The 72,089-nt window shown below is 35.2% G+C and overlaps 3 protein-coding genes and 2 pseudogenes across 6 annotated transcripts in view; 2 read left to right on the forward strand and 3 right to left on the reverse strand.

Moving 5' to 3' along the window:
* Window positions 1–12,395: 12,395 nt before the first annotated feature.
* LOC143589386 (nitrate reductase [NADH]-like) lies at window positions 12,396–14,715 on the reverse strand (annotated as a pseudogene). Its single transcript, XR_013145277.1, has 3 exons — window positions 13,710–14,715; window positions 13,437–13,577; window positions 12,396–12,574 (listed from the first exon to the last, which is right to left on the reverse strand). The product of XR_013145277.1 is annotated as a nitrate reductase [NADH]-like (transcript).
* A 29,418-nt stretch (window positions 14,716–44,133) lies between these two features.
* On the forward strand, window positions 44,134–49,389 carry LOC143589387 (protein SUPPRESSOR OF FRI 4-like). 2 transcript variants are annotated; one of them, XM_077070157.1, is made up of 7 exons: window positions 44,134–44,327; window positions 44,461–44,561; window positions 44,836–44,935; window positions 47,000–47,367; window positions 47,966–48,117; window positions 48,244–48,297; window positions 49,309–49,389. In XM_077070157.1, the coding sequence occupies exons 1-7, from the start codon at window positions 44,134–44,136 to the stop codon at window positions 49,378–49,380; spliced, it is 1,041 nt and encodes a 346-aa protein (XP_076926272.1). In that variant the 3' UTR covers window positions 49,381–49,389. The 2 variants fall into 2 exon arrangements, with proteins under 2 accessions (XP_076926272.1, XP_076926273.1); XM_077070158.1 differs by having other exon boundaries at window positions 47,003–47,367.
* Window positions 49,390–54,389: 5,000 nt separating this feature from the next.
* LOC143589388 (protein UNUSUAL FLORAL ORGANS-like) lies at window positions 54,390–55,673 on the reverse strand. The gene has a single exon (XM_077070159.1). The coding sequence runs from the start codon at window positions 55,671–55,673 to the stop codon at window positions 54,390–54,392; it is 1,284 nt and encodes a 427-aa protein (XP_076926274.1).
* A 10,439-nt stretch (window positions 55,674–66,112) lies between these two features.
* Window positions 66,113–70,621, forward strand: LOC143589393 (uncharacterized). Its single transcript, XM_077070163.1, has 13 exons — window positions 66,113–66,201; window positions 67,553–67,688; window positions 68,403–68,552; window positions 68,627–68,760; window positions 68,842–69,063; window positions 69,161–69,342; window positions 69,425–69,525; window positions 69,613–69,789; window positions 69,856–69,911; window positions 69,999–70,056; window positions 70,124–70,244; window positions 70,307–70,411; window positions 70,504–70,621. Exons 1-13 carry the CDS (start codon window positions 66,113–66,115, stop codon window positions 70,575–70,577), a joined length of 1,605 nt encoding a protein of 534 aa, XP_076926278.1. The 3' UTR covers window positions 70,578–70,621.
* Window positions 70,622–71,139: 518 nt separating this feature from the next.
* LOC143589389 (uncharacterized) overlaps window positions 71,140–72,089 on the reverse strand; it is a 1,248-nt pseudogene continuing 298 nt past the window's right edge. Inside the window, exon 2 of the transcript XR_013145278.1 lies at window positions 71,140–71,313. The product of XR_013145278.1 is annotated as an uncharacterized LOC143589389 (transcript). The remainder of the gene's footprint in view (window positions 71,314–72,089) is intronic.

Consider the following 72,089-nt stretch of genomic DNA (forward strand, 5'->3'; position numbering starts at 1 on the left):
GGAATCACCTACTACCATCAAGCAAGCTCAGGCACTGAATGGACGCCTAGTCGCACTTAACCGCTTTTTGTCAAACCATGCGGATAGGTCGTTCCCATTCGTGTCAACATTGAGAAACTGTTTAAAGAAAACGCACTTCCGCTGGACACCAGAAGCGGAAGCAGCTTTTCAGGAAATTCGGTCGCGCTTGATCGAACTCCCAACGCTCACAGCACCAGAAGCGGGGGAGGAATTAATCATATACCTTTCCGCCACAAATAGAGCAACCGGGGCAGTCCTGCTAGTAGAGCGAAAAGGTATCCAGATGCCTATTTACTATGTTAGCCGTGTCCTAACAGACGTAGAAACCCGGTACTCTACCCTGGAAAAATTAGTCTTAGCACTTGTACAGGCTTCACGCAGGCTAAGAAGATATTTCCAAGGTCACCCAATCACCATTCTCACCAACTTCAAACTTGCAAACGTTCTAGACAAACCCGAGTTATCGAGACGTCTAGCCAAACGGGCAATTGAGTTGGGGGAATATGCGATAAAATACAAGCCGAGACCAGCCATAAAAGGCCAAGTCTTGGCCGACTTTATTGCAGAAGTCCCCGCTTCGCGGGAGAAATAGTGCTAGGAGGAGGCTCAACCCTCCCCAGCACAGGACATCAATGATGTCTGGCGACTCTACGCTGATGGAGCAGCCAGCAACGAGGGTTCAGGCGCAGGGTTGAAACTAACCAACCCAGCAGGCCAAGAATACACTTACGCTATTCGACTGGATTTCCCAAGTACGAATAACGTAGCAGAGTATGAAGCATTCTTGGCCGGGCTGAGGATTGCGCGTAAGATGGGAGTGAAAAACTTGGAAGCCCACGTAGATTCCATGTTAGTAGCCAACCAAATAAACGGGACGTACACGGCCGTGAACGACACAATGGCCCTGTACCTCGCACAGGCAAAAACCCTTATGCGCGATTTTAACGATTGTAAAGTCATATACGTCAAGCGTAGCGAAAACAAATCTGCGGATGCGTTAAGCAAGCTTGCATCGTTAGCCTTCACCCATTTGGGTAAGGACATCCGCATTGAACTCCTTGGAGCACCATCAGTCCCGCACAAGGAAATTTGTGTCATCCAAACCGGCACAGAAACGTGGATGAAAAATCGCGCCGTAAAATCCGCACCCACGCGCCTGAAAAAGCGTCTGGAATGACCATATACTGTCACGTCGTCATAACTTCCTGCACGTCCTGAAACTGTCAGAAGAAACCGTCGGACACTAACTTCCCTTCAACAGTTTGGACTGTTCTTATCCTTTCACCAACTCTTCGAATTTCAAAGAAATTCAAAAAGATTCAAAGATTCAAAAATAAGAGGGAATATACCCCCTTACCTTGGTATCCAAGAAACCGTAAGACAACTGCGGGTACAGTGTTAAGGCGAAACCCTTCACATACCTAGCACCTGCATGGAATTGAAGCCAAGAATACCTTGGAAGTAAAGAAACTATAAGACGAGTGCGGGTATAGTGTCAAGGCGAAACCCTTCACATACTTAGCACTTGCAGGGAATTGAAACCAAGAAGGATCTTCTGGACCGTGCTTGCGGAAAGAGAAATAGCACCTCCACATAGCCGGAACGTTGAGAACTACCTTGTTTGAAACTTCACGGCGGAATTGGTGGTTTAACATAACTGATCACTATGTCCGAAACTACCAAAAATCTCGTGAAGAATCTATGCAAGTGAAACTCAACGCTCCCGATGTGCGAAGGGGTTAAACACCTACCCACATCACAACCAAAGATCAGGCAGAAAAGTCGGGAATTTATGCTAGTGACATTAGGAAAACCGCGGGAAGAATCCCCACGGAAAACCTAAAAACTAAAAATTCTTTTCAAAACCCCTTGCTTAAGTCCAAAAGTTCACCTCACTTATTAACAATTCATGAGAAGAACATTGGACTGGGGGGACTTGAAGAGGTAGGTCCCAGCAGAGCCCAGTTGGACCCGCAAGACTCACCTTGAAGAGGGACGTCTGCGCAAGGACCAACTGGTCCCGCAGGACCCACCATGCTCAGAGATGAAGACCTTACGCGCAGTACGCCAGCTGTTCCCGCAAGAAAAGCCTCCCAATGGTGAAGTACCCCGCCTGTTCCCGCAGCTGCGGATATTAGCCATCAGGGAAGGCTACCCGCACTAATAGCAAGGCTACACGCACAAGGCACTAACTCAATAATTCAGTGTCACCTGAAGGAATGAGCAAGGCGGGAATACTCCCGCCCAAATGAGCCAGTCCGTACGCTTCTGGAAGGTCTTTTGTACTATACCTGCCAAGGTATGGACAAAATAGACAAGATCTGACCAGAGCAGCCCATGAACCAATCACAGGGTGACAGCTCATCGACAACAGTACGAGGAGCACGCTCTAGTACAAAATGTCACTATCAGCCGCTGCCTACTCACCAACCCTTGTCGTGGCACGTACATAGCCTGCCGTTGGTGGAAAAGGAACAGTACACAGCCGGCGGAAAAGGATTAGTACATAGCCGGCGGAAAAGGAACAGTACACAGCCGGCCTTTTCACTATCAGCCGCTGCCTACCCACCAACCAGCATGGCACGTGCGTAGCCCACAGTTGGTAGAAAAGGAATATTATACAGCTGGCTTGTAACACCCCGACCAAAGGCGGATTATACATCGGGGCGCCACATATTGTTTCATTACTCGTGACACTATTAGGTGTCAATATTTAATAAATACATTTATTCGTGCACGCGCAAGGTAAACACAAGATAGCATAAAACAACAATAATCAATATATTATAAGGCAGAATATTCGAACAACAATAACTTGTCTTGATACATTTTAATCTAGGTCCAAAAGTAAAAAAAAAACGTCCTACGTGTCCACAAGCTCCAAATGTAGCTACAGCAAACCTGAACATGTGTTAAAATAAAACGTCAAACACTTGCGTGTTGGTGAGAAATCAAGTTTAATACAATACATAGGTAACAATAAATCTGCGCGCAACACGTGTATGTCTGGTGTTTAACAAGGGTGCAATCAGATTGTGATCAAGCCTAAATAGATCATAGCTCATAGTTCATAGTTCAATCCGTGCTCCCAATTGAGCACAAAAACGAGAAAACATCTGTGCAAGTGTAAACAAAGAAAACCGTAAACGATAGGTCTCCCGTGTTCATCTAATGGATCCATGAAAACTTCGGAATAGGCCGAACAAAGCGGTTAATGATACACACATACAAATAAACAGCCAAGTAAACGTCCTCAACACATGGGATACTGCGCGACTAAAGTTCATAAACAAGTTTAAGACTCTAAGTTTGTACGAACACATGAACATCCCAAAACATTAAAAGCAAAAAGGGATTAGGTACGAGATTACTCACATGATAAACGATGCGGTGTAAGATAAAGCAAGAATCAACTTTAAACAAGCACAAGTTAACCTATAAATAAGATTATTGTTTTAATGATTTGTTTTAAGTCTTGATATAAGTTAGCATAATTAATAAGTAAATTATTATATATAATATATATATTACCGGAAAAGCAGGACAGAACAGGGAGGAAGACGGAGGCAGAGAGGGAGGCGGCAGAGAGAGCAAGGAGAACAGGAGAGATTAAGTGTTTTGTGTGTGTAGTGTTAGGAAAAATAATACTATTATTTATAGGGAAACCCTAGGAGACACAATCCCTAGAAAAGGGGAAAAGATCTCAAAAAGCAAAAGATTCCAAAAGCAAAAGATATCAAAAGATATGGCAGCAGGGAAAAAGAGAAAAAGCTGACAGGTTAACAGTAAAAAGGCATGGGCGGTTCAGAAAAAGGTACTGGTCAAGCATGGAAAAAGCAGATCTCAAAAGATAATGTCAGTCACTTTTTCTGCCAACCAATGGGGTTGGTGCGCATGCTGCGCCAAAAGTGGCTTTTCAGACATAAAGCAGATTAGGTCAACAGCACAAAAGATAAGACAACACAAAAGCAACGGCTAGATTAAACAGAAGAAAACTCAAAGGGTTTAGCGCGAGAAGGCTGGAGCGCGAAGGCAGACACAGAAGGTCAAGAGAGCGCGAGCGCGAAGGCAGACGGAACCAACCTTAACGCGTCGCGGAAAGAACTACATTTCTAAGCGCGCCGCGGGAAGAATCACATTTCTTAGCGCGCCGCGGGAGGAACTAAAATTCCTAGCGCGCCGCGGGAAGAACTATAATTCTTCGCGCGTCGAGGGATGAACTACGATTCTTAGCGCGCTGCGAGAAGAACTACAAATCCTTAGCGCGTCGCGGGAAGAACTACCGTTCTTAGCGCGCTGCGAGAAGAATTACAATTATTAGCGCGCTGCGAGAAGAGTTCGTCTCGCGTATCGCTGAAACAGGTGGTCTTCACGCAGGATTCCTTGTAAGGGGTCTGGCGCGTGGAGCTGCGCAAACAACCTTAGGCGGGAATGAACAAAGGACAAGCAAAGAGTTAGAAGAAAAAGAGGGAAACAAGGCGTAAGGGCGGGACGGCGACAAGAAGGAAAAGAAGGCGGAAAGAGAGAAGGAGAGGGACGGGACGGCGGAAAGAAAGAGAGAGAAAGAGGCGGGAAGGAAAATATATATTATTATTAAAAGTAAAATATAAGTATAAATAAATATTAAATCATAAAAGAAAGAGATCGGGTCAGAGAAACGGGTACCTGGGTCGGGTCGGATCGGGGCAGATGTCACAGTCTCCCCTACTTTAAGAAATTTCGTCCCGATATTTATCTCGAAGTAAGTTGCGCAGAGAACAGGTGCGGGTACTTGATCTTCATTTGATCTTCCCTTTCCCATGTAAACTCGGCTCCGCGCTTGGACTCCCAGCGAACTTTCACGATAGGGATACGACTGCGCTTGGTTTGCTTAACCTCGCGATCCATAATCTCAACAGACTTCTCAACGAAATGCATAGATTCATCAACTTGAACTTCATCAAGTGGAATGTGAAGGTTCTCGTCAGCTAAACACTTCTTGAGATTGGATACATGGAACGTTGGATGCACATTACTGAGCTCGGGCGGCAGGTCAAGTCTGTAGGCAACTTTTCCTACACGCGCGAGAATCTTAAATGGTCCAACATATCGAGGAGCAAGCTTACCTTTCTTCCCAAAGCGGACAACACCCTTCCAGGGCGACACTTTGAGGAGAACAAGATCACCAACTTGAAATTCGAGAGGCTTCCGCCTACGATCTGCGTAACTCTTCTGTCGGCTTCTGGCAGTCAGCAGATGATCACGGATCTTGGCGATTTTATCGGTTGTCTCTTGAACAAGTTCGGGTCCTGTGATTTGAGCTTCTCCCACTTCGCTCCAACAAATCGGGGAGCGGCACTTACGACCGTAAAGTGCTTCAAATGGGGCCATACCAATACTGGAATGATAGCTGTTATTATAAGAGAACTCAATCAAAGGCAGGTGTGAATCCCAATTACCTCCAAAATCAAGAACACAAGATCGGAGCATATCCTCAAGAGTTTGAATAGTTCGCTCAGACTGACCGTCAGTCTGAGGATGATATGCCGTACTCATGTCCAAGCGAGTTCCTAGCGCAGATTGGAGAGATTTCCAAAAGCGAGATATAAAACGGCCATCGCGATCGGATATGATGCTCAAAGGAGTACCATGGCGGCAGACAATTTCCTTGACATAAAGCTGCGCGAGATGCTCAACACGGTAGTTTTCACGAATGGGCAGAAAGTGAGCAGACTTAGTCAAACGATCCACTATTACCCAAATGCTATCATGTTTGCTTGCTGTCAAAGGTAACTTGGTAATAAAGTCCATCGCTACACATTCCCATTTCCACGTAGGAATTTCTGGTTGTTCGAGCAAACCAGATGGGCGTTGGTGTTCAGCTTTCACTTTAGAACAAGTCAGACATTTAGCTACGAACACAGCAATATCCTTTTTCATACCGGGCCACCAATAAGTAATGCGCAAATCCTTGTACATCTTATCAGCGCCAGGATGAATAGAATACCGGGATTTGTGCGCTTCACTCAGGATATCAGCGCGAAGATTCTCATCAAAGGGAATCCAGATGCGATTAAGATAGCAGAGAATTCCACTCAGATTAGGGACAAAGTGCGCTTCCGCGCCACACGCTAACTCGGCGCGAAGGTTACCATTACTGATGGATGCGCGCTGCGCGTCACGAATACGCGATTCAAGGTTGCTTTGAATCGGCGCGAAGTGAAGCTGGGTGCGCGGCAAGATACAGTTAAGTTGGCAGGGTTTTCGGCTGAGCGCATCGGCTACCACATTAGCCTTACCAGGATGATACCGGATCTCACAATCGTAATCGCTGATGAGTTCGTTCCATCGGCGTTGTCTCATGTTGAGTTCCTTTTGATCAAAGATATGCTGAAGGCTTTTATGGTCAGTGTAGAGGATGCACTTAGTACCATAAAGGTAGTGTCTCCAGATCTTCAAGGCAAAAACAACTGCACCAAGCTCGAGGTCGTGAGTTGTATAATTCTTTTCATGAACCTTAAGTTGCCTTGATGCGTAAGCGATAACCTTGCCTCGTTGCATAAGAACACAACCGAGACCTTGGTTGGAGGCATCGCAGTACACGACAAAATCATCATTACCCTCAGGTAGCGCAAGAACAGGAGCTTCACACAACAATCGCTTGAGCGATAGAAAGGCTTCTTCTTGCTTCGAGCCCCAAATATACGGTTTACCTTTGTGCGTTAGAGCTGTTAAAGGCAAAGCGATTTTCGAGAAGTTCGAAATGAAACGCCGGTAATAACCAGCTAAGCCCAGAAAGGAACGGATCTCGGAAGGAGAGGATGGCATAATCCAGTTCTTGATTGCTTCAATTTTGGATGGGTCGACATGAATACCCATCTTGTTCACAACATGGCCAAGAAACTGTACTTCATCAGACCAGAATTCACACTTGGAAAGCTTAGCATAGAGCTGCTCGGTTCGAAGCTTTTGCAACACCAACCGAAGATGTTGCTCATGCTCGGCCTTGGTCTTAGAATACACCAGAACATCATCGATAAACACAATCACGAATTTATCCAAGAAAGGCCTACACACCCGATTCATTAGATCCATGAAAACGGCGGGTGCGTTGGTTAGACCGAAGGACATGACCAAGAATTCAAAATGGCCATAACGAGTTCGAAAAGCAGTCTTCGGAACATCTTCATCGCGGATGCGCAACTGGTGATAGCCAGAGCGGAGATCAATCTTGGAGAAACAAGAGGCACCTTGGAGTTGATCAAAGAGGTCGTCAATACGCGGTAAGGGATACCGGTTTTTAATAGTGAGTTTGTTCAACTCGCGGTAATCAATACACATGCGAAACGAACCATCTTTCTTTTTAACGAACAACACCGGAGCACCCCAGGGCGAAGAGCTAGGGCGGATGAATCCTTTAGCAGTCAACTCTTGAAGTTGGCTTGCCAATTCTTGCATCTCAGCGGGCGCAAGACGGTAAGGAGATTTAGCTACGGGGGAAGCACCAGGGACAAGATCAATACGGAACTCGACTTCACGAGCGGGAGGGATACCAGGAAGATCATCAGGAAAAACTTCAGGGAAATCACGCACAACAGGGATATCGCGAAGCTTCTTTTCTTCAGCAGGTTCGACCACATGGGCTAAAAATGCAATACACTTCTTCCGCATGAGTCTTCGGGCTTCGGCGCAAGACATAAGTTTAAGACCGCGGGAGGGTTTTTCGCCGTAGATGTGAAGATCACCATTTTCTCGAGGTATGCGAATCAACTTCTTGGCGCAAATAACTTCGGCGCGATTCTTCGAGAGCCAGTCCATACCAATGATAACATCAAAGCTTCCAAGAGGCATGGGGATGAGGTCGATCAGAAAATCGTTTTCGTTAAGGTTAAGCGTGCAATCTTTAATCACCGAGTTAATTAAAACAGTTTCACCGTTAGCCAGTTCAACTGAAAAATCTTCTTTTAAGTTATCGCGCGGTCGCGCAAGCTTCTGCTCAAACGCGCGAGAAATAAAACTTCGATCGGCGCCAGTATCAAAAAGTATAGAAGCATAAAATCCGTTAAGCAAAAATGTACCATTAACTACGTCATTATTCGCTTGCGCTTGGTGCGTGGTTATGTTAAAAGCTCGTCCGCGCGTTACTTGGTTCGAAATCTGGTTCACCGGATTCGCTTGCGTAATCTGAACTTGTAGTCTTGGGCACGCGTTCCGGAAATGACTGGGATCACCGCAGTTAAAGCACGATCTGGGTCGTGGGTTTTGGTAGGTTGGTTGTGGATTCTGCGGGTAGACTGGTGGTGTTGGCGCAATTGGGTTGGCGAGAGGGACTCTACAGAATTCGGCAGAGTGACCAACGCGGCCACATCGGTTGCATTGTCGACACGGGGTTTGGGTTGGGTGGTGAAGTCTACAGGTTGGGCAAAAGGGTTGATTTCCTGTGTAAGGTTTCTTAGGTGGCGGGGCAGGGAGTGCGGGATTGGTTAAGGCATAGTTGTGGGCTACAGGAGGTGTTGGGTAGGCTGACAGTGGGTTAGGCGCGTAAACTGGAGGTTGGTAGATGGGTTGCTGGACAATGGGCGGGTTGGTAAGCGCATAGGCTTTGCGCCTGCGCTTGAGGTTGTTACGGTTTGAGGGTTCTGGTTTGGTTTCTGTTGGTTCAGGAACAGTCTTGGTGAGTTTGGTCTTTTCTGTTCCCCGCAGGAACAGGGTTCCTGCTCTGACATGGTTGTCGCTGAGCACAGCGGCCAACTCGATGGCGTCAGAGAGGGTTACTGGGTTTCTGGCCCATACAGAATCTTGAATTTCCATGGGGAGACCCCCAAGGAATTTCTCTATGGCTCGGCGGGAAGGGGTAACAAGGTGAGGGACCAGCAAACTTAGTTCATGGAAACGCGTCGCGTACTCGCGCGCTTCGCCACTGTATTGCTTAAGATTCCAAAATTCTTCCTCCAAGCGCTTAACTTCGTTGGGAGGGCAGAATTCTCGCGTCAGAATTTCCTTAAATTCCTCCCATAGCATGTTGGAAGCAGTTTCTGCGCCACGCGCATGAGCTACTCCATTCCACCATGTAAGCGCTCTAGATTCCAGGACACTAGAAGCATATAGGGTTCGTCTGTCTGAGGGGCATTGGGTGTGGAGGAAAGTGTTTTCTATTTTCTCAAGCCACTGGAGCATCACGGTGGCTCCTTCAAGACCTGTGAACTTTGGAGGGTTACCCGCGTTAAAGGATTTAATGTTGTAACCAGAGGTGTTGGTATTGTTTTGGCTCAAAGCTTGGGCTATTGCGGCGGCCATTTCCTGGGAACGTTGCTGTCTACGCATGCGCGAGGCTTCTCTTCTCTGAAATCGGCGAGATAGCGGAGGCATTCTATAAAAGTTTTAATTTTTGTTAATATCTTGGTTTTATCGCAAAGTATAACCTTATAAAGCTTGGTTTCGCGGAGTCAGTTACTGTCCAAAGTTAAAGTAAAATAAATGACCCTAAATGCAGACTTAATAAAGGTAACAAATTCGAATCAAGAATCGACAATTCATGTATCACCATGACTTTCCGAATTCCCAATTTAAAATATACGAGTAAACGAGTATTGGAGATTGACGATTCATGTATCACCATGACTTTTCAATCTTCAATATAAAATATACAAGAAAATGAGTATTGGCGGTTGACAATTCATGTATCACCATGACTTTTCAAGTCTCCAATCTCAGAACATAATCGTAAATGGAAATTGAAAATCAACTATTCATGTATCACCATGACTTTTCGGATTTTCAAATCCAACAAACGAATATGTAAGTAAAATCAATAAAAATCGAAATTCAACAAGAATCGAAATATCGCGAAATAAAACATAAAATCATATACTTCATAGGCGCGAGCATATTCATAAATAACGAGTAATTAACAATAAGCGCGCAATCATGAGATTTCTCTCATGCGCGAGAAGGGACTCTTAGGTATTCTAGGCCGTTACGTCTAACCACCTATCCTAAAGTCAACGAGCTCTGATACCAATCTGTAACACCCCGACCAAAGGCGGATTATACATCGGGGCGCCACATATTGTTTCATTACTCGTGACACTATTGGGTGTCAATATTTAATAAATACATTTATTCGCGCACGCGCAAGGTAAACACAAGATAACATAAAACAACAATAATCAATATATTATAAGGCAGAATATTCGAACAACAATAACTTGTCTTGATACATTTTAATCTAGGTCCAAAAGTAAAAAAAAACGTCCTACGTGTCCACAAGCTCCAAATGTAGCTACAGCAAACCTGAACATGTGTTAAAATAAAACGTCAAACACTTGCGTGTTGGTGAGAAATCAAGTTTAATACAATACATAGGTAACAATAAATCTGCGCGCAACACGTGTATGTCTGGTGTTTAACAAGGGTGCAATCAGATTGTGATCAAGCCTAAATAGATCATAGCTCATAGTTCATAGTTCAATCCGTGCTCCCAATTGAGCACAAAAACGAGAAAACATCTGTGCAAGTGTAAACAAAGAAAACCGTAAACGATAGGTCTCCCGTGTTCATCTAATGGATCCATGAAAACTTCGGAATAGGCCGAACAAAGCGGTTAATGATACACACATACAAATAAACAGCCAAGTAAACGTCCTCAACACATGGGATACTGCGCGACTAAAGTTCATAAACAAGTTTAAGACTCTAAGTTTGTACGAACACATGAACATCCCAAAACATTAAAAGCAAAAAGGGATTAGGTACGAGATTACTCACATGATAAACGATGCGGTGTAAGATAAAGCAAGAATCAACTTTAAACAAACACAAGTTAACCTATAAATAAGATTATTGTTTTAATGATTTGTTTTAAGTCTTGATATAAGTTAGCATAATTAATAAGTAAATTATTATATATAATATATATATTACCGGAAAAGCAGGACAGAACAGGGAGGAAGACGGAGGCAGAGAGGGAGGCGGCAGAGAGAGCAAGGAGAACATGAGAGATTAAGTGTTTTGTGTGTGTAGTGTTAGGAAAAATAATACTATTATTTATAGGGAAACCCTAGGAGACACAATCCCTAGAAAAGGGGAAAAGATCTCAAAAAGCAAAAGATTCCAAAAGCAAAAGATATCAAAAGATATGGCAGCAGGGAAAAAGAGAAAAAGCTGACAGGTTAACAGTAAAAAGGCATGGGCGGTTCAGAAAAAGGTACTGGTCAAGCATGGAAAAAGCAGATCTCAAAAGATAATGTCAGTCACTTTTTCTGCCAACCAATGGGGTTGGTGCGCATGCTGCGCCAAAAGTGGCTTTTCAGACATAAAGCAGATTAGGTCAACAGCACAAAAGATAAGACAACACAAAAGCAACGGCTAGATTAAACAGAAGAAAACTCAAAGGGTTTAGCGCGAGAAGGCTCGAGCGCGAAGGCAGACACAGAAGGTCAAGAGAGCGCGAGCGCGAAGGCAGACGGAACCAACCTTAACGCGTCGCGGAAAGAACTACATTTCTAAGCGCGCCGCGGGAAGAATCACATTTCTTAGCGCGCCGCGGGAGGAACTAAAATTCCTAGCGCGCCACGGGAAGAACTATAATTCTTCGCGCGTCGAGGGATGAACTACGATTCTTAGCGCGCTGCGAGAAGAACTACAAATCCTTAGCGCGTCGCGGGAAGAACTACCGTTCTTAGCGCGCTGCGAGAAGAATTACAATTCTTAGCGCGCTGCGAGAAGAGTTCGTCTCGCGTATCGCTGAAACAGGTGGTCTTCACGCAGGATTCCTTGTAAGGGGTCTGGCGCGTGGAGCTACGCAGACAACCTTAGGCGGGAAGGAACAAAGGACAAGCAAAGAGTTAGAAGAAAAAGAGGGAAACAAGGCGTAAGGGCGGGACGGCGACAAGAGGGAAAAGAAGGCGGAAAGAGAGAAGGAGAGGGACGGGACGGCGGAAAGAAAGAGAGAGAAAGAGGCGGGGAGGAAAATATATATTATTATTAAAAGTAAAATATAAGTATAAATAAATATTAAATCATAAAAGAAAGAGATCGGGTCAGAGAAACGGGTACCTGGGTCGGGTCGGATCGGGGCAGATGTCACATGGCTGTACCTGCTTGGAAACCTACCTTCGGCTATAAATACTCCAACACCTTGGAACGGTATGATCATCTTACCTTCACTAGCTATTTCTCTCAATATACACTTATATTCAGAGCAATCTAGTCTGATTCTCACGCCGGAGGGTGGTCACAAGGAGGAACCCCCCCCCCTTCTCAGTGACGAGCTCACGGTGTCTGTTTTGCAGGTCATCTGAAGAACATCCATCTTTGCCGGACCTAATCCTAGTGGAAAACATTACTTAGCCCCTAGATCATCCGTAATCTGCCCGGGGTCACTTAGTGTTTCTTCAAACCGCAATCTCTTTGGCACTAAGAAGGTCCAGAACCCCAACCTCAAGTGACCAGAAGCACCAGCACCATTACTTCCCATACTTATTTGGTTTCTCCTTGTGGTCCAGGCTACATATGATCCACGTCTCACCTCCATCCATTGTTACCTCAACACGTGTCACTTTCTTCCCACCCCCTGCACCATTAGTTAATCAACTAATTAATAATCATACCACTTTTCATTCCCAATAACTCAACTTGGATTCTAGTTCTACCATTGACCCTCAACCTCAGGAGACAATAAGTATTAATTTAAGCAAGTTGTTTGAACATATAGTAGTTATTTAATTAATACAGTATATTGTTAAAACTTAAAACACAATTTTTAAATAAAACTATTTAAAGGTATATAATATAGTACATGTAGTGCTTTTAAGTTTTAACCTATTCTAACAAGTTTTTGTCTTTTTTTATGTTAGCTGTTTCTTGCTAATATTATTCATTATTAATAAAACCAGTTCCAACCGACATGTTCTATGTAACAACTTAAAAGTAAGGGTCGAAAACGATGTAACTACGGAATCTTGAGTCTTGACCAACCCATGTATATTAAATTATTAATTACCATTTTGCCTCTGAACATTACAGATCTACAATTATTAAATTACTTTGTGGTACTTGATTCTTCAAGATCCACTTGTTGTTACAGATTCAGTTGATCTTAATAACTATGTAAAATTGTTCTTTTCATTCATAATTAAATAGCTTTCTTTGCAAGCTGCAATATAGACATATAGTACGTGATTAGATTCTATTTTCTCTCAACCTACGTTCTATATTAACCTCAACTTATAAATAAATTGCAATATATATTAAATTAAATGCATAATAATTTTAAATCATACGGTTTTAATGTAGGTAAATAGGATAGGGTATCGCTTCATATCATACCCGTATCAAGTCATTGAATACCCTTTACAAATATTTCAGATTTTCCTACCATACCTAAAATTATCAATATTAACCGATAAAGTAAGATCTTGGAAGACGATTAATACCAGAATAAGCATATCCCCTCAAGGTGTACGGCCTCTGAGTAGTCCATGCGTTAATCGGCAATATCTCCTCGTGGCAGGGTGTTGTAATCACGGAGTTTATGTTAAGCTCGTTGATTATATACTCGGGTTTGTACCACCAACCTACACCACACATACAATATCATCAACATATTTATATATATTTTCCATAAACATAAATAAATCCGAACTCAAAAATATCATATCTCAAATGTTAAGCGTAAATATTATATATTAATTCTATGATTTAGTAACCTTCCGCGTTGGCTAGCTCAGCATCGACGTGTGACGGCAACACACGGTTGTCTTTGTAGTGGTAATAATTCTCGGACGCCGGAGTAGTCACAATAATACGCTTTAACCACTTGACCATCCGACCACCGATGAAGCCCGGAATAACCATTCTCACCGGAAACCCATGATCCGGTAACAACTTCTCCCCGTTTTGCATGTACGCCAATATAATATCTCTCGCCGGATCCATTGCCATCTCGATGCTGATACTGGTTCCGTATTTCGAACCACCGCCTCCAGGAAGATCCTCAGCTCCCTCAAAGCACACGTTCAACGCCCCCTTCTTCCGGCTATAGATCCCGCATCTTTTCAGTATTTGGAACAATGGGACTCCTTTCCAAACCGATGTCGATATCCCGGCAGCGCCCCAGTTGAACCCGATGGTTTGTTTCGTCAAATTCTGTTCCTTGCGCCTGTTCCCAGCGCAAACCAGCGACACTGGGAATTCCCAAGTTGGGAATTCCCTGACCAGCTGGTTCATGGTGAAACGAGCAGGCCGTTTCACCAAGCCGCATATCTCCACGGTCCAGTCGTCCCAACTGGCATTAGGGACTGGACCGTGGTTGCGGACGTAGTGAAGAGGGGCCGGGGTGATGAACCCATGGTGCATGAGTTTATTCAACGGTGGCTCCGAGTTGAACGGGTGCTTACCCGTGAGGCGGACCATGGACGGGTTCCGCTCGATCCATTGGTCCGCAGTGCCAACGTCTCGCGGATCGAAAACCGAGATTTCCAATTCGGAGTTAGACTTCTTAATGGCGTCAGCGTAGTCAACCTCGCCCTCCTCGTCACTCGACTGGTCGTGCACCTTATTCAACGTCGAAAAGTCTCTACTACCGGTGGTAAAGTTGTAGCCACGGATGGGTGAATCGGAACGCTGGTGGTTAGGGCTGAAGGAGCGGGCAACCGTGGTGGCGGATAGACCGGGTTCGTGGCGGAACCGGCGGTTTTCAACGGAGGCCGCCATTTAGTGTTTCAGTCTTCCTATAGGTTTGTATCCGATGTGCCGAGAAAATGAGGCACAACTTTGGCTTAAACAACACACGTACTTATATATATATAGATGCATGAAATATTAAAATATAGGTATAATGGAAAAAGGAAAAAAGAAATCCATAGACTAGTAAAAGATCTGGCTGGCAATTCGTTTAGTTGTTTACACTAGCGAAGTAGTGACGTAATAAAAAGCTTTTTATTAAGTCGTCCACATATTATTATGGTATTTGGAAATAGAAAACGTGTGGACGTTGAGAGATTAGGCAGCTCTTGGGAGAGAAAAAGGCCGAGGAAGTGTGTGGGGAAATAAAAGAAAGCCACAAAATATATGAAAAATGAAAAAGTAATGGTCGCAAAAATGAACAAAGACAACATATCCTCTTAAGAGTACTAGATTTTGTATTCCAACCTTTGCGGCACTCGAATACTTGCTTTTTTAATACACTATATTTCTCTTAAGTGTGATTACAAACATTGTTTTAAAAACTGGTTCAAACCGGCCGGTTGAACTGGTTAAACCGGATTTTGCACAACAAGCCGGTATTTTGAGCCCGATATTTTTGGCTAGTTTGCTAGAACATCGTACCGGCGGTTTTTTTCTAAAATACCGGTTTTACCGGTAAACCAATTTTATGTCCAAGAAATTTTTGATATTTGCGGCCTATATTTTATCAAAATTACGTTTAAACCAATAATTAATATTCAAATGTGTAAACTTTATGAATGTTTTTTTTAAATTGAGTGTTTTGGTATTATTTTTTTTAATATAGATTAACTTTTAGATTATTTTTGGGTTATTTTTGAAGTTAAAGTTGTATTTATAGGAAATTATAAGGTAAACTGTTCAGCCGGTTGAACCTCCAGGTATAACCCGGTTCAACTGGTTGTATCATTTTTTAGCCTAATCCGGTACGTGTAAAAAACCGATTTTTAAAACATTGATTACTAATATATAAATATGAACTTTAGTGTTACAAGTGCTTAATTGGGACACCTTATGGCACTGTATTTGATCATGAATTTTGTTTTTTTTTATTTAGTTAGTTATCAAATTGTAAGCAATGAAAACTGACTAAATGCTATTTTTTTCGTTTGAGTTCCGGTACCATAACGAAGCTGACGAAAACCGACCGAATTCACGTAGACTCGCTGTCTCAACGCTCGGGTTTTACCTGTGCGCAAGTTTACCAATCGACGCCCCCCGCCACCCGACTCCCATCCCCAATTGGCTTTTGGTCCACCTTAATTTATATATATATATATATATATATGTATATATATATATATATTCAATTTTTTTAGCTTCAGTATCGTAACGAACTTAATTGAAACCAACCGAATTCGTGTCGTGTTACCGCCTCAATGCCATGATCGACATCGCTCGAATTTTACCACCACCCGGGTTTGCAGATCAAATAAACATCATTTTAAATATTTTGTTTTTTTTAATATGTTAATCTTTTTATATGATAATTTGACACGTTACTTTTTTGTTTTAATGCTAAAATTTTATCAGCGGTGTTTATAGCGTAATGAACGTAACTGATACCAATTGAATTCGCGTCGTCTCACCGTTGTAATGCCCAGGTTTTACAAACACCCGGGTTTCAACATTGGGGTTGCCAACTAGCCGGCGCAACGCGCTAGGTTAAAAACTAGTTATGTATAAAATTCAATGGGAAACTCGTACTTTTTAAGGATTACCGGTAAAAATCACACGCTCTAATGACTTTTTGACAGAATTTGCGTTTTCCAAAAACTTCCTAGGCGAACACCACGTACATTTGGTAATTTATAGTGAAATCGCGGAAGCAAAATAGAAAGACGAAACCGATTACAAGATGTTATCAGACAGCTCAGCTGATTTGAGGCTAAAAAAGAAAGTAAAGGATTTGAACCATTTTCTCCAAATAAATGGCTTCTTTTTAAATGCGTCGAGATTTTTTGAAAAACTAGACACATTAAACATAAAGAAATTACTTTTTTTTTAAGAACGGTGACTTTTTTATATTTGGGATTTCGCACTCTTTAAATTTGGAAAGTCTCGTTTGCCCACTCTGGCCTGACTATATTGTTTTAATCGTACCCACGCTGGCTTTTAGAGTTTGTCTTGGACGTTCCGTCAGGAATTCATACCGTCGGCTGCCACTTGACAGTTATGCCACCAGAAGAGCAGAATTCTCCGGCGTAACACATCTATAAATGTAAGTCTTTTTTTTTATTTAGACACAATTACAAAGTTAGTCCCTAACATTTTCCAAAGTTAACAAGATTGGGTACTAACGTTTAAAAGTTGCAGGCATGGTTACTAAAGTTTTAATTTTGTAACAACGTTAGGTATTAACTTTAACTTCCGTTAAAAGTTAATGGAATGTGTATCAACTCGCTGTCATGACACTGTGGTTGATTGTCATGACACATTCTCACTAAATTATTTGGCATATTTGTTTTTAGGAATATTTTAAAACTTTATGTTCTAATTAGCATGGAAGCTAGTGATTTACCGGCGCGTTATGCGACAAATTTGATAGGTAAAACTCAGGCGTTTCAATTGTGAGTCAACGTGAATTCTATCTATATTGACTACGTTCATTACGGTACCCGAACTAAACCTAAAAACTAAATTCGTCATATTAACGTACTTAAAAAAATATATAACGTATTATTTTTAAAATTACCATATTTAAAACAATATTTATTCAGCCGTTAAAACCGGGCATTGTGTTACAGCAGCGAGCTGATGCATATTCAACGGATATTGGTTACGTTAGTAAAGGTATCTTAATAAAAACCAAAATATCTATTTGTTGAAGTAGTATATAAAAGGATTAACATACAAAAAAATTAAAATATTTAAAACGATGTTTATTCGGTCGGTAAAAATCGCGCGTTACGGCGATGAGTTGACACAAATTCTGTTAACGTTTAACAGGAGTTAAAGTTAGTACCTAAAATTGTTACAAATTAAGATCTTAGTACCCATATATGCAACTTTTAAACCTTAGTACCTAATATTATTACTTTAGGTAAACGTCAGGAGCTAACTTTGTAATTATGTCTTTTATTTATTTATTTTCTTTTACTATTTTTATCATATTTATTTTATAGATTTGACAAAATTTTATAAATTAACTAACCAACCTATTTATTTTACAAAAATGAATAATTTTATACTTTTCGTTAAACTATTAATTTACGTTTATTTGAATACGCTATTTATTTTTCTCACTTTTAATTTATATATTTCTTCAAAGTTTAAATAATTAATTAATTAAACAACTTATTTGTTTTATATAAAATAACTTTTACACTTTTATAATTTATTTAATTTTCTTTTATTAATTAAACAAGGTTTTCTTGTTCGTGTTTATTCGTTAAGAAAATGAGTGTGTTCAAATAACAAGTAATACATAAGAAAAGAAAAATATATAACAAACAATTAAAAATAAAATAAACGAGCATCTACTAAGCACTTTCTCGACCGATAACAACGCCTCAAATATGATTTACGATTAACAAATAAACTTTAAACTTCAAATAACTCTATAATACTTTAAAAATAGTAGAAAGTTTATAATAAATGTAAATGATAAAAGTCAATAGCTTAATCAAACAAACAAAAATAAATAAGTTCCAAATATTGTAAAAAATATTTTTATACAAAAATGTTGCTTAATTAATTAATAACATTTACAAAAAGTGTAAAAAATATATAACTATTTCAAGCAAACAAAAATAAACAAATTAACTAATAAAGTATATTAAATATACATTTTTAATAGATAAATAAGTTGGTTAACTAGTAATAAGTTTTTGTTTGTCAAGTCTGTAAAATACAAGTGATAAAAAAATTAGAGGAAAAAAAGAAAAAATATTAAAGGAAACTTACGATTTATAGTCTTAGCGGCCAAAATCGCAAACAAAACTAACGGCCAGGGTGTCATTTGTCCACAAATCCCACTTTGGGCTGAATAGGCTATGAAACGTAAACCGCATATGTCAAAATAGCAATTTACTCTTTATTTGTTATTTGTTTTCATTATCCATCTCAATTTCTTCTCGCATATGGTACATCATGAAAATGACCAATACCCTAAAAACACAGTTTACAATTTCAAGTAACAACTAATAAGTTAATTAAACTTTCAATCAAAATGGCCATATTCTTCCATACTTTAAATTAAAACTTTCAATCAAAATGGTCATATTTTTAAATAGTTAGGCCATGGAGTGTGGTTAAGAGAATAAGAGAAAGATAGTTCTATGTGGCATAAATGTTGGAGAATGGTATCATGGAACACCACCCCCTCGTCCTCCCATCACGCATGATGTGATGAGCATGATCACCATCACGCTCGTCACGGAGAATAGTGGGTTTGTTTTGGACCATTAGCTAACGATTGTTTAAAAAAAAGTTTTATTTTATTAATTATTAACCACCTACTACAAATACATCTCTTTAATCCGTTTCCAATTCATCTTTCATCTCCATCTTCATCATTCACCATATTCATCTTCAACATTCTCTAACAAAAAATGGATCCCAACCACTTATTGACTCCGGAAGTAACGCAAGGGTCGGTTGCCGCATTGGACGAGTTTTTGAAGTGGCTACAATACATATAATCCCAATCCGGATCTCAATCACAAGCCGAAAAAGTACAACATATTCAAGAGCTCGGACTAGAAATTGTCCCTGAAACCCAAACTGAACTCGTAAAGAAGAAAAGGACGAGAAAAAGAAGTACGGCCGGCAAGACTAGCCCACAAAGTTCAGCTCCCATTAAAGGTTCGGCCAAAGATGAAGAAAGGATAATGTGGACCACAGGCGAGGAAAACACCCTAGCACGGGCTTGGGTTGATGAATCCGAAAATGCAAGCAAGGGTAATGCACAATCGGGACCGTGTTTTTGGGAGGCGGTCACAATAGAATTTCATGAAATCCTACAAAGACCGACGTGCCGCAAAAACAATTCTTTAAACGGAAAGTGGAGAGAGGTGGGAAGAAAGCTAGCGTGGTTTAACAATATTTGCGTCAATGACGAAGAGAATCGAAAAGGTGGCACTTGCGACTCCGATGTGTACAAGGTGACTAACGAACGACATACCGCCAAACACAAACACGTCCTTCCAAACACGAGTGTTTGGGAAATTGTTCGGTTTTGTCTGGTATGGCATCTGGTCCCGAATGAGGTTTGGTCCGATGTCGGAGCGCAACTGATGGCACAATAGCTCGTAAGACACTATCAATAATAAAGTGATATTATTTAATTATTTAAATTCAAATAATCCAAAGTACATCACAAAAATTCAAACATTATCCAAACTTTCAACCAAACAAAACATGAAAAATAAATTGTTTATTTTCTTGATAACCTAAAGTTCAAACTACTAACTTCTTCAATCATCCAAGATATGAACCTGTAACATGTATGAAAATAATATTTGATGAACATAAGGTTGGTGAGCAAAAACACAATTTAATATATATAATAATAAAATCAATTCCCATGCGGATGCGTAATCACAATAATTAACTTGTAACAATAAAATATAAAAATTCATTCATCATGACACTAAGTCAATCTACTAAGATGGCGTAAGATCTTATTAATGAGGATGAGGCCACCAATAGTAAAACAGTAAATACTTTAGCACATTACATGCAACAAAAAATTGAGCAATACACGTAAACGCATACATTAGAATTGTAGTTGAGGATGTGAAATAATAATAATGAGATTTATTTAATACATGTCCTCAAAACATTTAAAAATAAAAAGGGGATGTGATTTACTCACCTTAAGAGTTGGTATGTGAAAGAAGATAATTAAATAGAAGAAACCAACTTAAGTGAGCTGATAAAACCGAACCTGAGAATGCCCTAAAATTTAAATGAGAATTACAAAGTTAAAATCAAACTAAAACATATAAAAATTAATAATAAAACCGAGATTAAACATGGAATATAAAGAAAACGAACTTAAATGAGTGTTTGGTTCGTAGTCGGTACGAATGTCGTTATGAGATCGAATTCGGGTCCAACATGTCCAAAACATAATTACAAACACACGATACTAAAAAGTCATAATCTAATTCGGGTCAATTCATAGTGTAATTAAAAACCCCCAATTTAGTTCTTAACATAAACTCTAACTTGAAACTGATTCTGTTGAACATGAAATCCCCCAAATCCATTGAAATTGGATGAGGGCATTCTTTCATGGGTTAATAACTATCAAGAAAAATACAAACTTACCCGTCATCGTATGTGGAACTAATCAATTGTGAATTAAAAGACCCGTTTGACTTTTATAAGTCAAACCTTGAAGAACATTTGAGCTAGGACTTGAATTCGTGATAGTGAATGGAAGTGGACAAGTTTTGTAGCAGAAAATAATGATATCCTACCTTAGTTTATATAGGAATATGGATTATGCTTCACGCTTATCACCAATTTGACGATAACTCGTTTAAACTCAAAAATGAACAAGATAATCATTAAAACTTGATAATTATCTCAAATTAAATGATATAATTCGTATGATTAAGATAGAATATGCTTAGGAACATTCTAGATATTTTGTATTTGAACTACAACACGATATGGATGGAAATTAAGTGATAAACGAGTCACGATGAACCTAAGCTCAAAATCTGATATGCACAGACCCTTGGCCGCGCCCCGCAGCAAACAAGGGCACCTCTCATCACACTATGCGGCCGGGTGGGTTGTCAGAATTTTGTGATTTGACAGTTTTGGTCCATGTAGCTTCTAGAAATGCATTTTAGCTCAATTTAAGTGTTTTTAAGGATAGTTTGGCATGTTTAGATATTAAACAAATAAATCAAATAACAAAATTTACTAATAATCACTTGATTTCATTAATAAAAATAAGTTCGAATACAAGCCCGGGTCAGGTAAAAAAATACAAATACATAAACCGAAAATGACAGATGTCACAGAGAAGGTTAACAGGACTAAAACATCCGATAGTAGAGACTTTAGCACCGGTGGCTCGGATGCTTATTGTTAACATCGACTTTAATTCCAACGATTTTGAGGTTGTAGACCCGGTTGGACCAGAACGACCGACTGGAAGGGACAAAGCAAAGGCGGGATCGTCATCGAAAAACCCATGTCGTTCGAGAATATATAATTGCATTTTATAAAGGGGGAACTTGCAACTTTCAGAGAATTGCAATTTGAGAAGATTCGGTTGAAGGAACAAGGGAAGAAGCAACTGGACATCGAACCCAAAAAGGTTCGTTTAATGGAGAAACAAAAAAAAGACGACGACATCGGGAAGGATTTCGATATTATAACCCGAAAAATCGATCAACTTACCGGAGAATTAGTTTTTTTTATAGGTCCATCATTTGTTTTTTTTATTTTAACGTAATCATGATCATTCGTTTTAAATTCCTTTTCGGTTAAATACTGAAAACTATTAAATATAAATCGAAATAAAAAATAAAAACAAAAAGAGAGAATGAGAATGATGGATAATGACCCACACTCCATCTAAAAATTAACGCGACAATGATGTAGCTAATGATGAAGAATGATGGAAATAAGCCATATTGCACACCCTTAGTATAATGCTATTTTAATAATCTTTACTCTCAACACCGTAACTCGACACCAACCGAATTCACGTCAACTCACTACCGCAACACGCTGTTCTTATTATGTTAATTTGTTGATTTCGGATGTTATCGAACTTATTTTTTGACTTATTTCCTATGTTGTACCGCAACACTGTTCGAATTCACGATTATACATTGACTCACAGCCGCACTGCACAAGCTGATAGATATACTACTGCCCATCAAAATCAGCACGAAGCGCTCTAGGTATGCTAGCTAGTTGTTCTTAAATTACCTATTTAAAGTTGGGGATAATTTTTATGTTTCTTTTGTACCGTTTAATATAAAAAACTGTAGAATATACACTCTTTACCTCTACATCTCTTTTCTATAATATTATATATCCAATTATCAGTTATACTTTTGGACAACAAAATGTCGTAAACTATTAGTTACATTTATATTTATATAATTATAGCATAAGTTAGTTAAGATGAGACAACGAAAAACGTTAATTTAAAAAGAAAGATATTTTGGATTTTGGTATCAAATGTGACCAAAAAGAAAAACCGGGGGGGGGGGGGGGGGGGGAGGGATTCTAGTTTGGGTTGGTGGCGGGCTTCATTCTAAAAGTGAGATGAAGATGATTGGTACGTCAGTAATTCGAATGATTGTTAAGAAAAAGCTAGTAATACACACAAGCGGATACTAATGTCGTAGTTATTATATAATCCAAAAGGTAATTTTGGTTATAGCTCCATATATAGGAAATGGTTGGACTACATTTTGTGTATGATTCGATATATAATATTATTATAAAAAGAGAACACAACTAATCACAAACAAATACGTAACTTGGTCTATAAAGGACGCTTAAATGAATTTGACAAGTTAGCTTTGTTCTTTTCTTCCTTTATAACATGTGTGAAATAGATGCTATTTTAATACAAAATAGGTAAAAGAAAAATGCTTCTAATCAAAACAAATGTTACGGATTTTACACTTTTTAATTCAAAAAAGGGTAAACACTTTCTGAATTTACATTAGTAAACATATAAACAAGTAATATTACTCGCTCTTTGTAGCAAAGCGGGTTAAATGTATTACATGTTTGAAAGCTACCACGCGTTGCGACGGATACGTGACAGGTAGTTCAGTAGGCATCAATTTGATTTGTTATTGTAAATGTTGTGTCAAAAGTTTTATTATCAAAGTTGAGGGATCAAAATTACATATGTGAAACTTTTGTAACAAAAGTTCCATGAATCAAAGTTTGTAACTAAAGTTGAGAGCCAAAAGTATATACGTGGAAGTGTTCTGACAAAAGTCTAAGAAATAAAAGTTTGTCACTTAGCCTTACCAATAGAAGAACCGATAATTGGTTGTACATGATGCAAGAGGAATTGTATAATTGATGTAATTGATTAATAGTTAGTTTTTTAAAAGGGTAGGTATTTGGTTATATATATATATATATATATATATATGGAGAAGTATAGTTTGAAAACCCTCTTAAGTTGAAAAAACCCGTGAAAACCCTATGTAACATCGTTTTTTTTTGTTACATGTAATATATGTTGTTGCATTTAATACAAAACATCAAAAACATAAAAAAAATGTTTTGCTATTTTTTTACATTTTTTTAGTAATTTTTATATATGTTTTCAGGAGAGAGAAAATGTAAATAAACTTTTCCATTTTTTATTAACTTTAATTGCAGACCATAAGATTTAATCTTTAATTAAAAACATGTAGTTGAAAATGGGTTTATAGAGTTTTCACAACTCAACTGGGTTTTTATTCTAACCTAAACCTATATATCAAGAGAGAACTCCTTCTTAAAAAGATAACTAGGTAACTAATATATTTTTAAGTTAATTAAAAAATATATTTTTAAATTTTCATTTTTGCCATTATTCTTATATTTTGTTACCATTCACTCGAAAAAAATAATAAAAACAATCAAAAAACTCGTTGTAGTGCACGTATGCAATACATCGACTTTTTTTATTGCATATGTACACTAGTGTGTATTTTGATATGTGTAATAATGTAAAATAGCATATATGCAATTTTTTATATTGTATTAAGGCAATAGCGTTATATTATATACAAAAATACCAAAAAAACAATATAGTGCATATGTGCATTAGTGTTGTATTACGTATATGCGATAGTGTGTTTTGAGTACAACTATTAGTGTTGTATTTGCATATATTCAATAGTGTGTATTGTATAATGCAATTATGTTGTATTATATGCAATAAAACACTACTGTATATATGCAATACACATTAGTGCACATATGCACTACATCGACGTTTTTTTTAACAATATCATCTTATTAGAAGGAGGAAAGAAAAAAAATCGTAAAATATTATTTTTTAAAAGTTAAAAATAATTTTTATTAGTTCTCTAGTTCTCTCTTTAAGATGAGTTCTCTCTAGATCCCACCTCTATACAAATATATATATATATATATATATATACACACATATTCTAATAAAGTAAAATAAATAGGGACATTTGTCATGTTTTGGTTAATTCTCACAACTTTTTTCCCTCCAAAACTAATATACCCTAATATATGTAATAAATCAATAATTATTCACTTTCCTTTTACACTATATTTATATAATATCTATATATTTTTATAAATATAAATATTTATAACATATTATTTTACTATATATTTTAAAATACTTGGTGAATTCTAAAAATCAACAACAAATCATGTTTCTCAAATAAAATTGTTTTGGGTTTTTTTTTGGAAGTTAAATTTGATTTTATGAGTCAAAAGTTGGTAAATAGATTGATTGGTACAAGTTAACTACATTTAGGTCAAAATTTGTTACCGGTCAAAAATGAAAATTTTGAATATTTTTAAAAGTTTGAAAATGCAAAACAGATTTATCGTCAAATTTGTTATGGGTTTAAAGTGTTGACTTTAAAATGTCAAAAGTATGAAAGTTAGAATTTTAAACATGATTCGGGTTTCAAGTTTATTTTTAAGGGCATTTTTTGAAATAAAATTTAAGAAAAGATTGCGAACACTTTCGACATGCCACCCCATGCCTATTAATGCTTCTAACTTTTATCAAATTTGAAATATTTATGTCAACATTAATTTTTCCTTCAATGGTGATCAGAACGTTGTATGGGAAGAATGTTATGCAAAACTATGCTCAAATGAAACAAAATATTCATAAAATTGAATGGGTTGTTATGTTGTTATTATGACAAAGTCGAGATGCCCTCTGAAACTTAGCAAAATACTTTTTACGGTGTAGCTCAGAAAACGTAGTCCTTGAATAACATCCATTGCTACAATTTAGTATCCTACTTCCTTTGATGGGTGGTAAATTGATAAATATATCAATAAAGGTAACGCCTCTTTTGTATTTAGACTGAGCGGTTAGAACTTCTATCGTACGAGAAGTCTTATTTTCGAAATTGGCTCATAACCAAAATTCTTTCAATTATACTATATGACACCGAGAATGAATTTTTCAATAGAAATAAGCATTCTTGGGTACGATTTTGCATGGTTATTTTTTTTATTAAGTTTATTTAAAAAATTCATTTTGTGATACAAATAAAATTAATTTATGTACACATTGTATAGATACAAACATACATGTAATACATTTTTTTCATATGCGCTATGTAATTATTTGTTTTACTTATAATTTTATAATTTGAATTATCCTGTATGTGACACGGCCTCTAAAACTAGTGTGTGTGTATATATATATATATATAAGGAAGAGATATTTTGAGAATCTTGTTAAGTTTTAAAAACTTAAAAAACTCAATTCTTAACCACACATTTACTTGAATATATTAGATTATGTGGTTGAGATTAAATGTGATTAAAAAATTAAAGTAGGAGAGATAATAAAGATGTATCGTGATTACACTAATTTTCCGTTACATATATGTAATAAGTTGACTCGGTGCATAAAAAATTCTGTAATTTTTTTACGTATATATAACCTACATATATTACGTATGTGTAAAAAAATTCAAAAAAAATTGTTACGTTGAGTTTTTAAAACTCAAAGTGGTTCTTATTTGAAATCTAAAAAGTGGAGTGTGTCTAAAAAGTGTAAGAAGTAATCTGGTATGTTATATTTGGTGATCTGATGGTCTAGATGGAAAGTGTGTTTTGTAGGCTGTGCTTTTTATTTTAATACTTGTTTTATAACACTATAGGGGCATATTCGTCCAGTGTGTTATATTATATATGGAAACACTATCAATCTGTAATTATTAGTTTTTAATCTAAATTTAAAACACAACACCAATAAAAATCATAAACTATATTACAATGTGTTTAACTTTAATCCAAAATTTAATACAATTTTAAAACACAAGATCAAGAACATCAAAAACAATAACATACTATGTTGAACATGATAACAAAAACACAATAATACATCATACTAATACATTAACTTTAAACACTAAAAACCACAGCTATGAGCTAGAACACATCAGTCCATTAAATCGATATTACAAAAAGCCCTTCGCAAAAAATAATTCGTCAAAGTCATCCACACAACCACCAACGAGTTCATGAATCAATCCATTAAATTCATTAAATCGATATTAAATACGAGGTAGAACACATCAGTTAATTAAATCCATTAAATCGATATTAACTAAACCACAGGTACATCCTCAAAAGTCATCCACACAACCATCAACGAGTTCATGAATCTTGTCCAACGTTTGACCGGCCAATCTGCCCCATCTCTGGTGGGCCTAGGCCCATCTTCTTTAGCTTTCCAAGACGACGACGACGACGCAATTTCCTCAGCAGCCATCTTTGCTTCCATTAAACGAGCAGCTAAGTCACCGAACGGAAGAAGACAGCCGCAGAACACCGCCGCGAAATGTGTTGATGGGTTGGAGATGAGCTGTCTTCTCGGAATATTGTCGCCGCCCCACCAAACCAGAAGCAAACCCCAACTCAATATTCACACTCCTCCGAAACAAACCCCAAATCAATATTCAAAACCCTAAAAAACCAGAAGCAAAATACATGCAAGTTAAACCCTAAAAAACCGGATCTGCACAATCACCTCCGATGGCGACGCCTTTGGAGACCTTCGAAACAACCCAACTCGGTGACGAGACTTCTATATCTGCAACTTAGAGAGAGCGCGGTGGTGGTCTGTTGATGGTAATGGTGGTCGGAGATCTAAGAACGACGGTAGTTATGTGCGATGTTTATACAATCGGTGGCACATGAATGTTCAATTGATGACAGGAAGGGTGCGGTGGTGAAGAATAGAGGAAGGTACGGTTGGTGATCCGGTGGTGTTGATAGTGATCGGCGGCTGATGCTGGTCGGAAATTGAGAAGGTCTCCGATGGATTAATTGTGATTTTAATTTGATGACCATAAATATAGGAATCATAATAACAACTAAAACTAATTCCTAAAACAATTGAAAACAAAATTGACCATTCTATCCTTATTAGTTAAAGAGCATCCAATGATCCATATATATATTATAGAGAGAGAGAGAGGAAGGATCAAATAGAAAGCATTTTTTTGTGGGAATAGTCCAATTAGAAAATTACAAATGAAAATTTATAAATAAATGTTAAAAGGGCATTGTTGTACTTTGTCAAATTCTCACTCAAGGCAAATCCTATATTTACGTAACACACTAATATTTATTATATAACAACACTAGTTTATATTTCAACATGACTTAACAGCACAATCATATAACAACACAATAATATTTATTATATAACACTAGTTTTTATAACAACACAATCATATAACAGAATAATATTTCTAATATAACAACACTAGTTTATATAACAATACTTTTTTCATATAACAACACAATAATGTTTCTTATACAAAAACACTAATTCATAAGCATCATATAACAGCACATCAATATTTCTTATATAACACAACAACGCTCCCCTTTCGTATAACAACACAGCAATATTTCTTAACAATTTATCAACACAAACACTATTATGATCAACTTAATTAGCACGATCCAAACCAAAAAAGGACATGGATTCCATGATTTTATATAAAAAGAAAAGTATATATTTTCTTTTTCCTAAAACATATACACGCCAGCATAAAAAAGTGATCACATTGAATCGAAGTTACTTAATTTATACATATTTAATTGAATAAATACATGTTTAAATTTTGAAAGTAAAAAAAGTGCGCCCTTGATTTTCGTCAATTGATGACTAACAATTAATGGTCACTCTTTAAGAAAAAGTCGGATTTACCCTTATTTGTGATTAAAAACTTCTTTTTAGTTAATATTATGCAACCAGTCTCTTTAGACCCTTGATTAATTACATGGACAGACCAAATTATTTCTCATGTTTCTTATTAAAATATTGTTTTCTACAATAACCTCTCTCTATATATATATATATATACTATATATAATACATGAGACAATGGTAAATTAAGACACTTGATTTTAAAAGTTTTACAAATACTAATGAATAAAGTACATATGTAAAAAGGGGTAAACTTGTTCTTTAAACACAATTCACCTAACTTACAAGTTTGTCCTCTCATCTTTAACCATATTATGTTTTTAATTTTAATCTTAAACTAACTTCTTATCACGATTTTTAAACGACCATAATTTTTTCGTACGCTAATATTTTTGTAAAAATAAAAGTACACCATAAAAACCAAACATTTTATTCTCTTTAATTTGAGTATGATATTGTTATAGTTTTTTCAATTTTTAAAAAATTAATAAGTTACATAGGGGTGCTCGATGCCGGTTTTTGATGGTTTGTAAGTTAAACTTGTGAGCCTAACCATTAGTATCGACTTTTCGTCGTCCAAACCAAAATTGAATCATTGAAAATTGAAACCGAATCGTTACCAACTCTGTTATATATAACAAAATAGGAAAAATGATAATTTTAACAACATAAATGGTAAAGATTAATGGAACACATAGGATGCGAAATTATAATAAGAACGAATATTATAAAAAATCATACTGAAATTAGGTTAATTTAAAGTTGTAATATTCATGTTTACTTGTATTAAAAAAGACTTTGTTCATTTATATCTTAACTATATCTAATATATATAACAAAGCTTGTCAAATACTAAATAATAAAAGAGATTAAAATGCATACAATATTTAAGTTTGGTTTGATTTCATATGGCCGGTTTTCAACATAATCCGCAAACCAAACTTTTAGCTATGGTTTGAAAATTTTTAAAACCAACCAACCAAGTAAAAGTAAAAAAAAAAAAAATCGATCGTGAAACCAAACTGACCGGTTTAAAAGGTTTAAAGGCTTTAAACCGAACCATGAACACTCTTAATTTTTATGTGATTCGCAGGGTTTGCATTTGGACACCCGCCGCATCACGCGGGCACCCGCCTAGTATATATATATATATATAATGGGGCAACAAACCACAACGGGGCGTTATGAAGAGGGGCTTCGAAGCCTGCTTCCTACGTGGCGCTGACGTGAAGGGACTATGTTGCCTCTCTATAGCCAGTATTGATTATTTATTAATGCATATTTAACTCACTACATTAAGTATATATAATAATTCACATTTAATAATAATACCCAAATATTATTCGTGTTTAAGACAAGTCAGATTAGATTTAACTCTTACAAGCCCGCCCACTAGTTTAATCAAGACCAATATCATAATCCATTTTCTTTAATCTAAACACATGCCACAATTCTGTTTAAAAGTTTGCTAACCACCAAAAGTGTTGTTTAGGAAATTAAAGGTGGTGCGGAGCATGTGAAGTCAAGTTACCGTGTGAAGTGAAGGTGAAGAGGCAAAACGTGTAAATTAAAATCGAGGCAGCCGGGGGGTGGCCCCTGGTTCACTAAAAGGCCAACTACACCTTCTTCTGTTAATGCGATGCCATAACTTAACCCTAACCCCCAAACTTCTGGTAGCCGCCTTTTATATTTCGTTGAGCTTTTGTGACCCTTTCCATAAACCACCCCACAGAAACCTAATCTAGTATACACGACAAAACAGGATGCTTGGAGCACAGCCGTTGGTTGGGTTGCCCCATGTTTATGATTGGCCAGCCGTTGGGAACTCCAGGCGCCACTTCTCATTCTCACTACCCCTGACCTAAATATTATTTACCCCCTCATTTTCAGTACCAATAATTAATGCTGCTTTCTACTTATTTTAATTAATAATTTCGGATCCTTTTTACGTACTCATATCTTTCACTCCTAGTATTATTATTAAACAATACACTAAACGTAATGTTTATATTATCATCACCTTACAATATAATCAAACAAATTGCAGCTCCTTGGGACCTGGAGGCTGGATCCGTATTTTATTTTTCTTTTGACGAAATTGTTTAATCACTACCATCAATATTGTAACTAGGAGGAATTCATAACTATGGCTAGCTAATTGTTTGTCTTTATTTTTAGATATTTTATGCATACTTTCAGGTTTCATTTATTGATTCGTACGATATTTGAGATATTTGAATTGTGGTTGCTCTTCGCCATCGGCGTGTTGTTCAACACTCATGCATGTCCTACCTTTGGATCCCACCGTTGTCATTTGATTGTGATTCTTATTTCTTAGGGCTAACTGCATGCCGCATCGCAACCTTTTTAGTGCCATCAACCTTTTATTATCTAGTTATCTTTAAAAAAATTACAGAGTTACAAATATGGCAAACTTATGTTGTCACGTTGTTTTTGGGTTCTTACATTGCACTTTTATATGTGTCTGGTTAAGAGGGCCAAAGTTAATGTTTTTCTTCTTGTTTGTCGTTTCATTTCGATGCGCCCAAATATGTTTCTAGCTGTACGACCATGGTGTGCTATTATATTTGCTATGCTTTTTGTTCTGAGCTTTGCTCTCTTTCCGGCCCATGGCTGCACCCTACCCTATTCACAATCGTATATTTATGTGTATGTACATGTATATATGCGAGTAAACAACACCACATTTTAGACCTAATTAACATGTATGAAACATGTATAGCATATTTTAAACTTAGTAAAGAAAAAAGATCATAATCATCACTACTCTCACTCGAATCCTAGATACGAAAGATATGATCGGTGCTACATATACTAACGATAACAAGCATTTACAAAGAATATACAAACGGTAACAAGCTTACTGCTTACATACTTTAGCATATAATCAAGTTAAGTGCTACACATACTTATATGAGTCATAAATCGTGACCAATGCATTTACGTCAAGATCAACTAAGAACTACGAGCACAATGCCAATGAGAATACTAAAATTGTCTTACATCAAATGAAAATAATTTTAAATTAATAGCCAATTCGTAATTAGTCTACGAGATTAAAATCCATATACCCTGAAATCTAGTTGAGACTTACGAATTCTTCAACCTAAACTTTTATGTTTTCTTTTCTTTATTAATTCTATACAGTGAACAGAATTTATCAAAAGGTAATTTATACATTTTAAATTTTAATCACTTAGAAAACTAGTTCATTACGTGATTCTCACTTACTGAAGAGCACATATCATTCGTAAGCACACGTATTGTGTGATCATATCATCAGTCAAGGAATTTGACAGTTAATGTTGCATTAATTAGGCACAGTTATAATGTATACGTATCACAAAATAATTAAGATAATATGCATATGACATAACTTTTATTGAATGCAATAGTGGCAAAGTAAGCATTCAACAGGACAACTGCAATCCCTCAATAGATTGTTTCAAAATTTTATCATGCTCTAGTATCTTGATTTCCAGTGTTCAGAACTATCAATATATAATAACATGGGGTCATGGGCAAACAAGTATTCTGTAGTGCCATGTTTTCTTGTGATTACTTAAGCTACTATTGTATCCCATCATGATAATTAAGTGCTACGTCTTTAAGCACTTATTATATCTAACTTTAAGTTGTCTTTAGAAAAAATTGTTTGCATGCATGTATGCAACATAATTTCATGTATCATTAGATAGTTTTATGCAAGTGGCACATGAGATATTAGATGAATTACATAAATATGATCAAAATGTTAATTATAGTAACTTTATATGAGATACGGATAAATCTTTATCTAAGTTTATTATCTTAACTGTTAGGAGATTTCATTGAGTATCAAAAGAAAATGGTATGAGCAAAAGAAATCTTTGACTAGCGCATTATCACAAATAAACTATTTTATTATTTAGACCACATGATTGTTTGAATTGAAAGCGGACATTTTTCAGGATACTTGGGTGATAAACTGATAATTGTTTTGAGACTAAAGTAGGTTCTTCTATTTACCAATGTTTTCATGCATAGGAGAGATGACAGTTTTACAAAGATTTAAGACTGTGTTTACTATAATTTCGGTACAAACAGTTTCCAAGTTCCATATTTAATTTCGCATGAAGCACAGTGACAGATCCCGAAAATTTTCTTGCATGGGTCGGAAAACTTTTAGGTCGGTACTCAGTTGCTTATCGCTATATAAATTTTTCTTCGGTCTGGTCCGGTTGTACGGGTCAGGTCAAATCGGTATATAATTTCTTTTTCGATCCGCTTTGGTCATTTAAGTCGGGTTAAATCGGGCTGGATCATATGAAAAAAAGATAAACACACAACATATCATATTACCATATAACCAAAAAAATACATGATATGCCATTAGTTATGCGTAATTAAAATACAATATATTTATAGTTGTTTTCTCCGAGTTTTTATTTTTTGGTATCTAATCATAACATCATTCGTTATTCATATATTACAAAAAATAAAAGCAAAACAAATGCTTATTAAAAGTTAAAAAGTTAATTAATCATATCTTATTATTCTAATAAATAAGTACTATTATATGTCACTTGTCATCTTCTTAGTCACTCTCGCAAATTTTAACCCATTTTCAAAAAATGGCATCTCATTTGGTTCAACCCGTCCCAATAATACTAACCGGATCCATTTTTTAATTCTTTCTTTCTTTTTATCAAACCCTAATTCTAGTTCCTCTCTTTCGTAGCCACCTACACCATCGCCATCGCCGTTCCTCTGTTCCTCTCTTCCACCTTCGTCTATTTTAATCCATTATCAATCTCTCTTAAAATCTCGCCACCGCCGTCGCCTCCTTCATCGCCACCGCCGTCGCCGCCTCTCTTCCGTAGCCACCTACGCCATCGCGATTGCCGTTCCTCTGCTCCTCTCTTCCACCTTCGTCTATTTTAACCCACTATCAATCTCTCTTAAAATCTCGCCACCGCCGTCGCCTACATTTAAATTGATTAACCTACTGTTTTTATATTGTTTTTCGTCTATGTTGAGTGCTGACCCTCTATTTTTTTCGTTGTTGCAGTCTTTCCGTCTTGCTTTCGCGTTGATACTAATGGGGTTGGTGTTCGCGATGATGTCACTTGTAATGCTATCAAGGAAAAACTGGTAAGTTAAATTTTCCTACTCGTAAATGTCACTTGTAATGCTATCAAGCATTTATAATGTACGTATAAATAGAATGATTGTTAATGCTTATGTGTTGTGATTTAATTATTTGAGTTTAGGCATGGTATAGTTGATTAAATTGGTTATTAGACTGTGTTTAGGGGTATCTATTTTCAGCTAGGCTTCTGTTTACCGTGAATAGTTTTTAGGTTTACTTTACGAGCTTATAACGAGCAGTGCTTGAAGTGTATTGGGATGTATTGATGGGGAAGTGCATTTTTTATGTGATGGCTAGGTCTATAATTTGTGTGGCATGCATTGTGTTTGTATGCTTGAAATAGCTTGACGTCTAACCAAATGACCACGAATAAGTGCTTGCAGTCTTATAATGCCTTTTAGTGTCCGAAATGAGCGACGAGCCTAAAACAAAGAATACGCATCTTCAAGCAATTGCCACAAAAATGTAAAACCGGTTATTTAATCGTGACCCGTTAATATAATTTAAGTAGAGACATAGTGACATGTTGGATAATTTAAGTTTATACATGCTACAAATAGGGTTAATATTACAGTTTAAGCTTAAGGAAATTACCGAACAGCCCCTGAAGGCAGCCTGCAAGTGTGTAGCAGCTTGTTCTTCTTTGATTATATCAGATTCAGATTCACTTTGTGCATTTAGTTATGTTGTTGCTGATATGTATATGTTGTCTTGTGAATTATCAGTTTGTGGTTTCTGTTCTGTCTTAAACTCAGTTCTATGATCTTGGGACATTGATACTTGATTGACATATATTTTCTTCAATTACAACAAGAATATGAAGTTAAAACTCACCTAATTGTTAATACTTTGGCTTTTTAGTGGAGTATGGTAACATATTTTTACCTCATCATTTAGTTTAGATTTTTTTAATCTTGATGATTTCTTCCCAAATATCAGAGTCTTTATCCATCTTCCTGGTGATTTGCCCATTGTTACAAGTTTTGAATTGAGACCAAAACCCAAGCTTAAGCTTCACCCCTATATATTTATTTCCTTCAATTAAAGCTGATCAGCAATTAGGATTCCATTAATGGATGTTTATATGATCAAGATTCAAGAACTGATTGTTTCGAGAAAACAAAATAAATTAAAATTTTAAAATGAAATAGTGGGCATTCAATGGCGGGGACACGGTAGTATGGTACTTGGACGGATATTTGGACGAAGATCCTGACTGAGGATGGGGATAGTGACTACGATTGTCGGCATGTTTGGATTTGGAATTGGAGTCTCATTGGAATGGTGATGGGATATTATTTCTTCATCTACTTTCAGCCTACTCGTGTTGAGGTAATCGTAATATTGTTGTTAATTGATATAGATTATTATTATTATTATTATTATTATTATTATTATTATTAGTCGAGTTTAGTGTGATTTGGTTATTTGATGACTTGATTGCTTTCGTCACCTGTCTATGTCATCATACGTTGCATTATAACATGAAATAGATATAGGAATATAACTTGATTGTTTCGGGTGATCCTTTGCTAATCTTAGTACTCTCTAATCGTAATATTGTAATTTTAATGAAAATTGTAATTGTATTAACAATATATGATAATTGTGTTATTGATTGTATTTTGTTTAACGTTTAAATATTGTAATTTTTATTAATTCCACGTGTAATACACGAGTCTCAAACTAGTATGAAATAAATGGGTAAGTAATTTTGGGTAAAAAAACATATTTTATTATATATTAGGTTATAAGTAAACTAACTCAGAAATAACTAAATGTTTTGTTGACATTATCTTTATTTTCACATGTCCTATTAATTTTGGTAAAATAAGCTGTGAAAGAGAGTTAATAAAGGTCTATTACATCCTTAAAATGTTAAATTAGGTCATATTCCTTATTTTCTTCTTTAACTGCAACATGAGAATACTTCTTTGCACCAGCTGCCGGAAAATATGGTTGGTTTACTCTTTTATTTTTCATCTCAAGTTCTCTCTGTTGGTGGTCGTTCTCAAATCCATAGGGGTCGGTATCAAAATGTCATAGGGGTCGACCAGAATTTTAACACATATACCACTAAAAAAAATTTTCTCACAGGGGTCGGCCGACCCCCCTACCACTAAGGTAACTACGCCACTGATGAAGCGTGTAGGTTATGTTAAAATAAGTATTTATACCAGTCATGAAAAATTAAGGTAATACTTGTTCATAATTTTAGAGTAAAGTGCCAAAATCGTTTCCAAGGTTTGGTCGCATTTGCGAATTTCGTCTAAAAATATTTTTTTCGTAATTAGACCCTCGATGTTTCCCAACCGTTGCCAATTTCGTCCAAATTATCAACTCAGTCTAAATTCAACGTTAACTCAGGGGTGTTACTGTCCTTTTACATGCTCGTTTACGTCATCATCATTATTATTATTATTATTATTATTACTATTACTATTACATTAAGCTAAACTCTTTATATGACTAAAAATAAAGAAAAATAAACTAACGGATACTATATTAGATTCAAACATAGGAATCGTGAGATGTTATATTTGTTATCAAACAAACACATACTAAATAATAATAATAAGGTTGTAAACACAAAGCATGATTTGTTCGATGCTATATATATATAAAAGGGTTCAAATTAAAAACAATTGTTTTGTGAGAAGTGTGAGAAGCCTTTTAAATAAAACAAACCACCAAAATATGACACTATACCATACAAATAGGAAACTATACAAGTTTTTAAAAACTATCAATCTCAACCACTAGATCATATATCCAATGGTCTAAATTCATTCTTATTCTTCTCACAAAACTATAATTTTTTACGTTAACCCTACCCTAGATCATATATCAAATGATACTAATCCTATATATATATATATATGTCATCGAACAAATCAGGGTTTAGCTCAGGGACGATTTTAGCACTTTATTCTTAATTTATAAACACTAAGCATTATAAATATCAACCTAAATTTTAAATTCAACAGCGTGTGAAGTTCAGAAACTTTAAGCTTTTATACTGTCTTCTAAAGCATGTTTATTGATTTCAGAATGTAGTACAACAATACAACATCGTAACTATTAAGATATACAAACTTAGCAATTTAGACCTTATGTTCATAAATCATAAGTTTGTATTTTTATAATTTTGTACTTTCAAAATTTTGATCTTTGTTATCAAGTAGTAGTAAATATCAAGCCCTCAAAAAAAAAGGTAGGAAATCTCAAGTTCCAAACTTTCAATGATCACACAAAGTTTATATCGAGTATGTCAACAAGTTCCACATATGTTCATATGAACTTTCAGTATGTATATTTCGATCAACAGATTAAGCTTTGAAATGAAAAGGGAGCTTAATTACCCGCTTTTCTCAATGAGTGTTTTCATGGTGCCATGCACTCCTTCATCTAAAATACATATTTCATAGATGTGGCACATGTATTTTTATGGTGTTAAGGATGGTGATGTATTGAACTTAATTAGCCACTTGATGGATTTAACAATAGATATAATTGATAAAAATATCAATTGATGGCATTGATATCTTAACAATTTTGAAACTTGAAATTGAGAGTTCAACACAAGGGGTCATATTGTATTATTGTGTATCGACCGTGCTACCGGTATGGAACATTCTATTTCTATTGCTTTTACAAAAGAGATCGGTTTAATAGTGCTACTGGATGCTTCATGGATACGTTGTATATCTTGTTTTTACAAAAGTGATTGGTCTAGTAGTGCTACTTGATGCTTCGTTTGTAGTACTGTTTGAAAACAGTACCAACCCAAGCTTGTCATTGGGACAACTATTGGATACTTAATTACAAGACACTCGATAAATACTCTAGCTTGTTTTATTCAATGAATGTTTGCATATAATATTTAATTATATATGTATATAAAGCATTCTTGTGATTTTTTTAAATTATTTTAAATCATTTAATTATTGCATTTAGCTTTTAAGCTTAAGTATTTTCGTTGAAAATAACTTATTATATAATATATTGTTCCCCCTAATGTTAACTATAAATTAGGTTAATCTTGACCATTCAAACTCTCTAACTTTTAATCCTAGCCATTTAAACTCATGTTTTTCCTTCTAGAAGCAGCAGTTGAGGGAGGTTTCAGAGATGGCAACGGTATTAGTCAGAAGTAGAGATGGGCAAAAAAACCGGTTGGTGAACCGGTTCAACGGTTTAAACCGAAAACCGGTTTTTACAAAAACCGGTTATTTAAAAACCGGTTTGACCGGTTTAGTAACCGCCGGTTCGTATATCGGTTACAAGTTCTAGAGAAAAAACCGGTTACTGAACCGGTTATGGAAAAAACCGGTTAATTTTAAAACCGGTTATTATGAAAAAAACCGGTTATTAACCGGTTATTTAAAAAAAAAAAACCGGTTAATTAAAAAAACCGGTTATTAACCGGTTCTAACCGGTTTCTAAACCGGTCCTAACCGGTTAGACCGGTCCGAGTTTTGCACCAAAAAAACCGGTTAATAAACCGGTCCGGTTATTTAAAAACCGGTTTTTTTCCAGGCCAAGAAAAACCGGTCCTGTTATTAACCGAACCGGTTTTTTTAAAAAAACCGATTTGTGCACCTCTAGTCAGAAGGTTGTACCCTTAGCTTTGTTGTTTATACAATTAAAAAGAAAACAAAATAGAGCAATAGTTTTGCATGTGTCACGTGTCAGGTAACAACCAATCAAAAGGTTCAAATGATGAGTGGCGGAGCTTTACTTTTTAATATATATGTAATAGGGATCACCAACTCCTTGACAGAGTCCTTGTTTGTACATGATCAAAGCGGATATCACATGCATGCATGAGATGTGTGATTGAAATAATATTACAACATAGACACTTTTAACACTTCATCTCTGCTAATCTATGTTTGTAAATCAATATATGAGACGTGTTTATATTTTAAGATAGGTTTTGATTTGAGTCTGTAGTGACTGAAAAAATGTTGCTTAAATAAAAATTTGAAACATGCTTCAAAAGTCGGTTAGTCGAGTCCTTCGTCAACCACACTCGTGGCTAAAGACTTTTTTACTCAATATAATATTTTGCACTTTAAATGTCATGCACAACGAAACAAAGGCTATCAAAAAGATCCTGTTGGCCAAATAAAAAAGCAATTTCTTAGTCCGCAAAGGTTCCATTTAAAGTATAAAAGAAATGTTAACACATCTTTGTCATTTGCCAATACTTGACAATATATTCCGACTTTTAAAAATATCGTTTTCAAAGGTTTTATTATAAAAGTTTTTTTTATTATAAAATATCTTTTGTACTTAATATAAAAAGTCTATTATATTATTATACTTAAGATAAAAACTCTTAATAGGTGTCGAAATTGATTAATTGGTTCACGTAGCAGAATATGGTTGTGTCACGTTAACTTTTTATTTTTTTCATGTTATCCTTTTCTTCTTAGTTATTCTTATATTATTTCTTTTGGTTCTTACTAATTTATGTTTTGGGTACATCGCCGCAATACGTGGGTTTTTTTGGTTGGCTTGCACAAGTTTTTTTCCTTTGTTTTAAATATGTTAACCTTTTGTATTTGGGCCATAACAAACTTATTATTTGGTATAGTTTCAGTAACCTTGTTGATTTTCGACGGACCGTTGGGAGAATAAATGGCGTTCCACAGGGCTAAATTTCCAAGGTTAAACTTTAAACCCGGAACTTCAGCTTAATTACATTTTGACCCTTGAACTTTCAATATTGACATTTTCAGGTTGAAATTTTTAGGAATGTTACCTAAATTAAGTTAACTAGTTAGTTTTAAGGAAAAAAGTATTGGGTTCTATTTGTGTTTTATTAATTTAATAAAAAAGTTAACTTGCCAAATTCACATTTTGAGCAAATTCATAATACGGTTGCATATGCCCATTATGCATATGTGGGATAGTAATCGGGTTTTTATACTATACACACTTTGGAGGGGAAAAGATCATATTGTGGAAAAGATCATATTGTGGGATAGTAATCGGGTTTTTATACTATACACACTTTGAAATTTGAATTGCATTTTTTATGGGCTTAGACCTAAACCTAATTCATGTTAACGGTCTTAGGCTTAACCCAATTGTCTGGTCCATCAACCCAATTCATCTTGTTCCAAGGTTAGCATTTTGCCGTTTAAGGTGAATTTTACATATTGGCCCCTCAAACGTTACTTTTTAAGTAGTGTTTGCATGAAAGAAATGCGGAATTAAAATGGATCATTATGAGGAAATGAAAAAAATAGTGTTTGGTTGTTCAATATAATGGAATCACCCATTACCAGATTATCTAGTCTATTTCATACCCCGTAAAGCACCCCAAATTATTTCATCCACCCTTTTGTTTATTTTTTCATTTCATTCCATCTTTCACCTTACATCACCACCACCTTCCCATCACCATCACCGCCACCACCCATCTCCACCACCACCCGTTACGGCTAACCAACATATCCGCCCACCACCACCACCACCCACCCACCATCACCACCACTACCGCTACCGCCAGTTACTACCATTTTTATTTTATTCATTCGTCTTTTTAGCCTACCAAACAACACAAAGTAATATTCATTTCATTCCCATATGATAACCAAGCATCTCAATGAAATGTTAATGATCCATTCCATTTTTTTGTCAATTCCATTACCTCATTCATTTCATTTCATCGTTCATTGCATTACATTGTACTGAACAAACCCTTAACTTTTTTAGTCCTTATGTTATTAAAACTATTCAAAAGACTCATGGCTCATGACTTGCTAGAAACATTCTTTAAAAAGCTCAAAAAAACTTGTTTGTAAATGAGCCAATCTTAACCAAGGTAATCTCACTCGCTTTGAGAGACGCCAAATGTAATATTTTCACTTAAGGGTAATTTGGTCAGTTTTTAGATATGTAAAAGTCAAAGTCTTCAGCGGAAGTTACAAACTATCATCATTATCATCATCGTACTCAGTATATCCCACCAATAGCAAAGCTATGGTAGGGTCTGAGGAGGGTAAGATATAGATAGCCTTACCTCTATCCCGTAGGAATAGAGAGGCCACTTCCGGTGAGACCCCTTGCTCGATAGTAGTTTTGCATCAAGCCTTGGACATAAGGCAAATAACACCCAACCATCGGCACACCGGTCGATTGGTGCATGTACCCTTGTCTTTTGGCTATCAACGCCACCACATGATGCCTGATTAACCTTCCGCCACTTTTTAACGTTATTTTCACGAGATTAGTAAAATAACGTCAAAATTAGTGCAATTTCACTTTTGCCCACCCGAGGGTTCACACATATATACATTATATGCGCGCACCGCAAGCAGGGCGTCCGGAAGTTACAAGCTACTTGATGAATATTGTAAGATGGTAAATTTTTGCCTAATTGTCAGAATGATACAATCTCTTGGAAGGGGAAAACTGGCAATATGTGCCAATGCTTTGTTTTGGTCCTCAAATTTTGGAGAGAAGCCCAGAAAAAAAAATTTTGGTGTGTAAGTTAAAGAAAAGCGAATCATATATTTTTAGATTGTTGGTTTTGTTAATAATTTATTAAACAATTTCATTATTTATAAAAATAATTATATATGATAGTTTAAATTTATTGCAAATGAAAACTTTAAAGAGTTAAAAATAATAAAACAAAAGGAGGTTCATCTGAACTCTGATTGTTCATCAGAAATATGGGATGGCTCATAAATCAGAGATGGTTTGGTTCATAAATCTGGGATGGTTTAAAAATCTTGATGGCTTACTAGATTTTAATCGAAACACCGTAACTTAACCTAAAACACCAAAGTTTTCCGAGAACACCATATTATAAATGAAAACACCATACTTCTAATTTAAGGGAAAAAAACATCAAATGCAGTTTAAAAGAGTTTTGAGGTAGTTCAAAAGACTTTATATTTAGTAAAGTTCAAAGTAAGTCATATTCAGTTTAAAAGAGTTTATAGTACTTTAGATCTAGTTTTAAAGAGTTAAAATTTGAACGCATTAGATCAGTTTCATAACTAGTTTAAATGCATTTGATCCGTTCTAGCAAGAATCTGATCTGTTCCATCAGATATCTTATCTATGAGTTGGATATCTAATCTATATATCTGATATCTGATCTGTTGATTGGAAATCAGTTCTAGTTTTGTTCAGTTCAGAAGACTTTATACTTAGTTTAAACCTATTATGATGTTCCTTAAACAAGTGACATAGTTCAAAAGTACTTCAAACACTTCAAACGCATCAGATGTAGTTCAAAAGTGCTTCAAACACTTCAAACACATCGGATATAGCTCTAAGTACTTCAAGCATTTCAAGCACATCGGATGTAGTTAAGAAGTGCTACATCGGATATAGTTCATAAGTGCTTTAAACACATTGAATATAGTTCAGAAGTACTTTAAAACATATTTGATATAGTTTAGAAGACATCAAAAGTACTTAAGAAGTAACTTACACCACTTCATACTTAGTTTAGGAGCTTTAGATTAGTTTAGAATTATTTTTTTTGAACAACAAAGATGTATTATAATCACATAGTGTTGCTAGAAAAAACCTAACCAAACAACCAACAAATAAGATTACATGTAAAGAATAGGGTTTTTAATCCACTCGGTCCACAATATTTTGTTTTCTTTTTTTTTTTTAATTTCTAGTAACAATACAAATAAACGAGAATTGTAGAATAGAGTCAAAGATTAGCTACGTCTTTTGGTTATCAGTTTCAAAAACTGTTTCATTTCTAGCTTTCCAAAGTACCCACCAAGTAGTATATAAAATTCCTTCTACAAGTAGTTTCTTCTTCTTTGTTAACTGATTTTGCTCCAGCCATTGGTTCCTTGGTGTTCGGTCTTACTGATTGAAGCCAAGCAAGAACCGATTTCTAAGCTGCATGAGCTACCCCACAATAAGTAAAAAGATGTTGAATCGTTTCAATATCTTTGATCAAAACGGACATAAAATGCATGGAACATCTAACCCTTTATCCAAGAGGTTAGTTTTGGTCAATAATCTATCAAGAAAAAGCCGCTAAACAAAGATGTTTACCTTTTTTGGAACACTTCTATTCCGTCTAGTTTTTCACAAAATTCTCGGGAGCAACTTTCTTTTTATCGACTTCCTTATTTGTTTTTACCACAAAATCTGATTAATCTTCAAAATCCACTTCCACGAGTCCCTATTTGAGGACCAAGGATGACGACTGAGAAGGTCTAGCATCGACTTCCATTGTATCTCCTCCACTCCTCTAATAGGGCGACGCTTATCACATATCCACTGTTGATCTCATCTCTTTGCTTTTACTAAACCTTGTTTATTTTTCAAGATTGAACAATCTTAAGTAAGTTGACGTCAATGTGCCATTTCCAATCCAATGATCATGTCAAAAAAGAGTTGAATCACCTTGACCTACAACTTTCTTCATAGCCAAAAAAGTTATAACATTCTCTTTGTTAAGAGTATGAATACTTTTTACAATTCTATTCCAAACTTCATTTCCTTTAGCCATGTTTTCTTTATCAAACACGTCAAAATTGTTTCCACTGTTGTCATGAATTAAATCAAAGCTTATCAGAAGTATTGAAGTCAGCTCCAAAAACTTATAGGCATGCTCTAAAGACTGTAGAAACAATTGAGGTCATTTGAATAACTTCATAAAAATTAAGAACCAGTTTAATAACTAACAGAAGTCATTAAAAGTGTTTTAAGGTTATTATTACTAATACAAACTATTAATGTTATTATTAAAATTGTCAATATTTCAAAACAAGTTTTCGGTATTACCTTAATTAGTATGAATCGCCGGTGGTCGTCACAGAGGTTCTCGGCATTTCACGAGAGCTTCGATCTTTTGTTGGAGAGAGCCTTGAGAAAGAAAGAAGATGTGAAGAAAACTCGTTTTCCTTTTCTATTTGTAGGCGAAGGCGTAGGCGACTATTATAAAGAAAGCAATTATTTAATAATCCTATCTTTTTGTAATTTGACAATAACAATCCCACCTTAAAAATAGTTGTCACCGGTCCCACCTTTCACACTAATTTTCTAATTGGATATCCGTTAAAAAACACTTAACTCCGTCAAATGTTTTTAGAATTTCAAACCGATACTTTAAGGATTTTGATCGGAAAGATAATACGAATTAATTGATGTAAACTTGTAAACATAACCCAATTTGAATAAACGAATCAACTTGGCCTGGTTCGCTCATTAAAGGAGTCAAGCTCGACTCGATCTATAGTCAAATTGTTTTGCCTTGGAAAACAATATCTACGAATCAAAAAGGGGGAAAACAAACACAGCTGCAGCAGCCGAAACCCTAGAATCGGATTTCCCTCTTAATCGAATAATAATAATAATAATAATCTGGATGGGGAAGAAGAAGAAGCGAGTATCGTCGGATGTGTGGTGTTATTACTGCGACAGAGAGTTCGATGACGAGAAGATCTTGGTTCAGCATCAGAAGGCCAAGCATTTCAAGTGCCATGTCTGCCACAAGAAGCTCTCTACCGCCGGCGGTATGGCTATTCATGTCTTGCAGGTCCATAAAGAAACCGTCTCTAAGTAAGCATCTGCCTGTATTTGTATTTTCTGTTGTTGAATATTTTATTATATATACAGATCATTGATCAGGCTATGAGCTTCTTGATTGAACCGCTATTTTTATATTTAATATAAATTTTATTATCTCTTGCAGGGTTCCAAATGCTAAAGATGGAAGAGAATCAACAGATATTGAAATTTATGGAATGCAAGGGATCCCACCTGATGTCTTGGCTGCTCATTATGGAGAAGAAGGTATTATCATTTTGAAGTTGCTCTATTGCCAGCCCATTGCTTCTTTTCTGATATATGGATTCATAGAATTAAAGTCTAGTTTTTAAAGGATATTTGTGTTAAAAGCAGCCTACAATGAAAACTATCTGAAATAGCCATATGCTATGTTTGTGAACATGCAAATAGCAATATTATCATGGATGATGATGATGATGATGATGGTAGTTTAGTCTCCACACACATTGTATTCTTTATGGGATAATAAAGACTATTTGCTTTCACTTTTCTTTTGCAGACGATAATCCATCAAAAGTTGGAAAGTTGGAGATTCCTTCTTCCCAAGTTGGCATGGTACCAGGATCATTAGGCTATCCTCCAGCAACTATGCAGTCTATGTAAGTAATTAGGTTATAGATAATAGATCCATGTGTTACACATGTTGATTCAGAGAAAACTTTAAAAAATATAGTTAAACTTTCTTGTTATAAAATGATTATATTATAACCGAGCAAACTACAAATCATGTATGGAAAGGCAGATGAACAAAAGTCATTACATATTATAATTCAATTTCATTGTTTAACATTATGGTGGGAAGAAAAACGTATATAATAAAATTTATTGTGAATATATAATAAAGAAAATTATAGAGCGTGTAGTATCTGTAGTTGTAGAGTTTGATGCATGGTCTATAAACTTATCGTATTTAACGATTGTTGTTAGGTATGAAAAGTGCCTTTCACGAAAGAAAATAAAAGGGAAGCTTCGAGATAAAGTTTTTACTTTTAGTTTATAACTTTATATGTAGTGATGAATTTGGTACTAAATAATTTTAATTTATGTAATCGCATACATACTAATCACATATCTATAACTTTAGTAGTAGGTTTGTGGAGTGGGTTTTAGACTTTTTGCGCTTTACAACTACCTGCAGGCTACGGATACACTCGTTGAAATAATTCTTTTGTTATAGGTCTAACATCTATGGCCTATTTCCATTTAGTCATCTTAAACACTTTGGTTAATTTACATATCTATTTTCTTTTATTCTTCTGTCTTGTCATAAATGACAAAACCTTGTCTAATAAGCGCGCCTTGTTATCCGCTTGTACATTGTAAACACAGTTCTTTTTGACAAGACAGTAAGATGATATTTGTGAACAAAGTTTCTATCATTTATGACAAGACAGAAACAAGCAGATATGTAAAGTACACTAAACTGCTTAAGATTACTGAAGGGAACAAACATAAATATTTGATCGATTATATTAAAGAGTTTTTTTGACAAGCATGACCGTGACTTGTAGCAGTTGTAAAATACTAAAAGTTTAAAAACTCATTTCACAAACTACTTCCAAGTTTTTCAATATGTGTAAGTTAAAGTTATTTTCTTACTGAACCTTTTTAGTACCATCACTACCTATCAAGTCATAAATTGAAAGTAAAATTTGAATCTTGAAGCTTCCTTTTTATTTTTTAATTCTAAAAGGCACTTCAATGCTTCATAGGCACACACTTACGCAGGTTCTGAAGGGCGGTTAGAAATAATAAGATCAAGTAGTTCAAGTTAATGAAAATTCAAGTAAAAAGGTTTTAGGATTATACCTTAGAACTAACAATGTAAAATAAATGTTTCAAAAAGAAAAGTTGGTACTTGGTAGCAGTAAAACAATTTACTACCATTAAATTATTCACTTTTTTTTAATCATTTTTTAAGTTTAGTGACCTTATCTTTAAGATTACTCTATGGAAATGTTTGTACTATAAAACTAAAGATCAAAAGGAATCAAAGTATTTTAGAATATAGATTTTAGTCAATAAGGAGACTTTTTACCTAACACGTTATTTGCACTTTTCAAATTGCTACTTAAAATTCAAATTTGGGAATTAGAAACATCAGTGAAATTTTTGTAGGAAACTGATATATACCGAAAATCGGTCAGTAGCTTTAGGTGGAAATAGAATTTGATGGGGTGGGGTTTGTAACTTTGTATCAGAAACTGATGATATGGCATGGTTATAATTGTACGATACTGCCATGCAGCATTTCAGTTCTTTGTTTAGTTAGAATAGATTAGATGATTTGGTCCAAAGTTTGTCTATACTTGAGTTGAGTTTTATGCCATAGAAATTATCGTAGGACATTAATGCATGCTAAAACATACTAGTTGGTTGAAAGTTACTGAGAAATATCTTGTGGCAAAATGGCTTGTCGGGTCAGTAAGGTAACACAAAGAAAATAATGAAATGTCATATACGATAAACCAATTGATTGCATATTCAGTTATATCTAGTTTCTTTAATAAAGTAATTCCAAAGGTTTTATGCATTAAAAATGTACTTTTTATAGTTTGTATTCTAAAATATTTATGTTCTTGTAATAAGTTTGTCTTAATATTTTATTTTGCATCTATGATATTAATTAGTTATCTGATTTAGCTAATTTTGAGGATTTATAGCAGATACAATCCTGGATTAGCTGTCCCGCGTGCTGGTTGGCCAGCTCCACCTCGCCTGCAACCGTGGTTCACACAGCATCCAGTTGGTTCAGTCCCTCCTACTGCACCTTTAGGAATGGTCCCGCAGCCTCTATTCCCAGTTCAAACAATGAGACCTCCTGCTGCACCACCAGGGCTACAACCGTCATTTCCCGTTGCTCCTGTATCTCAGCCATTATTTCCAGTTGTTTCTAGTAATGGCTTGCCTTCTCAAGCATCACCATATTCTGCTCCTACAAGTGTCTCGTTAACCACCCCTTCCGATTTGAACACAACAGACCCACATAACATTAATATGCCGAGGGCCTACCTTACTCCTGGCTTCCAAGGTTTGTCTACAAATTAAACTTCGATAAAGTATTATTATGTTTTGTTAGTAACCAAGTTTCCCAATTGCAGCGCTAAAACCTAGTTTCCCTACTGTATTTTTGTTGTTCCAAAAGTAACTTTTCATTAGTCGTTACAATCCTGTGTAGTATGTTTTTAATGAGCGAGGCAAATGGAACATATATGAACTTTGGTAATTCAGTGGTTACTTGTTTCTAATTTGACTTAAATTAAACAGTTATGCAACTTGATTATTACTTACTCAATTACTTTCATTGGTTGTTCCAATCCTATGTGATTATTTATAAATGTTACCAAATTTTACTGAATTTGTTTTCTTTAGTATTATCTCCTACTTCAAGATATCTGAGAAAAAAATATCACTTTTTAGCAACCAACATTCATATATGTTTCATATGCCTGATTTTTTTTTAGAAAAAAATGAAGCATTTATAAAAAAATACACAGGACTAGAACACCTAACGGAAGTTGAGTTACTTTCAATGAACAAAAACAGTTGACTTTAGTGCACACTTGAAAGACTTGGTTAAAGTTTTCGCTTTTTTTAATTATAATAATTATGCATTGATGCTTGTGCAGGTGGAGTAACAAGTTCACATTCTTATGCTTCTGGCCCCAATACTGGCGGCCCTTCAATTGGACCACCACCTGTAATTGCTAACAAAGCTCCTGCTATTCAGCCAGCAACAAATGAGGTCTATTTAGTGTGGGATGATGATGCAATGTCCATGGTATTTTTGTTTTTTTGTTATTATTCTAGTTCATTTTAAAATGGTTTTATTATTATTATTATTATTATTATTTTCTAAATTTCTAAATGCTGTTTATTTAATCCTGTATTTTTTATTTGCTTATAGGAGGAAAGAAGAATGTCGTTACCAAAGTATCAGGTGCATGATGAAACAAGCCAGGTAAGTTGCACTTTGTACCATACTTGTTTGCAGTCCTAATGTTATGGTTTTCAGATTTCAGTTTTAAACACTGTTTCATAAATGTTAAGGTATTCCGGTAATCCTTTATTTTTTATTGATTATTCCAAAATAATAATGTTTGGAGAAAGTTATCTGAGCCTTTGGCTATTCTTCGGTTGGCAAGCCATCCACCAATTTTCTGAGCTTCAAAGTTCAAGTAGGTATCTATATTATTGCTATTCAAGTTAATACCATAAAAGACCAATATGCTTTTTATCGTAGGCATCTATGATATATTTAAGTCCCATGTAAAAAATACACAAAAAAGTCACTAAACTGATTGTTGCATGTTAAAGTCCCTAAAATTGTCTAAAATGCATGAACTTTTGTCTAAGTAATGATTCGTTAATTCTTCAATTGGTTAAAATGAGATGGCAGAACTTATTTTCAGGAAAAACTTAATAGTGCCACTATATCAAAATTTTGATCAGTTCACAAGAGTCTGTTTATTAAAAGGAATTTCACAAGTATGCGCATTTTAGATAAGTCTATGGTCTTTAATATACAAAAATTAGTTTAGGAATTCATTTGTGTAATTTTTACTAGTTGAGGGACTTTTTTTTATGAAATATAAGGAGTTATAGTTTTTATGGTATTAACGCTAAACATAATTATATAATTCTGCTGTTGTTGCTGGGATCAACTTGAGGACTCTCCAACCCAAGTGTATGTATTTGATTTCTAGAATTGTTTATATGCTTATTCTACATGTTCTCCCAATACTTAATTGTCAAGTATTTCATATGGTGGAACAATAACAGCTTACAAAATAATTTTATGACCCACCAATCGGTACAAATTTGGCCCAGGTCAGCTTCTTCTAGAAAGTTCTGATTCTTTGCATAGAAGCAAAGGTGTAGGTTGAAACATATGTCCGTGATGATGTTTTTTTTACTAAGTTTTGATTTAGAGTTTTCTAATTACATGTGTGGTGGGCCCATGATGTTTCAGATGAGCTCAATTGATGCAGCCATTGATAGGAGGATATCAGAAGGTAGGCTTGCGGGTCGAATGACCTTCTAGAAGGGAGTTATCTCAAGAATCTGATTGAAGGAGCAAGAGGCATTCTTTGAATCATTCTAGGTAGAAGCAGGCTCGTGGAATTTGCGGTTTGTGTTTTCGATTCTGATTCTATAACGTTGTTAAAGATGAATAATGTTGATTACTTTTTTGTGGTGATGTTTGTATTAGTCGTGAAAGCGAATCAGGAAGCAAACTAGGGCACATGCTGTTTTAAGTTATTAGGTCATGGTTAAGTTAGTCGATTGATAGAAGACTTGGTATCTATTGGTATCATGATTTCCTAGGTGTTTTGAATGGGAAACAGAGAATTTTAACATCAGTTTGGTTGTTTCTTAACATGCTTATTGCTCTAGGCGTGTTAAAAATCTGTTTCACACGTTCTAACCGCCCAAATCAAAACAAGTCGACCAGTTTTAACACTTTAACTACTGGTCTGATGTCCAACAGTTCAGATTTTGTGGTTCGATTGTTTTAACAGTTTGGTCTGATTTGAAATCAGCCTCTAATAGTTACATGATGATGACATTCTGACCAAACCGTCCTTTGCTTCTTGCTTCTTAGTTTCATCGAGCCAACTTCTCATTATCTTGTTCAACACAATCATGATCTGCATCCCTCTTCCTGTTGTTTGTGTCTGAGCTTCTGTGCCTCACGTTGATTTTACCACACAAATTAGCTCATGCTCCATTTTCCATGCTTTTTCTCACACATCAGAACCTAAGAATTAATCGACCTAATCATTTCACTTTTGAACCACATAGGTTCTACTTGTGTAACCCGAATAACTCAGGTCTTCCTTCAATTGCTTCTCACAGTCAAGTTGGTCTTCTCTTTGATCCACTCACTATATCTCTTCCACACAGATTTGTTTCAGACTCCCTTGATTGATCTCTCCCAGAATGATTTGATCACTTGGCTGCTTGATATTCAAATCACTCGAACTGCTTAGTCGTTTCCCTGTTGATCTTGATCGTTTCACACAATCAACTCTTGTTCTTGATCACTGCGCAGGAGCGGCTTCTTTGGTGGTATGAGCTATGCCAAACACTTATATCAATTGTTGGACCTAAATCGTATTATGAACACAAGAACCCATCGGGATTTGGTGACTAAACTCGAGTCACGACTCTTTAGGAATTTTATTAACAAAACAACGCCAAATTATATAGCCCCACATCTTTGTATGTACTAAACTAATTTGATGAGGATGAGAACCAATTTTAGACACATTGAAATTCTAAGTAAAAGGAAACAAAATCATAAACTACTTTTTTCAAGCTAACTTACCTTATTTCTTTATCTCTATCTTTTCTTCTCACATGTGAAGATTTAACTCGTAACCTCTGGTTTCACCCATATAGCTCCGCTCCTTTTACAATCAAGATTGACGGTATTCGAGATATCAGTGGTTAAAAGTGAGTCTAATATATTGCTAGGATTGCCTTCTGCACATCAGTTGTTATCATGTCATTTAACTTGACTAAGGCCTAGGTGCATACATAGATTTTGTTATGCATGTGCTAGATTGATTGGCTATTATTTTTTATCAATGATATGCTGGCCTATTAGAGAAGAAAGGTTTATCATCCATTCCATCTTCAGGAGATGATAGAAACTTTGTGTCAAGTAGGTCAATGGAATTAATGAGACTGGTGGATATCGTGACTATTGTCCAAGGATGCGGGAGAAGAAAGTTGGATGGGTTGGTTAGGCTGGTCAGGTTTTACGTCAAGTGCATTAACCAGCGGGTGGAAAAATGGTAGACCAAAATTGGGGGTTAGACCTTATGGGCTTGGGCTAAAGGAGTATGCGATAGCGATTACGGGTAAAGTTCTCTTTAATTATATGGGTTGGGCATCTCTTATGAAGGTGCATGGCTTTTTCGGAGTGGAAAATGATATCGGATCATCCATGGCCGCTGGTATCGATATCATGGCAGTTAGCGAATTGGGCTCAGCCAACCATAGTGGTGCAAAGGTGTTAGGCTTGACATGTAGATCGCACGGGCTTGGGAGACGATGAGGACAGATAAGATGGACTCAAGTCGATGGCTTTGTTTATTAGTGCCTTTTCTTTAATTTAAACTATCTAAATTTTATATCCTTGTTTGCGTGATCTTGTATCCTTTCGAATTTGGTCATGTTTTCCTATGGAGGGGTTTACTGTGTTTCTTAGAGCATTCACATTCAATTCCCAATATATTACAAGATGTAGGTTGTTGTGAGAATAGAAGCGAGAAAATACAGTGATTAGTCTGTATATTTGAAAAACTATTGTTTACTTCTATAATTTTTTTAATAGTTTTTGAAATTGATTGTGAGTGAAAGATAAAAGGTAATGATAAAAATATAAAATTAATGAAGTTTTTTCTCCCTCCAAAACGGCAGCTATACTTGGTCCAATAAGCGTAACAAATTTTCATGTTTTTTTTAAGGACATGTTACTAATCTACTTCTGCACCTTTCAATTAAAGACAATAAGCATAACAAATTGATGGGGAAATTTCTTATTGAAATTTAAACCTTATATAATAAACACTAGAGTGTCCATAGAGTATAGCAGCATATCAATATATATGATTTGACGGTCCGACAAATACTTGTAGGCCTTCTTTTTCTTAAAGTTAACTTCATTAAAACGAAAAACTCGACTAAAACTATTTGAAAATTTGGATTTCTCACTATCAAGTATTAACTTGCTTTCAATACTTCCATTTTTTTTCTTAGGTTTATTAGATTTTAAATCCCTGTTGACCGATAATAATCCCTATTCATTTTATCACCACTGGCGGTCCCAAATTTGAAAAAGTTGGCCCTCAATGGTCTCCCGTTAAAAATGACTTAACGGCGTGATATTTTTTTCCAAATTTCAAACCAATGTTTTAGGGCTTTTGATCGGAAGGACGATACGAGTCGATTGATGTAAAACTTCGTTCGAAACGGTGCTCCAAAACGACGAAACAATGCTTCAATTCGGGTGTTTGAACTTACAATTAACAAAAATCAAGTCGTCTGGATCACCGTTTCGAATGAAATTTTACATCAATCGACTCGTATCGTCCTTCCGATCAAAAGCCCTTAAACATTAGTTTGAAATTCGGAAAAAAGTATAACGTCGTTAAGTCATTTTTAACGGGGGACCATTGGGGGCCAACTTTTTTAAATTTGGGATCGCCAGTGGTAATAAAATAAATAGGAATTATTATCGGCCAATACCAGTCAATAGGGATTATTAAAATCCAATAAACCTTTTTCTTATTACTATTTTCTACTTTATAATGCTCATCTAAATTATTTATTTCAATAAAATCTTCCAACTTAAATAATAAACATTAAAGAGTATCCAAAACGCATACCATATCAATATATGATTTGATGGCTTGATAGCACTTTGTATTCTCTTTCTTTTCCTCTTAAATACAAGTATCAACAAAGCAACTTAAATGAAAAAACTTTCAATCTAGCACTTTATAGAGAGAGAAAATATAATTTACTCTGTAACCCATAAATCCTCAAAAGTCTCAAAATAGACAAAACAATATGGACTTCGCGGACACTTTGTAAAAAATTTCGAACAGATTTCTACACCAATTATAAATTGACATGTGTAAAAAAAAGCTAAAAAGCCGGCCAAATTTTTAAAAATGTTGAGGAAGCCGTCCATGTTTTCTCACTAAATATTCTTCACAAAAGCAATATTCCCAGACAGTTTTTTAATGTTTCCTACCTAATCCGTACAAATTATCATAAACCTTGAAAATTGTTCCTTTTAAATTCCGTCTTGGCAAATGCATCTGAGATAAATTTGTACCAGAGAAACGAGATTTATGGTTTTCCTTCCTGGTTCGTCCACATCCTATGCTTTAATAAGATATATAGGGTAAGATATACTAAATGTTCTTTTCCTTGTTCTTTGATCTTCATCTTCATAACCATTTGTTCTTGAATTCAAAATCATGAAGTTTAAGAGGAGAGATCGTATGAAGGTTATTGATATGGGTCCCAGGTTCGTTGGTTCCTATTACGACGACAGCATACTCTCAATGTTTGGGAACGAGTGCATTGTTCATATATAAAAACATAAAAAAATAAAAAATGAAACAATGGAAGAATGAAAGAGGAAGAATAGAATAGGAAGAAGTAGGATCATATATAAAAACATGAAAATTAATGAAAATTATTTAATAAAAAATATTTATATTAAACATGTCGGTGTGAACGGATTCTACTTAATTCTTGTCGATGTGTACGGATTAAAAATAAATCCTGTCGGTGTGGACGGGATTTCACTTATAAGAACAAAACCATAAATCTCGTCTCCTTGGTACAAATTTGTTTTAAATGCGTTTGCCAAACGGAATTTAAAAGAAACAATTTTCAAGATTTTTGATAATTTGTGCGAATTAGGTAGGATGTTACGTTAAAAGAACCGTCTGAGAAAACTGCTTTTAAGAAGAATATTTTGTGAGAAAATATGGATGGCTCCCTCAACATTTTTAAAAATTTGACCAGCTTATCAGCTTTTTTTACACGTGTCAATATATAGTTGGTGTAGAAATCTCGTCGAAATTTTTCTCAAAGCGTTGGCACAGTCCATATTAAAAACCTTAAAGATTTGTGGGACAAATTATATTTTCTCACTCTATAAAATGAAAAGATTGGGAATTTTCCAAGAAAAAAAAAGGATAAATCATCCCTATTTACATAAATTTTAATCCAAACAATCTAATTGATTTTTATTCTATACTCTTTTGCTTCCTTTTCTTTTTCCCTTTTTACGAGTAGCCCACATAAAACCATAGCTAGAAGTTTATGAACTATCTTTGTAAAGTCTATGTTAAGTCACATATTTGTTCATCATTTTCTCTAGGCAGTAGACACATATTTTAATTCATAAAAAACCACATAAAAAGATAATAAAGATGTAGTACTTGATACTTCACTAGATTCACATCACATAATCAACCCTAGCTACAAAAGGAACAAGCTAAGTGAAACCTACATAATATTCTAGAAGGGATTAAGAGTAGTCAGCTGATCAAGAAGTCCGGTCACCGGAGTAGCAAGCCTAGGCACATAGGCAAAACCATTCAACTCACCACCACCACCACCAACATAAGGACACCGAGGAACCCAAACCCACCTCTTCTTAACAAAATCAAACAACAAAGCTTTCTCACTCGCAGTCCCGGTTACCATCACCACCACAAACTCACCATTTCCGACACAACTGAACCCTCTCCCACCTTCCAACTCCGCAAACTGCGCATACAGTTGTTGCGGCATCCTTTCAATCTCCACCCATGTTGTCCCACAGCTCTGCAGTGCCCACATTCTTAAACTTTTCGGAACATTCAGCTTACTCTTCTCCACTGCAGCTATCAGCACCAGCTTCCCTCTGCTCTCAACCAAGCTTGGTGACCTCAGAAACCTCCTCATGGGAGCTTGAATCTTGCACCACTCGTTTCTTCCCACATCATACCCCAACACACTAAAAGGACTGTAGTTCATGCAGTAGAATTTGCCAGGGACGTACACCATTCTACCAGACTCCAAACTGCATAGCCTTGGGAGAGAAGAAGTGGTGCCCCAAATGGAATAAAATCCACCTAGGTCAATGTGAAAGCTTTCAGTGGTTAAGTTCTTGACGGCGTATGGAGATATCATGTCATCTCCAGCTACCATAACATCGATTGAAGAGTTTGTGATGGTTAACCCCACTGAAGGGTATAGCCTAGGCCTTAGGGTGGAGGGGATAGGGGTGACTAAAGATGGAAAGAGCGGGTTCGAAAGGAGCAGTCCTTTCGAACCCGCTTCGTCTGACATCCAGCAGACGAGTCCGCCCGAAGAGCAGGCGGGTGAAAACCCTGATGGGATTAGTGGAAAGGTGAGACGGTGCCACGAGAGGGTTTCGGGGTCAAAGATGTAACCTTCCTCCGGGACGGTAGCCGCGGAGGTGTTACCGTGCTTAAAGACAGTGGTGGTGGTGGTGGTAGTTGTTTTAGGGTTTGTGGGTTTTTGTTTGAAGAAGATGAAAAAGTAGGGTTTTGGGTTGATTTGGAGGTACATTTGGAGGAAGTTGTGAGAGAACAAGAGGGAATACCATCTTTTGCATACGGATCGGGCTCGGAAGAAGGCGGGAGGCGGTAGGAAGGCGATAACTCGGTCGATAAGGCGTTGGGGAAGCCGGGTCCAAATCCTGGGGTCCATCCAGGGTGGATTGGTGGTGGTGATGAAAGGATAGGGAAAGGGGAAGGTGGGGACATAATAATGGGTATGATCAAAAGCTTCCATGAGAAAGCTGGTTGAGGTTAATGTATTCGGAAAGTTAAGGTTGTTCAAATGGAAGTGTTCCAAGTGTTGGTGTAGGTCTCAAATTCAGTGGAGATTATATAAGCACAAGTAGTGAAGGTTTTAAGTTAGGGTTGTTTCTATTTTCCATTGTTTTCTTTGATGCAAGTGTGATTATATAAATAGGGCCACCTGAACAGGAGTAAAGATATGTGAAAAAGGAGGGGGCTGTCAGGCAGTGATTCTGATGGATGCATCTATCAATTCATGTCAATAGCCGAGGAAGAAAGGACAGGTACAACAGAACTAAGAGAACATTGATAGTAAACACACATTGGCTCTAGACAATATGCTTCATACTTACACACTTGATGTGTGGAGCCTTGGCCTAGATTTGTTTTTGGTAACTTTCTAACTTTTGTATCTTAAAGATAGATGTTATCATTTATAAATATAAATAACGTTTTTAGAATTACACTACCTACGCCCGTCTCAATCACAACCTCTTTTTTGTAATTTTAGTTTTACTTTTTAAGTGTACGCTTAAATTATGGCAATGCCATGTAAACGTTGTTTACACCCAACAAGTGTGCGTAAACATGTGAATTGGCAATGTCATGTAAACGGGTCCTTGGCCGTGAGAAGGGCGTGTAAATGGGCACTTATATCTGGCAAGAGCATGCAAAATGAGCGCTTAGCTCCGGGCAATTACATGTGAATGGACGTCTAGCCTTTGGCGTTCATTATAAATTAAACGAGTGTTTAGTGAGTAATATATGTATACACTAATTTAAGCATCACATCTATAGGAGGTTTGATTAGTGTTGCAACCGATAGATGCGTAGATTTTTTTTTATAAGTTAAAAGATATTTTGCGTAAAGTAATTGTGTTTATTACAAAATAAAATATTTACTATCAGATAATTTATCTTCTTAAGATGGGTATTTAACAAAGAACTTGGATAAATAATTTACTACATTTATATAGTGAGAAATCGACATTTTAATCGAGTTGATAAACACATTAGATTTAAAGTGTTTATTAACATGATACTAAATGATTTATTTTCTATTACAAATATAAGAGCATTCCCGGTCGATTCTTCATCTCCATCTCTATAATTATACTAAAAAGACCATCTTTTTTCACTCATTTCAATTAAATAATATTTTTTTTATACTTTTATCATTACCTTTTCTCTCTCCATTCACAACCACTTTAAAAAACATTAAAAAATTATAGAGGTAGACAGTGTGTTTATCCAAATTTAACCATAAACAGTAACATTTTCTCTCTCTTCTTCTCACAACCACTTTTAACCACCTCTAAAAAATAAAGAACTCCCTCACATAGTTTGGAGAAACAACAGGGAATGCTCTAAGGTATGGAATCCATTAGTTCTTACTGAATACTAGCTAATAAATAAAATTTAAATTTAAATTAGAAGTTGCAAAAAAGAATAATCAAATGCAAAAGTTTATATGCACAATAACCTAGAGATACCTAAATGGTCTCAATAGTTAGACCCCCTAATGCTCATCCAATAGTACCTACAGATAAGATGGCTAGCCTCGAACCAAGTAGCATGTCAAAGCTATCTGAAACTAAAATAACACAAGATCAAAAGAAAAGACAGTTATATCCTAGCACATAATCATGCACTCTAGGGGGGTTCATAAAGGATACGAACATTTTATAGTGCGTACATTGTTTTCTTGAGCAGCTTTTAGCAGGCACATGATGCATTGTTAAAAGGGATATGTTATTCGTATACCTTTATATTACTTCAAAGGGATATGTTATTCGTATACCTTTTGGTTATCCACACACCCTACATACGATTACTATCGTATGAAACCCCATGTTAAAGGGGTGTGGATTGGTCAAGGGGGTGTGAATAACCATAACCTATTTAAAAACAAACAATGTTAAACGAAGAATTAAATTATGTGTTTTCCCCAACATCATTTGATATTTGTTAGCTGCTATTGGTTTCTACGCCATTTATAAAACATGACAATCTGAAATTTGAATTACCCACCAAATCCAACTATTAAAGGTGAAGTTTAACTGAGTTATAACTTATAAGCAAAGAATGACTTTACTTGAAGATCAATAAATCAATGTATAATTACTTCGTCTTGCAACAGTGGTCGCTCAACGCTATTGTATCCTGGTCAATATGAGGATCATTGAATTAGTGCAAAGTTGTGTTAATTAGTGAAGACCCCTAGCTAGTATAATGATACTTTAGTGGGACTGGGTTGCTTAACTACGATGGGGGATTTGAAACACATATTCGTGGGTTGACATACCGAACCTAAGACGAGCCAGAAGATGGCTACTAGTCACATCAACCCAAAACATGACATGAAATTTTACAATTTAACACAAACACGACTTATTTAACCAAAAAAAAGTATTCTTCTTTTTGCATATATATATTAATACTCTAAAATCACAAATTCTCAATAAATATATATGTGTGTGTGTTTTTTAAACTAGGAAACTTGATTGTACTTTCTCTTATATCTTTTGAAATTCAACATAAAAATACCAAATCATTAAGCTATATATGGCACAAAATATGTTCTTTTAAAAAACATAAGCCCTATGGGTTCAACTCAAAACTGACTGATCATGCGAAGACCAAGCTCTAACTGCAAATTCCGTGTTAGGTTCGCATTAAGCCATAATTATCACCCTTAGAGCGCCAACTATAGCGTAGTCTAGTCACTTGTAAGGTGTAACTACTCATGTTGACATGTTAATTACACTGTTAACCTAGTAGTTAATGTCACATTAACATATGGCCCATTTGCAATAGTAATATCTATCTTAAGATTCAAGTTATTTACAATAGCTATTCAAGTATAAATAAATTGCATTGTTGTGTGCTCACCATATCGATAAAATTCTATATGGCTTGGTTGTGGGCGTGGTTGATTAGACACACTATATGCATGGTTATAAAAGTTGGTAACCGAACTCTAAGCGGCTGATTGGCCTGGGAAGTTGGGTGTACTCAGGGAGTACTTAAAGAATACTCGGACGTTGTAAATATAAAGATAAAGAAAATTAATTTTTGGGTATTATATATATGATATAAATCATAAGTTTACTAATATTTATAACAAAATAGATAAATATCAATATAAATAAAAGAAATACATTTTTAAATAATAAATTATTCTAAAAGTTTCTATATCATTAATTAAAAAATGATATCCGTTCTTTACTATTATAGAAATACGAATTATGTTTTATTTTTTAAGTCAGTATCGGCCCAAGTTGACCGATTAAATCTGATTCTGGCTGAGATTGACCACATTTGATTTAGCCTTGGTAACTAGGCGGAGTTCAAGAAAGTCTTCTCGGGGCGATACCTTTTAGCGATTACTTGGGGAGTGCTCGGCCGTTTAGACCTACTTTTAAAACTTATAAGATGATATAAGAATAGTCATTTCTTTACATGTTATGAACCTATATAGTCATGGCATGGAAATATTACGTTTAATTTTAGCAATACGATACACTAAACCATAGTTGTGTGTGTACTTATGCTTGTATATCATACTTTGTTCTTATTTTCCTTTTAAAAGTAAAAGGCATGTTAATTCCTATATGTACATTCTCTCTTTGATACCCGAATCTACTTTAGTGTCTCACTTTCCGTTCAAGTAGCTAAAAGTTTCGATTAAGTTAAAGATAACTTTATGTGGTTCAAATTCTTTTACATATATTGAATAAACTTCTATAACTTGTTGTTTAAATTAATAAAAAAAATAATTGTTAATCAACTCAAACCAATGTAAGAAACTTGGTGAAGATATGAGAACTACATTACATAGCATATTCTTTCCTATCACAACTTGGTTTTCTTATAAGCTTTAACTAAGGGGGTGTTTGGGATTGCTTATTTTCATCAACTTATAACTTATTAACTTTTTGAAAAGTAATAAGGTGTTTGAGATTGCTTATATTATGAAAGGAAAAGTTTCATAAGATACACTTCTATGACTTATTAACTTAATAAAAAATTATAAGGAGGTAAAATAGGAATCCCAAACATCCCCAAAGTTTCTAAGCATCCACTAATAACATTTTTGCATTGACCATAATGCTAAGGCCGACTAAACAACTTTTTTTTTTTACTTATTTTAGGTCCATAGTGTTCTGAAGTTGTTCTGATCTCACTGATTTAGTGACTGCTATTAACAAAAAATAATATGATGTTGATAGCACAATAGGAGTCAAACTCATATATGTATTAATAAGGTTAGTTGAACGGTAAGTTTATCGATAATACACAAGTGAAAGGTGCATATGCGTGTGGCACCCGCCTCACATAGGACATGAGTTTTAGTCTAGACTCATACTATAATTAATGTTATACTAGGAATTTTTAAACTATTTTAAGGGTGTAGTAAAATAAATAATTACAAACTTAAAACTAAATAAAATTTATTTGATAACAACTCATGAAGATACGGTTAAAAGCTTAAATATGCATTATCTAACTCATAAGTTATTATAAATCTCAGATACGATGTATGGATGGGGTAATGACATATGTCGACCCAAGAGGTAAAGAGAGTAAGTAGGGAAAATATAAAGTCAAACGAGAGAGAGAGAGAGAGAAGGGAGATGGTAAAGAAAAGAAAGTACAATTGAGAATCTTAATGCAAAATCTGAAGACTGAAACTTGAACCCAAAAATGGGGGTTTTCTTCAAGGGTTGGATTTCTCTATTTCCATTTTTAAACCGCCTGAAAAAAGCACTTCATTATTACTCACTGTAAAAGGAAATCACACCCTTTATTTGAAAAAACAAATTCCCAGACAAATAAGATTTGTACTAGACTGACTATTCATTAGTGAGATAAGATTGATGATGGATAGTTGGATACTGCTCTAAAGATATAGTTTTCCTTCATCTTTTACGCTAGGTTCTCGAGTTCACATAATAAAAAATAAAAAAATAAAAACATTTTCTTTTCATTTATTCCCCTTTCCTTTCTTTCTCTTTTCTTTTCATTCAATCCCTTCTAAATTAGAAGGAAACCACTTTACTCTTTAAAACCTCTAATTTTCGTTTCCTTTCTCCTCTTAAATAAATTTTAGAAACACAAGATTTTTATAATTCATTTTCTTTCCTTTCAAAAAAAAATCTTTAAAACACGCTCCTTTCTACATTTTCTTCAATTTCATTTTCTTTCCTTCATTAAATAAAATTTGAAAACACAAGGTTAACTTTATATGGTATTCTTAAACACCTCCAAAAGTTGTGTATCATAATAAATAAGTTTGGACCTCCAAAAATTGTGTATCATAGTTTTCCGAAAACCTAAGACATGTGAAAGTATGTAATAAAAATTTTAAGTCAAGAAAAATGTCGTTTGATGCAAGACACCCCAAATAGCAAAAGATTCTGTTAGCAATTTAAGAACATATAAGTGTTATATGCTAGTGCTAAGTCACCTAACCTTATTATAAAGATTGTGCGATAACTTATGAACTAATAAATGAAAACGACTTTATGTAATACATGGGTTGTATCGTTAAGACCCTTTATTGTTATATAACCATTAGCTATCTTAGGCCGTTGGAAATATCAATAGAACTATTGGGCCTGACAAGCCCCATTCATCGTTCGTCGCTCCAACGTTGTTATCCGTGTGAATGTTTATTGTCCAAACTTCGTTGGGGCAACTCGTAATGTGTCTGGTTTAGTTGGAGGCTCATGTTATTACATATCATTCGTATAATCATATGTCTTGCAAGCTTACGAATAGGTTGTATTTCATTTATGTTTTTTACATCATAATTATAATGATGTCTTTTTCAAGCATACGTTTTCATACATTATGGTCATGTCCATATCGTTTTCAAGGATACGTTTCATACATTATGGCCACGTTTAATTCTTTTTCAAGGACACGCTTCATACATTATGGCCACGTTCATATTATTTCAAGGATATGTTTACATACAATATGGCTTCGTTTAAGGGAAACGGTTTAATACAACGACCATGTATGAATTATCAATGTTTTTATGGGAAACATTTTTACATTATAACCACAAAACCTGTGAACTCACCAACCTCGTGTTGACACTTTTAAGTATGTTTTTCATGTAATTAACGCACAACCGTATAAGTGGAAAACGTCATAGGAAAACGTTCACACAAGAGTAGGATACAAATTTTGGAGGATTTTACTTGCATAGCCCAACGTGTTGGGTCATATGAGTAAAATCTTAGAAACAATGTATTTTCATATATATTTTAATACTTAAACTTGATTTTGGGATATAAACTCTATATTTTAATCTATGTATCCAATCGTGTGTTTGTGTTTTTAAATAATCATATGCTTTGACAACCATATGCGTCGCCCCTCGTGATTCCGCCAAGGCATCAAAAAGACTAATGGCGTTAGGGTTCTGTTAGTTAGGGTTTGTTGGTAAAAAAAATGATAAAAGGTGGACCGTCAGCAACCGTTTTCGTTAGTTGGGACTAACAGCGTCCAAAAGCTACTAGTTCGAATTGTTCAAAACCGATAAATCATTTTCATTGTTGGTTCTCAATGTTGCTGCTGACAGAAGAGTAGTGAAGAAACACTAAGTGAACCCTGGACAGATTATAGATAATCTGGGGGTTAAGTAATGTTTCCCACGGATGAGATCTAGCTGAGAAGGCTGTTCTTCAGGAGACCTGCGTTGTGACCGGGTTGTTATATTTAGTAGAAGTTCGTGGTAATGCAGTTGTTAAAGCCATCTTTTAATAAATGCTGTTGCTGACAAAAGAGTAGTCATTTAGTAGACTCGTGTTGTAACTTGTAATAACAATTTGCTAAAATCATAAAATCAATTCTCTTTCATTTGAGTTTCATGTTGATTGATATATAAAAGTTAACAAATCAAGAAAAAAAAAACAAAAAAAAGTGTGGTTTATTTTTATGTTCTACTGAATTTTTTGTACTAAATATTTTGTGTTTGAATGTTTGTACTAGTTTTTGCTGCTAATACTTTTGTACAGTTTTCTTTTCTTTCTTTCTTTTTCTTTTTTGCTGAATTTTTTATATTATATTTTGAAAAAACAAAACATTAAAGTGATGTTTTAAGACTAAAATGCTCTTTAATTCAAATTAAAAGAAATATAAGACGTCATCTCCGTATGGTTATTCTTAAGCTACTTAAACAAAACATATTATATATATATATATATTAAAAAGCAAATGGGAGATTTCAAATGAGAACCCCTTTGAGTTTTAAGAACTCGAAATAACTTAGTGCAACGATTTTTTTTTTTGAATTTTTTTTACACATGCGTAATATATGTAGGTTACATACACGTAAAAAAATTACAGAATTTTTTACGCACCGAGTTGACTTTTTACGTATGTGTAACGGACGTAAAAGTTAGTGTAATCAGTTACATCTTTATTCTCTCTCATACTTTGACTTTTTTGCCAGATTTAATCTCAACCACATATTCCAATCAACTTAATTAAATGTGTGGCCTAGAATTGAGTTGTAACATGCGTCAATTTCGGGTCTTGTTTATATTCGTTTTTGTATTTGTTTATTATGTAAACCGAAACTTATGTTATAATCAAAATGATGGATTTATGTTACAATATTGTTTCACACTTGTTGGGTCTTGAAAACATCCTACCTTTATTTTTATTTTTATTTATTTATTTATTTATTTTTATTATTATTATTATTATTATTATTTTTTTGTTTTGTGTTTTTGTCTTGATCCATTTTGCATGAAAACTCTTGTGTCTCACACCCATATTTGACCACCAACATTACCCTATATATACATCACATTTCCTCTTCATTTTCCCTTGCTACAACTCAAAAAAAAAAAAAAAAAAAAAAAAAAAAAAAAAAAAAAAACTCTCTCAAACATCAAAGATTCAAGGTTATCTTCTTAAGTATTCTTGAAGGTTTTTAGTCTTTCATCTTAATTAGTTTATGTAGCCTTATTAATACTTGTTTATGGTTGTGCAACATATATATAATATACACCCCTTGTTTACCTTTGGTAGTTACTTCTCCGATTCCAGTCGGTGAGGTTTCGGACCTCATAACTTCATGGAGGACTTCGTGTCCTTGATATATATACATCTATATAACTTGTTCATACATATTAATCTTGCTTATTTTAGTTTGTTGGTCATGTTTACAAGTTCCATGGTTATGGGTTTTTAAGAGTCTATGCTTCGGTTTAACCGTAAATAGCTCTAAACCGTAAACCGAACTTTGTTACTAGTTTTGTTAAATAATTGTTTAAACATACTTATTGTTATATCTAAGTTTCTAAAATCATTTTTACAAATTCTATGATTATGGGTTTGTAGAATCTTACCTCGGTCTTAACCCGAAACACGATCCAAACCGAAAACCGAACTTTTGTTTAAAGACTTTATTGTTAACTTTTGGTTGTAAAACTTAAAGTATTTTTTTTTTATTTGTACATTTTTATACAAGTTCTTTAGTGTCTGGACATGTGGAAACCATCTATGAACTTGTTGTGAGATGGAAACCGAACCAAACCGATTCTTACTCGCTTAAGACACACAAGTGTGTTTTTTTTAGCCATCAAGACTTGTATATTTATTTAAAAATAGTTACAAATTGATTTTTAAATATTTTCTTAAGTACTTGGAAATGTTGGATCCAACTTGATCTCATAACAAAGTTTGGACCGACAAAACCGAACACTCGCTTAACGTGCGTTGTTAGTTCTTAAACAATGTAACTACATACTTGGTTAAGTCTTATTAAATTTTATTGAGTTATCTCTTAACATTCAATATTTTGGAAAGTTGACTTTGGGTTTGACCAATTATCAAGACCCGAACCGACAACCCAAACACTCGATAAAAAAAATCCGTTTTAGTATCTTTATTCCAAAGGGATTTGCATTCTTGCATCTTACCCACCTTATTACTTAACATAGGTTGAGTAAATATTAAGGTTAGATACTTTAACCCGGTTTCGAGCAAACTTACGTTTTTAAAGAGTTATTATTATAAATTCTTAAATAGTTACATTTTAAACATTGAACTTTAATTATTTACATTTCTCAACATTTATTTTGTTTAAAGACCTTCAAGACAACCTTTATAAATTCAAGACTTCTTTTCTTTTTAGGCATTGTGCGTTAAACTCGTCGTTCCAACAAATCTCCAAATTATCATCTTTCAAGTTTACTACTTGAAGGTGAGTACTTCATACCCCATTTTCCATCTTTTATTTTGGGGGTGACGTTTCATACTTATTCAACAAAATGCTTTATATTTGAATCTTAAACCACAAACGTAGTTGTATACTTTACCTAAATAATTGCTCGATTTAGTGTTCTATGCTTATATGCCTATGTGTTTATCGCTTTTGGTTGGTGGAACTATAAAATCCTAGACTATTTGGCATCCCCTTATAGCAAGGTGTCGTTAACGTAATGCAATTAACGATAACTATAAAATCCTAGACTATTTGGCATCCCCTTATAGCTAGGTGTCGCTAATGTGTTTAGCGATATCTATTTATCCAAATTACCACTTTTATTTATCGTTTCGTATGCAAGTTTTGTGGCTATCTTTATTATATACTAATATGATTAAACTTATAAATTGCTCACCAACCTTTGTGTTGACAAACTTTATTTTATGAAATGTTGCAGGTTTGCATCTTGGTTGATTTATGATTGTGAAGAAAACGACATCAAAGACCTTAGGATATTAGTAAAAATGAACAATATCAAATTTGCCATATTTTGTGATATCTTGTTTATGGTTATTTTATGGATAATTGTTATGTGACATTTTCGATGTTGTGAAGTGAAATGAGTTTATTAAATACTGTCACTTTAATTAGTGTCATGTGCTTATGGACAATCGTTACACATCGGCATGTTCCGCCGCCTTTGGTCGGGGTGTGACATGAGTTCTTAAGTTCTTAAAACTCAACATGGTTCTCAAAAGATCCCTTCCCAAAAAGCAAATGCTAGTTATCTCATAAAAATTACTATTTATAAACACTAACCAATAACTTTTATACATGTGTACAAAGGAGTTAGTTTTTCAAATGAATAGTGAAAACTTCAATTTGTTTTCTATATATTGGTCCCTTCAATTTTTTTTTACATATTAGTCATTGTTCATTGCATACGTCTTTTGTCTGTTTGTACTGTATGCTTTAGTGATGGTTAGCAACTTCTATTATTTTTTTACTTCTGTTTTATTCCTTTGGTTTACACGCCATAAGCAAACGACGCTGGCCAGTCGTTTCGTATCAACCAACAAGGCCGCATCATTCGGCGGTTTGCCAGCGACAACCAACACCAGATTCGCAACTCCCTAGCATGTTTTTTTTATTCATTAGTCACCCATTTCCACCGCCTTCAAACTTGTTTTTCTTCTACAATGCCTGATACCGATTGTTTGCATTGTTTGGGGCTTCTTCTTTGTTCTTTTGAGGTGTTAACTGACTTCTACGTCTCTCAACAATTTGGGTTTAGATTTCATGTATGTTGTTTGGGGTTTCTTATTTGTTCTTTCGAGGTGTTAACTGACTTCTACGTCTCTCAACAATTTGGGTTTAGATTTCATGTATGTTGTTTGGGGCTTCTAAGTTACGTATACACTAGTCACGGTTAAATTAACCATTCAACTCAAAAAAACCAAAACAAATTTTCTCTTCGACTGCTATTGTAGACATGATTTCTTATATTTCAAAGCCCTGTTTACGATTTCATCATTGATTAGAGAACTAAATTATCTATGTATAGGATCACAATTCATGACACACAGAGTAGAATGATGATAATTAGTTTATGTTAATTTAGGATATTATGAAGGTGTTATGCCTGATTTTCCTATTAAAACAAAGCATAAGGTCATTCCCTTTGTTACATGTTGAACTTTCTGTTTTTTCAAAAACGGAATGCAAAACTCAACGCGGGTAATAATACTAGTTACTTATTAAAAAAGAATATCTTCTCCATATAACATAACATTAAGGCAGTTCACGAGCCGAGCCGAACCGAGCGAAGGCTTGCTCGTTGCTTGGCTCGTTTACAACCGAACCGAACAGCTGAAATTCGAACCGAGCGAAAAACGAAATGAGCCAAAATCGTACCGAGCATTTTTCGATCGAACATCGAGCGATTTCGAGCGTTTTTTTATTTATTTTTCTCTTTAAAATTTTCAATACGAAACAAGTTTGAAGACTGTAAATAATATATTTTGTAAACAAATTAATAGTTTTTAGACAAACGTATAATAGGTTGTAAATTTTTAGAAGAAAAAAGTTTGAAGTGAGGTATAAGGAACATGTAAACAAATTTTTAGTATTCTAAAAACTTGAATCGAACTAATAAAACTATAAAATTAACGGAATAGAAAAATTTTAAAAAGGTTTAAAAATTTGTATACTAGTATTTTATGTGTATTGTATATATATTTATATATTTGTTTATATATAATTATATATAAAACAAATTAAAAATATTCGAGCCGAACCGAACTGAACCGAGTAGACCTTTGCTTGTTGCTTGGCTCGTTTACAAACCGCGAGAGGTTCGTTTTTCTTTTTGACGTGGGCTGTTCCATATAACACCACCACCGCCGCGGTTCTGTAATGAATCCAATCCCATCGGTGCTACGGCCACACCACCGCTGCGCGCCAATTAATTACCTTTTGCCGTCAGCAATTCAAAAGATGCCGCAAGGTCTGCTCTTTCAAATTTAAGTATAGTATCCTTTGCTCAATTTAGAGTTATTTATTAACAATTGTAAAGAATAGTATTATTATTATTATTATTATTATTATTATTATTATTATTATTATTATTATTCATATAGGTGTTTATTGCCAATAGATCTTCCGGGGTTTTATTATGATGCCGACAAGAACAGGTACTTCCCGCTTAAATCTCCGATTCCAGGCTCTTCCTCTGCTTCCACCAGTGCTCATAAACCACCCCCAAAATCCACTAAGGTAATAATAATAATATTATTGCTATTATGCTTCTGCTTCCACCAGATGGATTTCAAAAGTAAACAAAGATGTCTAAACAAGACATCTTAAAATATGAAACCAGATGGATTTCAAGTCAATGCTAGTAATAATTAATGTTGTAAAATTAGGTTTACAAGGCCGAGTACTCCTCGAGTACTCGCTACAAGGTATGGCGCCGAGGCGAGTTTGAATCCATCAAAGTTGGTAAACCTCAGCCAGAATCACATATAGTGGGTCAACTATGGCAAATTTTGACTTAAAATAATAAAATTAAAGAAAAAATATCATTTTTTTTAATTAATGATTATCAAATTTTAGAATAATTTAGTATTTAAAAATGTATTTCTCTTGTTTATATTGATATCCACTTATTTTCTTATAAATATTAGTAAACTTATGATATTTGGTATATATATAATTTCCAAAAATTATTTTGCTTTATATTTACCATTTCCGAGTACTCTCCGAGTATTCCCCGAGTACTCCGAGTACACCCAACTCCCCAGTCGATCGCCTAGGGTCCGCCTAGCGACTTTTGCAACCTTGGTAATAAATAAATAAATTTTGAATGAATGTGTAAACAAATAAACGTTACTTTTAATGTATTTATAGTTGTTCTTTTTCTGTGTGTATACATGCTTGAGGCTGTTGACATTCAAAGTTTTATGTTTTAACATTCAAAGTTTCAAACAGAAACAGGTAAAGGATGGACAGCACGAAATAGCAACCAAAGTTGTTAAGATGCTTCATGTGAGAGAGCTATCTGGCAATTCAATCATCTCTAACAAAAAGAAGGTGAACTTTCAAGAACAATACCAAAACATACAAACATCAAAACCGACAGTAAGTCAACCTTTTCTATGAGTGAAATTTTATTTGTTTCTTTGTTAGATTTAGTATTATCTTTGATGCTACAGATTTGGAAATACAAGGGAACCGAGAGGACTGCGGACGCTGCGTTGGAACATGTGCACGCCAGCATCCAGACTCCAGACGGTCTTGTTAAATCAGAGTTATTATTAACCGGCGGTCTTAATAATAAAATATTTTGGTATTGTTATCATTTACTTATGAGATGTCAACGTTTAGTGCTTATGGTCGACTTAGGTTATGCTTTGCTTACGATTTTCAGTTCCTATGAAGTTGGATGTGTTGGAGAACATACTAATGCTAGGGCCCACCACATGCCCGATGTCGTGCAGCATCTAAACATAGAAAATCAAACATCGTTAAACCCACCAAAACCTCTTTGGAATGCGATGACTGTAATGCCTTCATATGTATCATGTATAAAGATACCAAGAAGTTATCACCTGCAAACAACGGATGCTGACTCATCCGCTTCACGTGCTATGTATCCTTTACAATTTACATCTTCAAGCATTTTGTTTTTATTGTTTTGACTGATCATGATGTTGATATATATATAGACTTTAACCAAAAACCAACAGAGCAACTACTCTGGGAATTGAAACAACTGGTGGGTCGGTTTTCTCGGTAGACCTTAGCGAACCATTGGAATATGTTGATGGCATTCGCATTCTTGGTCAAAAAATTCACTGCATTTCTTCTATATCAAAGTCCACAATTTGGACAGCTGACTGCAGTTTAAACGGGAACCAAACTGTAATCGGTATGCTTTTACTGATATTTTTTGTTATGTTGTATTACTTTCACCTGCTGATTTTACATAAATATTAATTTGGATTTTGTAGGCACGGATAGTGGGGCCGCTTTGGTGCATATGGAATCTGGAAGAAAATCGTGGATTTTCCGTTCCAAGAGTGATGTTTTGTCTTTACAGTTCGATTGTTCCGTAAGAACACGATATAACTTTTAACAAACATGCATTTAATATTTTGAAAGTTTGTTTTTAATTTAAAACAATTTGTTGGTTTTACAGGGAAATATTGTTCTCTGTGGACTTAGAAATGGAGCTATTTTAACGGTTGATACCCGCCAGAAACCCGAAGACTTGCGCGATAGACATCTTTCTAAACATCAAATCCCAATCCCGTCCCTTAAAACAGGCCAATCTTCAAGTGGAAGAAATAAAAAACGAGAGAACAAATGGTTTGAGGTAATATTTATTTTCTTCAGGGTTTAGGGTTTTGAGCTAAAAAATATTGTGATTTGATGCATTTAGGTTCAGGGGAATGTTCATCACACTCGAACGATGTTTATGCCTTCATCAGTTTCATGGTTAGTGGAAAGCTATTAAAGTTCATTGGCGTTATTTTTGTATTATTATTTTTATCATGTGACGATTTGTTGGTTTACAAATTACAGTTTGGTAGCACTTAAACTCTATGATCAGTATTTCTTGGCCAGCTCCATGGATGGAACGGTATGTTTTGCATATTTGTTCACTTAATATTTGTTTAAGCTGCTATATAGAATGTTGACTTTTGTAGGTTCGGCTTTATGATCATCGTATGACTCAAAGAGGGGCTGTGCAAATGTATGAGGGAAATTCCAATTCCCATACGCGTATACAGATGGGTGTGGACCCATCTGAGAGATTTGTCATGTCAGGTATCCTTTTGGTTTTGTTATCATTTCAACTTTTTCGTAGTAATAAATGCGTGTATCATTAGGGGGAGAAGATTTCTATTTGCGGGTATGGAGATTAAAGTCGGGTGAAATGCTATACGAAGATAAGTTCATGAATTCAGTGCCCTCGGTTGTGTGCTGGCCAAGAGGTACTTCCGTATACGTTTGTTAGCGTTTAATCTGGTTCATGTTCGTGTTTGTTTCTTTTCTTTCAGGTTTATGTTGTGATATGTATTTGCAGGAGACGGGGGAAGAAGTAGTTTTCCAGGCGCTTGGTTAGGGTCTCGAGAAGGGCTTTTTTATGTGGATGCTTAGTGACCCTAAACTTCAACAGGGAGCAGTTTTTGACAAATGGTTTTTACAATCTAATGTCATGGGGGATACTGATTGGTTTGCTGGTTCGATTGAGAAGCTTCAACTTTTGACCTTTGTTTTCTTCTCTTTATGGCGTCTAACCTGGCCCCTGTGCAGCCGTGCAGGAAACCTTGGGGAAATGTGGTCATAAAGAAGGCGTCGCTGGAGATCCTGTGTGACCTTTGTGATTGATTGGTTTAATTGAATTTTACATCATACTGGCATTGAGATCAGCCTTTAGCCAAACCAAAGTAGTTAGTGATTAATCATGTTGTGTTAGTTTTTTTTCCTTCCTTTCTTATGTGGACTTTGTAATTGTCATATAAAATTGATCAAAATGATTTGAAAGATTTCATGCTTGGTTTTGAAAATCAGGAAACAATTGGTAAAACACAAAACACATCGGCGATTATTTTTATTGTGCCACCACTTTAATGAAACAGCATTAAACCTGATAGTGAGACAACAAATGGAAGATTACAGACAACACCAACATTCAAGCAATGTCAGCAGACAGACTGAATGATTAAACCACTCTGAAATTCGATTACCCTGTGATTGAATTTCCATAGGTATAAATTCATCCTTTATTCATGTACTCAAATTAAAAGCTTGGTAGACAAACAAAAACAAATATCACTGACCACTCCATTGATGCGAGGCCAGTTAGGTAATTCCCCAATCTATTCGTCGTCATCTGCAATTCAGCAACTCAAATCAATAAGCGTATACATATTGTTATTTATGAAAAGACGAAAGGTTTTCAGGCATATACACCAATGTTGCAGCAAATTCTGATTACAGAAGATAACCTTCCAATCATTTAAGAAATAAACAAAGTGCAAGTTACTGGTAAACTGTAGTTTGTTTTCTCATTTATAAATTATGATATACATTATGTAATACTTTGATAGGGAGGATCATCCTTGTAACAGTACAAGTTGCATACATACTTGGGAGAAAATGAAGCTCGATCAAAGAGTTTCATAACGTTTTTTATGTGGGCTATTGAGCTTACGACTCATGATCGTTAAAAGTATATAACTTTTTCCATCTATCTTGTATTAGTGAAACTACTGATTATTCTTATAAAAAGCAAAACACTAGTTTTAAGTAGCAGTTGCCATATAGAAGGTAACCGATACTTTTAGTGACGACACGAGACATCAGATTCCAAATTATTCTTGACTTGACTTGACTTGACTTATATCTAAAACTGATTACGCGGATTATGATATGTAAACTTCACTACTATCCTATCAAGTGCATCCCGTAACAGCAATTTAAATACATTCCTTGAGTGGTGACCTCTTCTACCATAAAATTGCTGAAATGATATTATGGATATATCTAAAATTGATTATATTATTTGAATTATATAAAAAATGAGGATTCAGCAAGTAGACTAGAAATATCATCACAGTATCACCTAAATAGCCTGTTAACTTGATATGGTGAAAATGAAGATAATTT

This window comes from Bidens hawaiensis, unplaced genomic scaffold (assembly GCF_021521415.1).
Source record: "Bidens hawaiensis isolate Kalapana, Puna unplaced genomic scaffold, B.hawaiensis_p1.1 tig00037449_1, whole genome shotgun sequence".
NCBI classification, from domain to species: Eukaryota; Viridiplantae; Streptophyta; class Magnoliopsida; order Asterales; family Asteraceae; genus Bidens; species Bidens hawaiensis.

Excerpts from the sequence above, each read along its gene's own strand:
- LOC143589387 (XM_077070157.1), top strand. The coding sequence starts at position 44,134 with ATGGGGAAGAAGAAGAAGCGAGTATCGTCGGATGTGTGGTGTTATTAC. Across the intron at positions 44,328-44,460 it reads CATAAAGAAACCGTCTCTAA|GGTTCCAAATGCTAAAGATG; the intron begins GTAAGCATCTGC and ends TATCTCTTGCAG. Across the intron at positions 47,368-47,965 it reads CCTTACTCCTGGCTTCCAAG|GTGGAGTAACAAGTTCACAT; the intron begins GTTTGTCTACAA and ends ATGCTTGTGCAG.
- LOC143589393 (XM_077070163.1), top strand. The coding sequence starts at position 66,113 with ATGCCTGATACCGATTGTTTGCATTGTTTGGGGCTTCTTCTTTGTTCT. Across the intron at positions 69,790-69,855 it reads GAGAGAACAAATGGTTTGAG|GTTCAGGGGAATGTTCATCA; the intron begins GTAATATTTATT and ends TGATGCATTTAG. Across the intron at positions 70,057-70,123 it reads CCAGCTCCATGGATGGAACG|GTTCGGCTTTATGATCATCG; the intron begins GTATGTTTTGCA and ends TGACTTTTGTAG.
- LOC143589388 (XM_077070159.1), bottom strand. The coding sequence starts at position 55,673 with ATGGAAGCTTTTGATCATACCCATTATTATGTCCCCACCTTCCCCTTT.